This window comes from Aquarana catesbeiana, linkage group LG03, assembly GCF_042186555.1.
Source record: "Aquarana catesbeiana isolate 2022-GZ linkage group LG03, ASM4218655v1, whole genome shotgun sequence".
NCBI lineage: Eukaryota > Metazoa > Chordata > Amphibia > Anura > Ranidae > Aquarana > Aquarana catesbeiana.
Window position 1 is genome coordinate 698,057,932 of NC_133326.1, and position 72,089 is coordinate 698,130,020.

At 46.2% G+C, this 72,089-nt stretch overlaps 2 protein-coding genes across 2 annotated transcripts; both read right to left on the reverse strand.

The window, feature by feature from the left end:
• Positions 1-19,462: 19,462 nt before the first annotated feature.
• LOC141134300 (olfactory receptor 10A5-like) lies at positions 19,463-20,401 on the reverse strand. Its single transcript, XM_073623875.1, has one exon. It carries the CDS (start codon positions 20,399-20,401, stop codon positions 19,463-19,465), a length of 939 nt encoding a protein of 312 aa, XP_073479976.1.
• Positions 20,402-38,296: 17,895 nt separating this feature from the next.
• LOC141134301 (alpha-2,8-sialyltransferase 8F-like) lies at positions 38,297-50,475 on the reverse strand. The gene is made up of 4 exons (XM_073623876.1): positions 50,416-50,475; positions 49,410-49,519; positions 49,213-49,299; positions 38,297-38,765 (listed from the first exon to the last, which is right to left on the reverse strand). The coding sequence occupies exons 1-4, from the start codon at positions 50,473-50,475 to the stop codon at positions 38,306-38,308; spliced, it is 717 nt and encodes a 238-aa protein (XP_073479977.1). The 3' UTR covers positions 38,297-38,305.
• Positions 50,476-72,089: the final 21,614 nt, after the last annotated feature.

Sequence of the window (72,089 nt, forward strand, 5' to 3'; positions counted from 1 at the left end):
TTCCTTGCTTACATAAAAGCAGTTTATGTATTAGGAAACAGGGATGAGCCCGATGTTCGAGTCGATGGCTGCTGATTGGCCAAAGCATGCAATTGACCTGCATGCTTTGGCCAATCACAGCGCTCTCTGCTGTGAGAGCCATGATTGGCCTTTGGCCATTCATGGCTCAGGGGGCTAAGTCCACGCCCAACACTATGTAAGGTTGCTTACATAGCGGCCATACATAGGGTAATGAATGAGAGCAGCAAAATGACATTTCTGAAAGGAAAAATGTAATTTAAAACTGCTCACTGCTGTAATGTATTGTCGGATCTCAGCAATATACATAAAAATCATTGAAAAAAACTATGTGAATTCCCCTCCCCCCAGTATATTACCAGGCCCTTTGGGTCTGGTATGGATATTAAGGGAAACCCTGCGCCAAATAAAAAAAAATCGCGTGGGGGTTCCCCCTCAAAACCCACACCAGGCCCTTCAGGTTTGGTATGGTTTTAAAGGGAAACCCCGTGCCAAAAAAAAAAAAAAATGGCGTGGTGGTCCCCCCAAAATCCATACCTTACCTGAGCATGCAAACTGGCAGGCCGCAAGAAAAGGGGGAGCGCTCTCTCCTGAAACGTACCAGGCCACCTGCCCCCAACCCTTGCCTGGTGGTTGTGGAAGTGTCCCGTGGCGTCCGACATTCCTGAGAAAAAAACAAAATGAAAAACTCTGCCTCGATGGGAGATGTCCCCGTGACTGCCGTCTTTTTGCTTTGACAGCTGTTACATAGGCAAGAGCGGGCCACCCGGTGACGTAAACAGGTTACCCCTCCCCCTCTGACATCATGTGAAGTCACATGACATCAGAAGGGGGCAGGGTCACCCGGTTACATCACCGGGTGACCCCGTCCTTGCCTAAATAACAGCTGTCAAAGCAAAAAGACGGCAGTCACGGGGACATCTCCCATCGAGGCAGAGTTTTTCGTTTTGTTTTTTTCTCAGGAACGTCGGACGCTGTGATTGCAGATAAATGGACATCATGGGACACTTTTTTTTTTTTAATAAATGACTTATCCAAAACTGTCTCCTGTCATTTTTACTTCTTTGACAATTTTTTGGTGAATGAGTAGGGGTACAATGTACCCGATACCTATTCACATAGGGGGTGGGATCTGGGGCCTCCCTTGTTAAAGGGGGCTTCCAAATTCCAATAAGCCCCCCCGCCTGCAGACCCCCACAATCACCGGGAAAGGGTTGTGGGGAAGAGGCTCTTGTCCCCATCAACATCAACGTTTTGGGGGGACCCCAAAGCACCCTCCCCATGTTGAGGGCATGTGGCCTGGTACAGTGAAGGAAAGGTAATGTCCCTGCCCATGCCTGCTAGACCATGAGTCAGCGGTTATATGCACCTTACTGCTGACTGCCCTGTCCAACGAGGCCAAAGCATTGCCTTCCACATGCCGGTAGAGAGCCGGAATGGCCTTCTGTGAAAAGAATTGGCGTTTTGGAACCTGCCACTGAGGTACAGCACATTCCACAAATTCACAAAAGGGGGCAGAGTCTACCAGCTGAAAAAGCAGCAGTTGCAGTGCTAGCAATTTGGCCAAGCTAGCATTCAGAAGCTGAGCATGGGGATGGCTGGGACCGAATTTCTTTTAAGGTTTAGCAACTGGGGTAAGGAAATTTGCCTGCTAAAATCAGATGGAGGTGTACTGATAGCAGATTGGCTGCAAATACTTGGGACACCTGTTGCTATACCTTCATTCCTCTCAGTGCAGGTTTTTGAGAGGACTGGAGGTATAGTGGGGTTGGAGATCCCAGATGGGGAGCAAGGAGAAGTCCGACTTTTTCTTTGATGTGGGTCTTTCAAGTGCTGTTGCCAATGCACTGCATGGGAGGTCGTCATATGTCTGGTCAAGCATGTGGTGCCCAAGCGGCTGCTGTTCTGGCCACGCTTGTTCCTCTTCAGACATTGCAAACAGCAATGGTGCGATCGGCTGCACACATGTGTCAAAAAAGGCCCACCCCAAGGAACTTTTCCAAATCAGTGGGGAGTCATTAGCGCCCTGCACCTGCGGAGCTCTGTGGTGTGATGCAGTAGGGTGGCTGCCCTTAAGCTGCCCCCTAGAGGACATCCTGCCTCATTGGAGTTGTGCCCCCTTCCTCCTCCTCCTCTCTTCTATCAGGCACCCAATTAGAGTCAGTGACCTCGTTATCACCTCCCTCCTCATCACTGGAGCAAACTTGGCAGTATGCTGCGGCTGGGGGGAACATGACTGCCAGTTTCTTTTCCTTCTTGGGCACCCCCTCTCTCTAGGCTCACGTTACTCCCTTCCTCAACCTGGCAACAACATCAGAGCCTTCTAATCGCTGCGCATCCTCCAGCACCATGTACCCGACACTGTGGTCGAATATTTCGGGGGACTCCTCCATGCATGATGGTGGAGCTACGGAAGGAGTGACTGTGGATAAGGGGCCGGTGAAATAGGCCACTTTGGCAGCTGCATTGGAACGCAAACTACTCTGAGCCTGGGTGACAGAGGATGAGGAGGAAGAGGACAGCTCTGTTATCCACTCCATCAACTCTTCTGCATGTTCTGGCTCAATAACACGGCCAGCAGCAGAAAAAAAGGACAAGCGTGCCCCACGGCCACCTGCAGCAGATGCACTATGTCTATGACCAGCACTGTTGACTGTAGACACTGAGGTAGTAGATAGAAAAAAGTTGGGATTTTTAAGGTGCAAATAAAGAAAATTGTCAATTATATAAAAGATGCATTTTTTTGAAAAATAGAAATTCATCCAATAAAAGCACAGAATAGGAAATAAATATGGCAAGTACAGTTCAATACAGTAACAGTGATACAGCAATACAAGATGGACTTGCCAACATGTTTCGCCCCTATAACAGGCTTCTTCAGGGGATGCTGGTCACATGCACGGTACAGTGCCTTCTAACAGAAAATAGATAAACAATTGTAGACACAGAGCCTGCGTGCCCTCTTTTAGTGGCCTGTGAGCGTCTGCCTGTCCTTGGTGGCCTTCCGGACATGATGTATATTTTGTTTTGCAACAGCACACTGCACTGTATTGTGTACTGTGTACACCACCAGAAAAGTAGCAGCAACTGCACTACGGTTGCACTGTATTGTGTGCTGTGTACACCACCAGAAAAGTAGTAGCAACTGCACTACGGCTGCACTGTATTGTGTACTGTGTACACCACCAGAATTTTAGTAGCAACTGCACTACGGCTGCACTGTATTGTGTAATTTGCACACCACCAGAAAAGTAGTAGCAACTGCACTATTGTTGCACTGTATTGAGTGCTGTGTACACCACCAGAAAAGTAGTAGCAACTACACTACGGCTGCACTGTATTATGTAATGTGTACACCACCAGAAAAGTAGTAGCAACTACACTACGGTTGCACTGTATTGTGTGCTGCGTACACCACCAGAAAAGTTATAGCAATTACACTACGGTCGCACTGTATTGTGTACTGTTTACACCACCAGAAGTGTAGTTGCAACTGCACTATGGCTGCACTGTATTGTGTAATGTGCACACCACCAGAAAAGTAGTAGCAACTGCACTACGGTTGCACTGTATTGTGTACTGTGTACACCACCAGAAGTGTAGTAGCAACTGCACTACGGCTGCACTGTATTGTGTAATGTGTACACCACCAGAAAAGTAGTAGCAACTGCACTACGACTGCACTGTATTGTGTAATGTGTACACCACCAGAAAAGTAGTAGTAACTACACTACGGTTGCACTGTATTGTGTACTGTGTACACCACCAGAAAAGTTGTAGCAACTGCACTACGGCTGCACTGTATTGGGTAATGTGTACACCACCAGAAAAGTAGTAGCAACTGCACTACGGATGCACTGTATTGTGTACTGTGTACACCACCAGAAAAATAGTAGCAACTGCACTACGGTTGCACTGTATTGTGTACTGTGTACACCACCAGAAAAGTAGTGGAAACAGTACACCACAGAATGCACTGTAGATATAGGCTACACTGGATGCTGCAGAATATAAATATATATATACTAGACTGTCTGTATATATATATATATATATATCAAATACACTGCCTGAAGTAGATTAGAAATAGTACACCACGGAATGCACTGTAGAATGTAGATCTAGGCTACACTGACTGGATGCTGCAGAGTGTATATATAAATACTAGACTGTCTATATATATATATATATATATATATATATATATATATATATCAAATACACCGCCTGAAGTAGATTAGAAATAGTACACCACAGAATGCACTGTAGAATGTAGATCTCTAGGCTACACTGACTGGATGCTGCAGAGTACACATATATATATTAGACTGACTGACTATATATATCAAATACACTACCACTAACTGAATAACCTGCCTGCTTAATCTAAATCACACTATCTCTCCTTAGTCACCCTGAGCCATGATTGGCCAAAGGCACAAAATTTATAAATTTAACAAAGAATAGCAAAAAGAAACATCTGAAATAATATGTGAATAGCTATTTAAATAAAACAGGAAAAATACCTCTAGTGAGAAAATATGTAACGAGTGGGGGTAACTTATGTCAGCATAGGGCGGGTAGCCACCCCCATTATCTTAAATATGAATAACTGTGCAGCTTATAACGAATGTATTCAAATTTAAAGACGCTGTAAATGTTTCAGTTCTTGAGTCTGTGAAAAAAAAAAATAGTAAATCAAGAAGTGGACCTAGACATCTAGTGGAGTTAAACAATCCACCCGGGTTCCAAGCAGTATTAGATGATTTATATAATTTTTGTCTAAATCATGGTGTATATTATGTGTTGGCACCTTGAGGCAAGAGATTAAGGTGAAAGATTGTGATAAATTCTTTTATGCTTAATGTGTATATTACTCCACTGATGTCTAGGCCATATTAATAACCAACGTATATGAGTGAGATAACCAAAAACCTTACATTTTTATATCTGGTGGTAAACACTAGAAGAATTAAAAAAAGAAAGTTAAAAAGAAAGGAGAAAAACAAGCAAAACAAAAAAAAGAGAGAGATGTGTCCACTGTTGCGAATGGTACTACTGTATCTCCTGTGAGAAACATCTATAAGGAATAGCAGGGAGCAGTGGCGTCGCTAGGGGGTGGCTTTTGGGGCCATAGCCCCGAATCTGGGGCCCATAGCCCCGAGTCTCTGCAGGGGTCCCCAAGGGGAGGGCAGGCTCTCTGGGGACCCTGATGTAAGTGGGGGGGCTCTCTGGGGGACCCTGATGCAAGGGGGAGGCTCTCTGGGGACCCTGATTTTAAGGGGGAGGCTCTTATGGGACCCTGATTTTAAGGGGGAGGCTCTCTGGGGACCCTAATGTAAGGGGGAGGCTCTCTGGGGACTCTGATGTAAGGAGGAGGCTCTCTGGGGACCCTGATGTAAGGGGGGGCTCTCTGGGCACCCTGATGTAAGGGGGGGCTCTCTGGGGACCCTGATGTAAGGGGGGGGCTCTCTGGGGACCCTGATGCAAGGGGGAGGCTCTCTGGGGACCCTGATTTTAAGGGGGAGGCTCTTATGGGACCCTGATTTTAAGGGGGAGGCTCTCTGGGGACCCTAATGTAAGGGGGAGGCTCTCTGGGGACCCTAATGTAACGAGGAGGCTCTCTGGGGACCCTGATGTAAGGGGGGCTCTCTGGGGACCCTGATCTAAGGGGGGGCTCTCTGGGGACCCTGGTGTAAGGGGGGGCTCTCTAGGGACCCTGATGTAAGGGGGGGCTCTCTGGGGACCCTGATGTAAGGGGGGGCTCTCTGGAGACCCTGATGTAAGGGGGAGGCTCTCTGGGGACCCTGCTGTAAGGGGGGCTCTCTGGGGACCCTGATGTAAGGGGGGGCTCTCTGGGCACCCTGATGTAAGGGGGGGCTCTCTGGGGACCCTGATGTAAGGGGGGGCTCTCTGGGGACCCTGATGCAAGGGGGAGGCTCTCTGGGAACCCTGATTTTAAGGGGGAGGCTCTTATGGGACCCTGATTTTAAAGGGGAGGCTCTCTGGGGACCCTAATGTAAGGGGGAGGCTCTCTGGGGACCCTAATGTAACGAGGAGGCTCTCTGGGGACCCTGATGTAAGGGGGGCTCTCTGGGGACCCTGATCTAAGGGGGGGGCTCTCTGGGGACCCTGGTGTAAGGGGGGGCTCTCTGGGGACCCTGATGTAAGGGGGGGCTCTCTGGAGACCCTGATGTAAGGGGGAGGCTCTCTGGGGACCCTGCTGTAAGGGGGGCTCTCTGGGGACCCTGATGTAAGGGGGGGCTCTCTGGGCACCCTGATGTAAGGGGGGGGCTCTCTGGGCACCCCGATGTAAGGGGGGGCTCTCTGGGGACCCTAATGTAAGGGGGAGGCTCTCTAGGGACTCTGATGTAAGGAGGAGGCTCTCTAGGGACCCTGATGTAAGGGGGGGCTCTCTGGGGACCCTGATGAAAGTGGGGGGCTCGCTGGGGATATACACACACACGTATATTACTGTATATACATGTGTATGCCCGCCCAAGTGTATGACTTTCTTTACTACTCTGCTATGGGCTCCAGCCCCAGATCTTTTGTAGACCTAGCAACGCCCCTGGCAGGGAGTATCAATGACTTGAGTCTTTTCAATCCGCATTACCATTATAGGACAAAAGATGGCAGTGTTGGACTATAATTGATTATATGAAATACTGTTCTGAATCTAAAAGTATTGTGGACAAAATAAAAGAGTTGAAGCTTGTTGTACCATGTTATGACAGTAGATGGCAGTGTGTCTTCATTATTTGGTTGACTTTAGCCAGTAAATAGGCTAATTTAGCCAGTACATAGGGCCTAACCAGTTAGTAAATATTCTGGCGTTTTTGTGTACAGGTTTATAGCCCTGAGGCCTCTCCAGTGAGTTAGGGTAAGTGGGTATAAAACTGTTAAAGTAAATTCTTGAAAAAAAAATGAAGAAAAAGAGAAAAATAAATTAAAAGTTAAATGTAAAGTTAAATGTAAATAAATAAATAAATATATATATATATATATATATATATATATATATATATATATATATATTTATATAAAATCTGTCCAGTGTTGCTTGCGAGATGTCTGGATAGATCTGCAACTGAACTCCATCTAAAGTGATGTTTCTGATGCCACATGCAGCCACGCATTATTTCTTCTTTGACCAAAAATACATTATACAATGTCCCTGTGAGGTTTGTCTGGAGGAGGTTTGGCCCTTAGTGCACGATGAATACGATCGGATATAAAGGATTAGGGGTCTTGCTCTGGCAACAGAAACTGGAAAAATTTTGTGGAGTATGCGATTAAATCTGTGATAGATACTGGAGCTCCTCTTATTCTAAGATTACTCACTCTGTTCCTATTATCTAAGTCTTCCACATGCGCTTGCAACTGTGTAAAAGCAGATGAAAGCGTTTCATGCTCCCTTGAGAGATCATTAACCACTGCCTTGGAATGGCACAGCTGGGCGAAACGACGTTATGTAACGTCGCTTCGCCCTGTGGCCATTAGGGGGCACGTGCGCGCACCCCCGCGCGTGAATCCCCCTGCTTGCCCCCCGAGCCGATGTGAGTGCCCGGTGGTCTCGATCACCGCCGGGCTCCCGCGATCGCTCGGGGCACACGGAGAACTGGGATCTGTGTGTGTAAACACATAGTTTGCGGTTCTCTGAGGGGAGAAGTGACAGATCCATCCGATACACTGTGTAACACTGTTTATATTGATTACCACTTTTTTGGTATTTTTGTCATTTTTTATAGTGGTTGAGATTATAATTTTTTAATAGATGTCAATTGATGTTTTACTTATTTTGATTTTTCGTGTATTGCATTTCATTTGATATACACATTTTCTAGTATTTAGCACCTTATAGGATATTATTAAATTTTGGTGCATTTTCACGTACACACGCTCCCTATTTGATGCGCACTTGTACACATATATTTCTTGAACAGCGCCAATTCCCCCATCAGAGTATCTTGAGAAGTGACAGATCGTCTGTTCATACAGAGTCCCGCCACAGTTCCGCCACAGTCCCCTCCCCTTCAGTTAGAGCACAAACTAGGACACACATTAACCCCTTCACTGCCCCCAAGTGTTAACCCCTTCACTGCCAGTGACATTTTTACAGTAATCAATGCATTTTTAATCGCAGTGAACGCTGTATTAATGTCAATGGTCCCAAAAATGTGTCAAAATTTTCCGTTGTGTCCGCCATAATGTCACAGTCATGATAAAAATCGCTGTTCGCCCCATTTCTAGTAAAATAAAAAAAAAATATTAATAAAAATGCCATAAAACTATCCCCTACTTTGTAGACGCTATAGCTTTTGCGCAAACCAATCAATATACGCTTATTTTTTTTTTTACCAAAAATATGTAGAAGAATACTTATTGGCCTAAAGGGAAAAAAAATGTTTATATATATTTTTTGGGGATAATTATAGCAAAAAGTAAAAAACAATGCGTTTTTTTTTTTCAAAACTTTCGCTCTTTTTTTGTTTATAGTGCAAAAAATAAAAAATGCAGAGGTGATCAAATACCACCAAAATAAAGCTCTACTTGTGGGGAAAAAAGGACGTCGATTTTGTTTGGGAGCCGCGTCGCAACGACCGCGCAATTGTCAGTTAAAGCGACGCAGTGCCGAATCGCAAAAAGTGCTCTGGTCTTTGGCCAGCCACATGGTCCGGGGCTTAAGTGGTTAAATGCAATTGCCAATTCATCGTGCTTATTTTCCAGCAAGTCTGTACGTGTGCCTATTGCTGCAATTTCCTGGGATAGGGTACTTGTGGATTTTTGGATTTCTGTTTGAAATTTTGTGAACAGTTTAGTATATAAAAAGTGTCTAAACTGACGTCCAGATCTGCTTTGGAAAGGAGTATGTACTCTGGAAAGGAGTATGTACTTTGGAAAGGAGTATGTACAGCTTTTTGAAGAGTCTGTGTCCCGCTGCTGCAGGTCTTTTGCAGGAGAAGGGGAAGCAGATGAGGTGGGCAGGGAGACAGCTCCATTTTTTGCCATGCTGCCCCGTTCCTGTGACCTAAGAAGATAATGTGTCATAGACTTCTGGTGGCCCCCACATCTCTTCTTCCGAGAATTCGGCATGCACAGGTGCTTGTCTACGGGGATGCCTGGTTTCTGGGTTGATTTCAGCTGTTTATGACCCCGGATTAGTGGCTTAAAGTCCTGTAAGAACCAGAGCTCTCTTTAGAAACGGCCGCTCCGTCCCATGTCACGCATACGCCCCGCTATGGAGTGCAATTTTAAAGCATGACATGTTAGGTATCTATTTACTCAGCATAACATAATCTTTCACATTATACAAAAAATTGAGGTAACTACTGTGGGGTTTTTTTTCTCCACAAAAATTGCGCTTGAGAGACCGTTGCGCAAATACAGTGCGACATAAAAAAATTGCATCGATCGCCATTTTATTCTCTAGAGTCTCTGCTAAAAAAAAAAAAAAAATATATAGAATGTTTGGAGGATTGTAAGTAATTTTCTAGCAAAAAATACTCATTTAAACTTGTAAACAAAAAGTTCCAGAAAAGGTCTGATCAGCAAGTGGTTGCACTTCTGTTTGTCAAAAAGCAATATTTTTGTTTGTTTATGAAACTTGGTTTTATCTACAAAGATGTTACATATCACAACGGCTAAATCTGTGTCTGTAGTGTATGCATACCTCCCAACTTTTTGAGAGGGGAATGAGGGACACCTATCAGCAATAGTATGCAGGCAGAGGACACACCCCCTTGCCACGCCCCCTTAAAGGAGAATTGTACAAAAAATAAAAGATTGGCTCAACCCAAAATTGCTTTTTTTTACAACTCCTATTCCTTTAAATTGGCTTTTGGAATTTACAAATGCAGCAATATAGAAATCAGATGACAGGTTTAGTGCTGGAAAACACTTTTTGAAAGATAAAAAGTTCATTTTTTATACATCTATACAGATCAGACCAAAATGAGGGATAAATGAGGAGGAAAAAGGGACAGAGGGACATTGCTCGAAATCAGGGACAGTTGGGAGCTATGGTGTATGTTCACCCTTAATGCCAAAAATAATGACATGTTATAAGATGTTTACAATTATAGAGAAATGCCTAAATAATTACGCCGCGTACACACGGACTTTCCGACGGGAAATGTTGGATGTGAGCTTGTTGGCGGAAAGTCCAACCGTGTGTATGCTCCATCGAACATTTGTGCCAACAAATGTTGGCTAGCAGGTTCTCAAATTTTCCACCAACAAATTTTTGTTGTCGGACTTTCCGATCGTATGTACACAAGTCAGTCGCACAAAAGTCCACGCATGCTGAGGAGCAGCCGGTCTTGTAAACCATTCTTCGTAATGGAGAATTAACATTCGTGACGCGGCAAATTATGGAATCTCCACATGCAGCGCACAATTCTCTTCTTCTTTAATGGGATAATAATGAAGCTGCTTTGCTGGTGATACTGATGGAGTTATTGCAAACTAATTTTCAAAGGCTTTTTTTTTCAAGTGATATCAAGAATAATAATAATAGTGCTAAATGAAAAACGCAAAAAGAAAAGCGCGAATCAACACTCACCAAACTTCTACTAACACAAATTTAGCAGAAGGAGCCCAAAGGGTGGCGCTAAAGAGCTGAAAAACCACGTAGTACGTCTAGTACGTCACTACGTTCGTAATTTTTGGCCAACATTTGTGTGCCCGTGTGTATGCAAGACAAGTTTGAACCAACAACCTTCGAACAAAATTCCACGGTTTTGTTGTCGGAAAAGTCCAATTGTGTGTACGAGGCATTATGCGTGTACACACGACCGGACTTTTCGACCGAACTTGTCCGCCGGAACAAATCCGTCGGACAATCCGACCATGTGTGGGCTTCATCGGACTTCCGACTGACCTTTTCGGTCGAAAATCAGACGGACTTTAGATTTGGAACATGTTTCAAATCTCTCAGACGGATTCGAGTCCGGACGAAAAGTCTGCTCGTCTGTATGCTAGTCCGACGGACAAAAACCGAAGCAAGGGCAGCTATTGGCTACTGGCTATCGACTTCCTTATTTTAGTCCGGTCATACGTCATCACGTACGAATCCGACAGACTTTGGTGTGATCGTGTGTAGGTAAGTTCGTTCGTTCGAAAGTCCATCAGAAGTCCGTCCAAAGTCCGTTGAAAGTCCGTCGGAAAGGCTGTCGGACCTTTGATGCTGAAAAGTCCGGCCATGTGTACACAGCATTCGAGTTTAGTCGACTACAATGTACTGGAGATTTTAGTAGACTAAAATATGACTAAAAGTAAAACAATTCAGATGACTAAAATACAACTAAAACTAAAATGGCATTTTAGTCAAGTCTATGACTAAAACTAAATTGAAATTTGAGGTCAAAATGAACACTGCCTCTAAGTCAGCCTTTCCCAATCTTTTTACCCCAAAGAAATCTTTGAAAATATTTTCAGGTCTTGTGAAACCCATGCTAATCCCAGTTCATTGGGGGGGGTCACTGGACAAAATTCCCCTTTACATTGGTGGTCAGAATGCTACCCTTACATACAGCTAAACAGATCTTTGGTGTCGTGCAGGTGCCTCTGCCAAGTGGTGTTGGCCCCAGAACTATGCAAGCACCATCAGAACGCCACTGCTCAAGGAACCACTAAAAACTCCTGAAGGAATCAACCACCTGTCTGAAACTTACGCTTTGGAGCAAATAATGGCCTATAAACATGGTTTTCTTTTTCCAAATTCCATAAACAATGGTCTCCCTGGCTTAGCCTTACGGGAATACACACAAGTTCCCTGCAGCTCATTAAAAGTTGAGGTGCCCCACTACAAGCCGAGGCATCCTACTTGGTGATATCTTATTTTATGTCCTTTCCCTCGAGTGGAATGACTACAAAGCCGAAAAAGCTCTCTCTTGGTACTCTATCAATCAATGGCTAATACTTTATCCTTTTTATTCAACCTCTTTCCCATCCCCCCTCCCCTGGTACTATGAGATACAGTAGATTGATGTTCTGTTACTTTCTCAGTTTTGATGTTACAGTGGAACCTCGGATTACGAGCATAATCCATTCCAGGCGAATGCTTGTAATCCAAAGCACTCACATATCAAAGCGAGTTTCCCCATAGAAGTCAATGGGTCAATGGAAACAAAGATAATTTTTTCTGCATTGACTTCTATTGCATGCAATACCGCATGTGGCTGAAGGTGGGGGGGGGCGCCGGAGAGCCTTGAAAATACTCGGGGACAGCTCGGCTGAACTCGGAAAGGCTCGGAAATACTCGGGAACTGAGTATTTCTGAGTAATTCCCAGTATTTCCGAACTTCTCCGAACCATTCTGAGTGTCACCGGCGCCCCCGCATCTCTGGCCAAATGCGGTACTGCACACCCCATTAGCTTGAATTCTGCTTGTTTTGCGAGACAACACTCACAAACCGAGTCAGAATTTTAAAATAAAAGTTGCTTGTCTTTCAAAACGCTCGTTAACCACGTTACTCGTATATCACTACTAAGATGTTATATGTCTATGTGATATATGATGAGATAATCTTGTTAATATCTCTTCTATCTATCTGCTTGTTCTACTATTTTTCAAAACCAATAAAGAAATATTGGAAATAAAAACTTCTGGAGGAGTAGGACAAAAGCTATTGGCAGTGATCCAACCCATCCAGGTTACTTTGTGTTGGTCTCGTTGCCATCAGGGAAAAGATATAGGACACTCAAAATGCACACTAATCACTTAAAGTATTGTTTTTTTCCCTTTGGGCTGTATTGTCCATAACCCCATCAGGTACAGAGTTTTAGGAATAACATGTAGAATTTACATTTTTTAAATAAAACATTTTATATTTTGCTATATTTAACCACTTCCCGCCCGCCGTGTAGACAAATGATGGCGGCGGGGTGGCTCTTTTGTTCTGGGATAACATAGTTATATAGTTACATAGTCAGGTTGAAAAAAAGACACAAGTCCATCTAGTTCAACCATAAAGAAATAAAAAAAAATAAAATAAAAAATATCATACAATCCCATATACCCAATCCTATACCCACAATTGATCCAGAGGAAGGGGAACAACCCCCCAGAAAAGCATGCTCCAATTTGCTACAGCAGGGGAAAAAATTCCTTCCTGATCCCAGAGAGGCAATCAGATTTTCACTGGATCAACTTTATCTATAAATGTTAGTACCCAAATATAATATGTACATTTAGGAAAGTATCCAGGCCTTTCTTAAAGCAATCTACTGAGCTGGCCAGAACCACCTCTGGAGGGAGTCTATTCCACATTTTCACAGCTCTTACTGTGAAGAAACATTTCCGTATTTGGAGAGGAAATCTCTTTTCCTCTAGACATAAAGAGTGCCCCCTTATCCTCTGTGTTGACCGTAAAGTGAATAACTTAACACCAAGTGCACTATATGGATCACTTATATATTTATACATGTTGATCATATCCCCCTTATTCTCCTCTTCTCAAGAGTGAATAGATTCAGTTCCTCTAATCTTTCCTCATAGCTGAGCTCCTCCATGCCTCTTATCAGTTTGGTTGCCCTTCTCTGCACTTTCTCCAGTTCCCCGATATCCTTTTTTGAGAACTGGTGCCCAACACTGAACTGCATATTCCAGATGAGGTCTTACTAATGATTTGTACAGGGGGGCAAAATGATATCTCTCTCTCTGGAGTCCATACCTCTCCTAATACAAGAAAGGACTTTGCTCGCTTTGGAAACCGCAGCTTGGCATTGCATGTTATTATTGAGCTCATGAGCTTGTGGTCGTCCTACTCTCGCCAAGCTTGCGCGCCGGCAGGCAATGGCGGCATGCTGTGTCCCTGTGACGCGGCGCATCACAGATCTCAGTAAAAAGCCGATGACAAGGCTATTTACCCATGTGACCTGCTGTGTCCCAATCACAGCTGATCACATGTAAACAAGGAAATGGTAATCGGCTTTCCTCTCCCTACTTTGACAGTGTGTGAGGAGAGCCGATCAGAGGCATCTCCTTACAGGGGAGACCTTTAAAAGATAATCAGGTCACTGTTCATCAGTGCAGCCCCAACAGTGCCCATCAGTGATGCTACTCAGTGTCCAGTAGTGATGCCAATCAGTACTGCCTTTCGGTGCACATCAGTGCCTGCTCATCAGTGCCACTCATCAGTGCCGCTCATCAGTGCCCATCAGTGCCACCAATCAGTGCCCATCAGTGCCACCAAGAAGTGCCTATCAGTTCTGCATATCAGTGGCACCTATCAGTGTTGCATATTAGTGCTTCCTTATCAGTGCCACCTCATCAGTGCCGCCTCTTCAGTGTCCATCAGTGCAGCCTATTAGTGTCCATCAGTGCTGCCTATCAGTGCCCATCAGTGCCAGCAATCACTGCCTATAAGTGCTGCCTATTAGTGCCCATCAGTGCCACCTATTAGTGCCCATAAGTGCTGCCTATCAGTGCCTATCAGTGCCAGCAAACAGTGCCCATTAGTGCTACCTAGAAGTGCCCATCAGTGCTGCATATTAGTGGCTCCTTATCAGTGCTGCCTCTTCAGTGTTCATCAGTGCAGCCTATTAGTGCCCATCAGTGCTGCCTATCAGTGCCCATCAGTGCCCATAAGTGCTGTCAATCAGTGTCCATCAGTGCCACCAATCACTGCCTATAAGTGCTGCCTATTAGTGCCCATCAGTTCCACCTATTAGTGCCCATTAGTGCTGCCTATCAGTGTCCATCAGTGCCACCTATCAGTGCCTATCAGTGCTGCCAAGCAGTGCCCATCAGTGACACCTAGAAGTGCCCATCAATGCTGCATATCAGTGGCACCTATCAGTGCCCATCAGTGCTGCATATTAGTGCTTCCTTATCAGTGTCACCTCATCAGTCTCCCTCAGTGCAGCCTATTAGTGCCCATCAATGCCGTCTCATCAGCGCACATCAGTGAAGGAGAAAAAATACTTATTTACAATATTATATAACAGAGACTAAGAAAAACTTTTTTTTTGGGGGGGGGGGGGGGGGGTTTAGCAAATAATAAAAAAAAAACAGTGGTGAACAGCTCTATTTGTATGAAAACAAATGATAAAAATTTAATTTGGGTACAGTGTAGCATGACCGCACAATTGTCATTTAAAATGTGACAGCGCTGAAAGCTGAAAATTGGCCTGGGCAGGAAAGGGGGTGAAATTGCCCGGTACTGAAGTTGTTAAACAGATATGTGGGCATGTGCTACCGTAGGAGCATGTATGTGTGGTTGTGTTGATAAATGTTTTATTGCTGTTGTAAAGAATATCCTGATAAATGTTGTTGTTTGTATACAATGACAATAAAGTACTGTATATTATCTTATCGTATTATCTTAGGAGCTCTAGGGTTCCGTGTAACGCTGGTTGCTCTATGGGTATGGCTCAGTAAATATCAGAATATACAGTATTAGGTAATTGAGGGCATAATTTGTGTACTTACACACCAGTTTAAGAAGCAGACAGCAAGTCGTTTTAGAGATTTAAAAAAAAAATTATTTACATAATTTGTAGTTGAATATTGCTGAATAGATGTTCCTTTAGCTCTATTATGTTTCATTTTTTTTACATCGCAAAAATATTATGTGCAACATTGTTTTAGAGCAGAATTTAAGTTACAGTGGTTTTACACCTCAATCGTGAAATATGAACAAAGCATATCCCTCTATAGTGTGTACTTGTCTCAATTACGAACACTAATGCCGCGTACACACGAGCGTACTTTTCGACCGGACTGGTCTGTCGGACAATTCGACCGTGTGTGGGCTTCATCAGACCTGCAGCGGACTTTTTCGGTCGAAAATCTGACGGACTTTAGATTTGGAACATATTTCAAATCTTTACGTCGGAACTTCGCCGGACCCAGTTCCTATAAAAAAGTCAGCTCGTCTGTATGCTAGTCCGACGGACTAAAACCAATGCTAGGGCAGCTATTGGCTACTGGCTATCAACTTCCTTATTTTAGTCCGGTCGTACGTCATCGGACTTTGATGTGATCGTGTGTAGGCAAGTCCGTTCGTTGGTAACATCCATCGGAAGGCCGTCAAAAGTCCGTCGGATAGTCCGTCGGACCAGTCCGGTTGAAAAGTCCGCTCGTGTGTACACGGCATAAGGGTCACTTTTGCCTGTTGCCTCCTTCTTCTGCTATAAACATGAATTAAATCTGCCAAGTTGTCCTGACACCAAGAAGAAAAAGGTGACCGGGGAGGGACCTCCAGCTGATTGACAGTCTCAGCTCTGTTCCTGTGTGCTGTGTGAAAGGGGGGAATGTCCCTTCCCTCCAATCAGCTCTCAGAGCTCTCCTCACTGAGCTCTGTATGTAGGCAGGTTGCCTACTGTATGTATAGTTAGCACCCGGCTGCCCAGGTCATTGGGAAATAGTTCATGTTTTTGCTGCCCTTCCCTGGTAAGTTTGCAGCTTTTCGCTGGGGTCCAGCCTACCTCCTGTGTTTTATAAAACGGGAAGAGGTCTGGATCCTAAGGGGCTCCGGGAAACACTTAGGAAGCACATGGGAAATCTACAATGAAGACTTACTGGGATCTTTGGTCCACCTGGAATGCCGAATCACCGGAAGAACCCTGAAACATGGACTTCTCTGTTAGAGCACCGCCAAGTTTGGACTCTCCTCTAAGAGACCTCACCTGTGCAGGTAACCACAGTTAGGATGAGTTTTTGCCAAGTTTAAAGTAATTGTTGATTCAACTGCTCTGAGGCTGGTCTGAAGTTATTCAAAGGGGTGCATGTGAGGTCTACGCATACCACTAAAGAACTTGGGTCTGCAACCACAGTAAGTGGTATGTGTAACATTTCTATAGGAAAGGTTCCTGGGTAACTACAAGCAAACAGTCGTTGGTGTGGTACCTGGTAGGTGACAGGATCTCCAGTAGCGAGGGGGTCGCTGCTAGGACTCCCTCCCTAGCTTTCCATCTCTATCAGTCACTTGTAGTGGACTAGCATTACAGAGACCTATGCCTGGCCAATTGGTTACGGAAAGAGAAGAGATAAGTGATGTATGAGGTCCGTGCTATGTGATCGTTAAAGGGGTTGTAAAGGTAAAAATTTTTTCACCTTAATGCATTCTATGCATTAAGGTGAAAAAACTTTTGACAGTACCGCCGCCCCCAGCCCCCCCGTTTTACTTACCTGACGCCTCGAATCTTCGCTCCTCGTCCTCGTCAGCTTCATTGCAGCTCAGCCTGGTCGCTGATTGGCTGCAGTGGATGGATTGAAAGCAGCGCAGCCATTGGCTCGCGCTGCTGTCAATCACATCCGATGACGCGGCGCGCCGGGGGGCGGGGCCGAGTGATACAGCGAGCGGCTATAGCCGCCGGCTGTATCACGGGAGCGCGCCCGCAAGCACTCACCACCGTGCGAGGGAGCTCGCATGAAGGTGGTAAATGCTTGCGGGGAGGAGCTGAAACAGCCGCCGAGGGACCCCAGAAGACCAGGTTCGGGGCCACTCTGTGCAGAACGAGCTGCACAGTGAAGGTAAGTATAACATGTTTGTTATTTTAAAAAAAAAAAAAAACATCTTTACAACCCCTTTAAGTTCCATTCGTTTAGATATGACATTCGTTATTTCAGATAAATCGTAACTTTGGATAAATTCATACTCCTTACGTTCACAAACAGCCAATATTGAAAGGAAATTCCAATACCTATAATTTAATAGCTATAGCTTCGGGAATTTGAAAATTTGGAAATTCCGAAATTCGTATTTCGGAAATTCCGAAATTCGAAATTCCGAATTTCCGAATTTTCGAATTTCCAAGCTTACGAATTTACGAAATTCGAAAATTTGGAAATTCGGAAATTCCGAAATTCTAAATTCGGAAATTCAGAGATTCGGAAATTCGGAGATTCGAAAATTCGGAAAACTGATATTCGGAAATTTAAAATTTGGAAATTTGGAAATTGAAAAATTCGAAAATTCGGAAATTTCGGAATTAACGAATTTGTCAAAATTTGCTAAAAAATTAATTCGGAACTAAACGAATTGCACATGTCTATTTATTGGTCACCGACCATCTCAGCCAAACATGTAACATCAATGCTCATTGAGTCTTCCACCCTTGTTGTTGATATAATACGAATGTACTTTATAATAATATTATAATAATATTATAAAAGTGTATTGAGGGATATGTATGTACTCCACCATGATGATGTAGTGACATGAGCAGGGAGGTGGACTGTAGTTTTATGTCAGTGTAGCATTGTATTTTTTAATGCAATTTATAAATAGGATACATTTATTTATAATAAACCATATAGTTTATTATATAGGAAGGTGGAAAACGTTATGCCCCGTACACACGAGCGGAAATTCCGCCAACAAAAGTCCAATGAGAGCTTTTGATCGGAAATTACGACCATGTGTATGCTCCATCGGACTTTTGCTGGCGGAATTCCAGCCAGCAAAAGATTGAGAGCATGTTCTCTATTTTTCCTTCGGAAAAAGTTCCTATCCGAAAATTTGTCTGTATGCAGTTCGGACGCGCAAAAAGTCACGCATTCTCGGAAACAATTTGACGCATGCTCGGAAGCATTGAACTTCATTTTCTCGGCTCGTTGTAGTGTTGTACGTCACTGTGTTCTTGACGGGTGAAAGTTCAGAGAACTTTTGTATGACCTTGTGTACGCAAGCCAAGCCACTTATAGGTTGGAGTGGTTTCCATTTGTTTGTACTGTTGGTGAATTGGTGAAGGGCCAAGCTTGAGCGAAATTCCGTCGGAAAAACCATCCAAGAATTGGTGAATTGGTGAGGGGCCAAGCTTGAGTTGAATTCCGTCGGAAAAACCATCCTAGATTTTTCCCACGGAAATTCCGCTCGTGTGTACGGGGCATAAGAGAAAAAAGGAGGGGAAAAATAAGGTTAAAAAAAAAATAATGAAAAAAAATTATTATTATTTCTATTATTATTTATTTATTATTCTAATACATGTACTTATTTTTATAATATTAATTGTTATAATATAAAAAAAATGAAAATGAAAAAATAATAATAGCCTGGGATACGTTAGGTGAATAGATAGACTACCACAAAGAACCCTAAACAAACTATTAGAAGCCCTGACACCTCCCCCAATTAAAATCAATTAAAATCATATAGTTTATTATTTTATTGTTAGAAACAGTAAAAATATATAGGAAGGTTGAAAACCTAAGAGAAAAAAGGAAGGGTAAAAATATATATGTATAAGGGATACAGATACACAGTATATATACTCAACATCATGTCTGCAGCAGGACCCATGAGTGTATTTGTTAGAAGGCTGAGATATGTTGTATATTATAATGAGGTACACTTAGTACAAACAGAGAGGCAGCTATTGGTACAGTTGTTGTTTGTGCTCAACATACTTGAACAACACCAAAATGTACTGTATAACCCATCTTTATAATCGGTACAAACCAGTTTTCGTTATGAATGAACAAAGCAATCAAGATTTATACAACTTCTCCTGACCTAATTTTAGAAATGAATTTGACCAAGCTGACCATATTTTCTTGATTCCTCAAAGTGTAAATTAGTGGGTTACACATTGGGGTACCAACAGTGTACAGCAACGATAGAGTCTTATTTATGTTAGTTAAGTGCTTCCCAGATGGAACTAAGTAGAGCGTTAGCAATGTCCCATAATATGTGCAAACAACAATGAGATGGGAACTGCAGGTGGAGAAGGCCTTCTGTCTTCCGGTGGCTGAAGAGATCTTCAAAACGGTGACAGCAATATAGCTATACGTCACAAGAATTAGAAGACACGGCACCGGAAGGATAGGCATGGATGCCACAAGCATTTCAAGTTCCACCACAGACGTATCTGAGCAAGATAGTCTAAGTAGAGGGGGCAGGTCACAAAAGAAATGGTCTATGATGTTTTGCTTGCAAAACTCTAAACTGCTAACCGAGATGACCGTCATCAGTGGGATGGTGAACCCTAAAAACCAAGGCCACAGAATGAGATGGGTTTGAAGTCTAATATCCATAACTGATTGATAACGGAGAGGGTTACATACTGCTAAATACCTGTCATAGGACATCGACGAGAGGAGAAAACACTCAAAAATTGTTGGCAGACCAAAAAAGTATAGCTGACAGATGCATGAGCTGTAAGATATTAGGCTCCCATTGGCCAGAATGACATGAAGCATCTTTGGTCCAATATTTATAGTAAGAACCATGTCTGAGAGCGACAGCTGGACTAAAAACAAGTACATGGGGGTGTGAATGTGGTGGGTACTTGCTACTATGAATATAATGAGAAGGTTTCCCAATAAAGTCATGATGTGGACCAGGAGCAAAAGAATAAAAATTACATTCCGAAGATCCCCTAGTGTGCTAAACCCAAGAAGGAAAAATTCTGATACCTCTGTGCCATTCTTCATAGTCCTTTTCTTTCCTATATTTTTATTAATTTTCAAAAACTGTAGTACATCTTATACAATGTAATTCTACATATAAATAATCAAGTTGACAATATGGGAATGTTACAACATATAAATATTGACAATTGTATGTATTATCTGACATCGTTATACTGTTGTCAGTCAATGAAACCTGATCAAATTCCGTATTAAAGGCTAAACTGTCAACCAAATGATGTTTGTGGGTGAGATAACGTTAGCTCTTCTGAATGTAGATGATGATTTTGAGATTGTTCGGTCAAAGCTGACGTTTGATGCTCACTTTTAACTAGTACAACACTGTATAAGAAAACAGAGATAAGAGAAGAAGGAAAAGAGATAGAGAGGTGAGTGGGTATGGATGGCATCCAAAAAGACATGCATGATCCCCGAATTATAGCTGTAGAGAAGAAAGAACATGAATATTACACATCTCTCTTGTAACATATTTTCTTCAAAGTGAATCTGTACAAAGCAGTAGGTTAACTTTAAGTGGTATACTTATAAATCAGCGAATCTCATTTTCAACACCGTGACGTCAGTGGTTGCTAAGGACATAGCGGGTCATGGCCATATTTGGGCAATGATGTTTCCCCTTCTACTAGCCTTGCCCTTTCCCTAATATTGGCGAAAACAAGACAGGGAGCTGCCGTTTGGTGAATGGCCATTGTTGGGTTATTTTTGTTCTTTTGAAAGGTGTTATTCGTTGTGATTTATGAGAATCTACATCGCTGGACAATGTGATTGATGATGGATTTACATTGCAGGCAGGGGTTGTGGGGTAGAGGCCCTTGTCTTCATCAACATGGGGACAAGGTGCTTTGATAGTGGGGTCCCCCCTGGAATGGTACCCCCATGTTAAAGGCACGTGGCCTTGGTTGGTTCAAGATGGAGATGGGGAGCACACTTATAGGTGGGGCACTCGGTTGGTGAGCAAGAGACCACACACAGTTTGGATGTTGCAACTTATCTTGTATATTGCAATGAAAGTAGCGGTAATTAATAAAATCAGTTTCTATTGGCACTGATAATAGCCAATATAGCAGTTGGTATTTGTACAGTATCACCAGGCTTAGGCCCGTATTACCATGCAGCTTTGGCTGGAGGGATGGCAGTCTGTAGTGTACTATAAGGGCACTAGAATGCTGCTGAAGGGAGCCCCACTATGGTGATCCAGATACGGGGATGTTTCCACTGATCAGGCCATGTCTATCACGTACCTGGTAGTAGAGCCTGATTGGACGAGGAAGGCCTCTCTTACACCTCTGACTTGGGGCCTCTGATAGTGTGGATAGAAGGTGCAGGAGTACAGAGTCACATGAGTGCCAAGAAGTCTTGCAGGCAGCAGGGCGGATGTCCTTGCTGGGGTGGAGAAGTCGTCAGAAGGCTTCAGCAGGAAGACCGGCAGGTAGACAGCTATCGCAGGTGACATCAACAGAGTAGCAAGGTCAGGCAGGCTGGGTCATACACGTGCTTGGAAAATCGGATACAGGGCACAGGCAGGAACGTAGTCAGGAGGCAAGCCAGGTCTGGAACCAGATCAGTAGAACAGGAGCCAGAGGAGAAGATGGAAGATTGGTCAGAGGATAAGCCGAGGTCGAGGCAGGTGGAGTTCAAGGGATGGTCAAGACAAGCTGGGTAGATAACAGGAATCAGGATACAAGTTCACAGGTAACAGGATGCACAGAAGCTGAAGACAAAGAAGCACTGGAGCTAGGCACTGGCTGGGTTTAAATAGTCTTATTTGGCGCCAGCGTCAATCATGGGTGTGCAGGGATACGCGACGGCCTGTGTTTGCGCACCAGTTCGCACATGCGCACTTCTGTTCGCCAATGCCCGATTCCTACGAGCAAAGGGAACTAGTGTTACTTTGCGCCTGAGAGTTCTTCTAGAGGGACGAACTTGTCTGCTGGCATGTGTATCCTGACAATGTCCCTGCCCCGACTCTACTCACCAAGAACCTCTCCCCATGATATTTGCTCTCCCTAACAAGTGGGGTATCTGTCCCAGGGGCGGATCCGGGGGGGGCAATTGCCCCCTCCGAGAAATGCAGGTGAGTGTCACTGTGAGAGAGCCGCCGGGCGGCTCTGTGAGTAAAAGAGCCGCCGGGCGGCTCCGTGAGAGAGAGAGCCACTGGGCGGCTCCGTGAGTAAAAGAGCCGCCGGGCGGCTCCGTGAGAGAGAGAGCCGCTGAGCGGCTCCATGAGTAAAAGAGCCGCCGGGCGGCTCCGTGAGAAGGAGAGCCGCTGGGCGGCTCCGTGAGTAAAAGAGCCGCCGGGCGGCTCCGTGAGAGGGAGAGCCGCTGGGCGGCTCCGTGAGTAAAAGAGCCGCTGGGCGGCTCCGTGAGTAAAAGAGCCGCCGGGCGGCTCCGTGAGAGGGAGAGCCACTGGGCGGCTCTGTGAGTAAAAGAGCCGCTGGGCGGCTCTGTGAGTAAAAGCCGCCGGGCGGCTCCATAGGTGACAGAGCACCGCTGACATGTGTGGCCAATCAGGGAGCAGGCGGGCGGGGGAGCAGAGAGATGACATCATCTCTCACCGCCCGCCCTGCATCCCTGCAGTTCCCCCCCACCATGCAGGCAGCTGCGGCAGCAGAGAGATTACAACATCTCTCTGCTGCCTGTCTCTGGGACACAAGAGACCACCTTAGCAGGTGGCAAGTGACAATCTGCATCTGGTGACAGGTGACATGGCAAGTGACAATCTGCAACATGTGGCAGGCGACGTGGTAAGTGACATGCAAGTGACAATCCGCAACGTGGCAGGCGACGTGGCAAGTGACAATCTGCATCTGGTGACAGGCGACGTGGCAAGTGACAATCCGCAACATGTGGCAGGCGACGTGGCAAGTGACAATCTGCATCTGGTGACAGGCGACATGGCAAGTGACAATCCGCAACATGTGGCAGGCGACGTGGCAAGTGACAATCTGCATCTGGTGACAGGCGACGTGGCAAGTGACAATCCGCAATATGTGGCAGGCGACGTGGCAAGTGACAATCTGCATCTGGTGACAGGCGACGTGGCAAGTGACAATCCATAACATGTGGCAGGCGACGTGGCAAGTGACAATCTGCATCTGGTGACAGGCGACGTGGCAAGTGACAATCCGCAACATGTGGCAGGCGACGTGGCAAGAGACAATCTGCATCTGGTGACAGGCAACGTGGCAAGTGACAATCCGCAACATGTGGCAGGCGACGTGGCTAGTGACAATCTGCATCTGGTGACAGGTGACGTGGCAAGTGACAATCCGCAACATGTGTCAGGCGACGTGGCAAGTGACAATCTGCATCTGGTGACAGGTGACGTGGCAAGTGACAATCCGCAACACGTGGCAGGCGACGTGGCAAGTGACAATCTGCATCTGGTGACAGGTGACGTGGCAAGTGACACACTCGGGGCTCCCACTGATTCTGCATTATGGTGAGTTAAACTATTTAATTTTTTATAACAATGTAATAATAGTAATAATGCGCTTCAATCATCCTGACACCATAACAACCATGGTGCCGTGATGATTGAAGCGCCAACACCAGCCATTTCCCCGATAGATGTACCCCAAAAAAATATATTTTCTGGCAGTGCCCCTCCCGAGACTAGACTCTGGATCCGCCCCTGATCTGTCCCTGTACTATCACTCGCTCCAGGCATGCCTGAATGATGAGGGTACCATATTTTATAGTAAGAAAGAGTCCCACATCAAGATGGCTGTCAGAGGTCCCCAGAAGTTGTTACCCAAGACACCTAGGGAGTCCTTGAGGAAACATTTCCCTTAACTTTCAGCTCCTTGGGTGTACAGTAGGTAGTATGTCCAAAGAGTGAAGGGTTAAGCACAAGCTGATGACTGCAACATAAATTTACTGATACCACCTATCTCAAACCTGCAAGATTTGTGTTAAACTCATGGTAGCTGTGAACCCAAACTTCATCCCTAGTGTAGACTTACATTCTTTGAGAAAGCACTAGTCCAAAACATATCAGAAAGGTTCCTGTTAACTTTTGAATAAAAATCATGAGCTTCATTAAATCCTGGTTTGGGCTGTCCTTCTAGCTCAGCAGAGGGCATGTTGAATCTTTGCAGAAAGACCACTTCATCCATACAGAGAGCAAGGGTCCTTCTCTTTAGCATGCTGGCAGTAGATAGGCTTTTCTACTCAGTCTGTGGCTGCTTTCTAAAGAAAACAAACTATAATGCCCCGTACACACGGTCAGACTTTGTTCGGACATTCCGACAACAAAATCCTAGGATTTTTTCCGACGGATGTTGGCTCAAACTTGTCTTGCATACACACGGTCACACAAAGTTGTTGGAAAATCAGATCATTCTGAACGTGGTGACGTAAAACACGTACGTCGGGACTATAAACGGGGCAGTGGCCAATAGCTTTCATCTCTTTATTTATTCTGAGCATGCGTGGCACTTTGTCCGTTGGATTTGTGTACACACGATCAGAATTTCCAACAACGGATTTTGTTGTCGGAAAATTTTATATCCTGCTCTCAAACTTTGTGTGTCGGAAAATCCGATGGAAAATGTGTGATGGAGCCTACACACGGTCGGAATTTCCGACAACAAGGTCCTATCACATATTTTCCGTCGGAAAATCCGACCGTGTGTACGGGGCATAAGACTTTTGCACGTTTCTATTGAAGCACTTGGAACTATTGAGCCGATTTAAACTGAAAGTTTAGTTGGGCTTTAAACCTGGTGTCTTTTCACCAGCAATTCCCAGCAATGTATTTATTTATAGAACTGTACAGATAAATGTACTATTTACCTTCTAAAATTATTTCTGTTGCCATTATCTTTTGATCACACTTTAAAGGAGAAGTACAGCCAAAGCTCATTTTGGCTATACTTCTCCTGTGGATCACTTTGTTCTGCACTCCTGTGACCTGGTTTCAGCAGACAACGGGCTGAACCCCACTGTTGGTTGACGTCACAGAGCCGGTCCAGGCTCGGGCAAGATCCCGACAATGTAGTCGTGGTACGCCCACGTGCCTGGACCAACACTCATCTCAGCCTTTCAGCAAGCTGCTGAGAGCCTGAGCTGGCAGCTTCGCCCCCTCCACAGCCCAGTGCTTCAGTGACCGCGGGGGGGGGGGGGGGGGGCAGAGCAGAGAACTGTCAAAAAAAAGTCAGCAGCTCTCTGCTCGCGGGGCTATGAGAACCGAGGAATTGGCAGTGTTTGATCGCTCGATTCTCAGAGCATTGGACCTATGCTGCATCCACCTAGGTAAATATGATTCTAGAAAAAAAAAACATACTTCCTATGTCCTTATGTCACTTGAAATGCAATCCTCCTGTTTGCAGAGCACAGCTATTACAATGAATAGTTTTCTATCACATTTTTATGGTTATAGTCGTTAATCAAATATAAATAAAAAATAAATCTAGATGTAGCATAGGATGTGAGACAAGTTTAGTTTTGGCTTCTTTTGCTGTCAACGGAGCCCTGATTGTTTGTTCTGCTCTGTTCAGGGTTTCACAGGCTGAAAATGTGACTACTTCCCCCTGCATCTGGAAGAAGTTTCCAGTCAAATGACCTGCCTGAATATTTATCATATGCAAGCCAATCCATGGAGAGGAGTGTCCAGAAGGTGGCTGGGGAGGTGATAAATAGCTTTAAATAGCTTTGAGTAAAAAAAAACAACAAACATAAATTCCCAGCTCACTTACCAGCCAGCCTGCAACAAACTGTTTTTCCATGTGTCCCTTGCTGCAAAGGCCGCTTATAGGTTGGAGTGGTTTCCATTTGTTTGTACTGTTGGTGAATTGGTGAGGGGACGCACTGCCATTGCCCTATTGCTGGATGTCCAATTCATCTCTATACCTTGAAGTGGTTGTAAATGCTCAAGGTTTTTTTACCTTCATGCATTTTAATACTTACCTGAGCCCCAGTGATGTGCACAACAGCCTCTGTCTGTTGTGCACATCTCTCGGGCCTGGAGTGCCAGTGGGGCACCCAAGAAGAGGAGGATCCAGGCTGTTCTGTGCAAAACCACTGCACAGATCAGGTGAGTATGACATGTTTATTGTTAAAAAAAAACAAAACAAGTCTTTAATATCACTTTAAGGGAGGGGTGGGTTCCCTCTGGGTATACAGTGCCTTGCAAAAGTATTCACCCCCTTGGCTTTTTACCTATTTTGTTACATTACAGCCTTTAATTCAATGTTTTTTTTAATCTGAATTATATGTGATGGATCAGAACACAATAGTCTAAGTTGGTGAAGTAAAATTAGAAAAATATATACATAAAACTATTTCTCAGAAATAAAAAACTGAAAATTGGCATGTGCGTATGTATTCACCCCCTTTGTTAGGAAACCCATAAAAAGCTCTGGTGCAACCAATTACCTTCAGAAGTCACATAATTAGTGAAATGATGTCCACCTGTGTACAATCTAAGTGTCACATGATCTGTCATTACATAGACACACCTTTTTGAAAGGCCCCAGAGGCTGCAACACCTAAGCAAGAGGCACCACTAAACAAACACTGCCATGAAGACCAAGGAACTCTCCAAACAAGTAAGGGACAATGTTGTTGAGAAGTACAAGTCAGGGTTAGGTTATAAAAAAATATCCAAATCTTTGATGATCCCTAGGAGCACCATCAAATCTATCATAACCAAATGGAAAGAACATGGCACAACAGCAAACCTGCCAAGAGACGACCACACACCAAAACTCACGGACCGGGCAAGGAGGGCATTAATCAGAGAGGCAGCACAGAGACCTAAGGTAACCCTGGAGGAGCTGCAGAGTTCCACAGCAGAGACTGGAGTATCTGTACATAGGACGACAATAAGCCGTACGCTCCACAGAGTTGGGCTTTATGGCAGAGTGGCCAGAAGAAAGCCATTACTTTCAGCAAAAAAATAAAACGTTTTGAGTTTCGAAAAGGCATGTGGGAGACTCCCAAAATGTATGGAGGAAGGTGCTCTGGTCTGATGAGACTAAAATTGAACTTTTTGGCCATCAAAGAAAACGCTATGTCTGGCGCAAACCCAACATATCACATCACCCAAAGAACACCATCCCCACAGTGAAACATGGTGGTGGTAGCATCATGCTGTGGGGATGTTTTTCAACAGTCAGACTGGGAAACTGGTCGGAGTTGAGGGAAAGATGGATGGTGCTAAATACAGGGATATTCTTGAGCAAAACCTGTACCACTCTGTGTGTGATTTTAGGCTAGGACGGAGGTTCACCTTCCAGCAAGACAATGACCCCAAACACACTGCTAAAACAACACTTGATTAATGGAAAACATTTAAATGTGTTGGAATGGCCTAGTCAAAGCCCAGACCATAATCCAAAAGAAAATCTGTTGTCAGACTTAAAGATTGCTGTTCACAAGCGCAAACCATCCAACTTGAAGGAGCTGGAGCAGTTTTGCAAGGAGGAATTTTCAAAAATCCTAGTGCTAAGATGTGGCAAGCTCATAGAGACTTATCCAAAGAGACTTGGAGCTGTGAAAGCCGCAAAAGGTGGCTCTACAAAGTATTGACTTTAGGGGGTGAATAGTTATGCACATGACTTTTTCTGTTATTTTGTCCTATTTGTTGTTTGCTTCACCATAAAAAAAAAAAAAAAAAAAACATCGTCAAAGTTGTGGGCATGTTCTGTAAATTAAATGATGCAAATCCTCAAACAATCCATGTTAATTCCAGGTTGTGAGGCAACAAAACACAAAAAATGCCAAGGGGGGTGAATACTTTTGCAAGGCACTGCCCTTAATCTATCGATTATTATAGATGTGCTCCAACTCAGGAGACTCTCCAAATTAGGACTGCAGTTCACTGGGGTGCCGTGAAGTGGCTGCTGCAGCTTACACATATATTTGCAAATGTGTGCAAACTAAACCCCTTGTGTGCAAACTAACGTGCACTGTTAGCGGGTCCATTTGGTTTGTTTCAGGCTGAATGGTAAGTGAGCTGGGAATTGTTGTTTGTTGGTTTTTGACATGCGTCACCCTTCCATGTGCTCCTTGCTGCAAAGGCCAGGTATAGGATGGGGTGGTTTCCATTTGTTTTATAAATAGTTTGGAGCCCTGGAGAGAGTGTTCTTTCCTCATCAGGGAGGGTTCTAAAGCCCCTGGGGCTGCTGCCCCTTTGAGGCAGCCTGTGGAGAACCTGAATCAGCTGATTGAGGAGCTGGTATTGGGACTTCACCTTATGGGATCTGGTCTGGAGAAGGATTGTCTCCCTCACTGGTAAGTGTCTGGAGGCAGCTGAAAGGTGTAAAGCTGTCCTGTGGACTTGTGAGTACTGACCCTGAATTGTGATACCTGGTAATTGTATGCTTTTGGGATGTAAAGTGGGGAGAACAAGTATTTGATACACTGCCGATTTTGCAGGCTTTCCTACCTACAAAGCATGTAAAGGTCTGTCATTTTTATCATAGGTACTCTTCAACTGGGAGAGATGGAATCTAAAAGAAAAATCCAGAAAATCACTTTGTATGATTTTTAAATAATTAATTTGCATTCTATTGCATGACATTAGTATTTGATACATCAGAAAAGCAGAACTTAAAATTTGGTACAAAAACCTTTATTTGCAATTACAGAGATCATACGTTTCCTGTAGTTCTTGACCAGTTTGCACACTGCAGCAGGGATTTTGACCCACTCCTCCATACAGACCTTCTCCAGATCCTTCAGATTTCAGGGGCTGTCACTTGGCAATACAGACTTTCAGCTCCCTCCAAAGATTTTCTATTGGGTTCAGGTCTGGAGACTGGCTAGGCCACTCCAGGACCTTGAGATGCTTCTTACGGAGCCACTTCTTAGTTGCTCTGGCTGTTTGTTTCGGGTCATTGTCATGCTGGAAGACCCAGCCATGACCCATCTTCAATGCTCTTACTGAGGGAAGGAGGTTGTGGTTTTCTTTGAGACTAAGGTCCCAGCTCTCTTCAGGTCATTGACCAGGTCCTGCGGTGTAGTTCTGGGCTAATCCCTCACCTTCCTCATGATCATTGATACCCCACGAGGTGAGATCTTGCATGGAGCCCCAGACCGAGGGAGATTGACCATCATCTTGAACTTCTTCCATTTTCTAATAATTGCGCCAACACTTGTTGACTTCTCACCAAGCTGCTTGCCTATTGTCCCGTAGCCCATCCCAGCCTTGTGCAGGTCTACAATTTTATCTCTGATGTCCTTACACAGCTCTCTGGTCTTGGCCATTGTGGAGAGGTTGGAGTCTGATTGAGTGTGTGGACAGGTGTCTTTTATAGGCCCCTTTCACACGAGGCGGCTCTGCGGGAGATCAGTCCGTTGATCTCCGCTGAGCCAGCGGATGACAGGTCCCTCTCTGCTCACTGAGCGAGGAGGGGCTTGTCAGGCGCCGCTGCCGCCTATGGAGGGATCGGACGAAAACGGACAGCGTGTCTGTTTTCGTCAGATCTCCCCCGATCCGATCCGCCAGCGACGGACCTGGACGTAGAGCCATCCATCTGCTTTTCAGAGGATCGGACCGGGTCGGATGTCAGCGGACATGTCTCCGCTGACATCCGACGCTCCATAGACTAACATGGAGCGCCCGTTCAGGTCCGCCGTCAAAACTGACAGGCGGACCTGAACGGACCTATCGTGTGAAAGGGGCCATACAGGTAACGAGTTCAAACAGGTGCAGTTAATACAGGTATAGAGTGGACAACAGGAGGGCTTCTTAAATAAAAAATAACAGGTCTGTGAGAGCCGGAATTCTTACTGGTTGGAAGGTTATCAACTACTTGTCATGTCATGCAATAAAATGCAAATTCATTATTTAAAAATCATACAATGTGATTTTCTGGATTTTTGTTTTAGATTCCGTCTCTCGCAGTTGAAGAGTACCTATGATAAAAATTACAGACCTCTACATGCTTTGTAAGTAGGAAAACCTGCAAAATCGGCAGTGTATCAAATACTTGTTCTCCCCACTGTAAATGCCAGAGGTAGCTATGGACTGAGACCGCTCTTATAGAGTCTCAGAGTACTGGCCATGTGTCCTCAGCACAATCCTTGTATGGGAGCCTAGAGAAGAGTGTCCTCCTGTTACTGTGCAGCATTTTGGAGTATCCTATGCCAAAACCCCTCTCCCGTCTTCAAGCAATAAATATCAAAAAGGCACCCCCTTAGACTGAGTTAGTGAAGCTGGTGTGAATGGATTGGTGCTTGTGGGGATGGACAGATTCTGTAATATTTGGGAAGAACCAACTATTGTTAGCTGCCCACTACGGGGGTAGTGCTACATAAAATATTACATTTGATAACATGAATGTTAGGCATGGATACCCTTTCAAAAGAAGAATTTTTGCCTGGGGGTGCAGCAAGAATGTACCTTCTGTATAACAACAATTTCTGTCCCTTGAAACATAGAAACAAAGAAACATAGAAGTGGTGGCTGAAAAAAGACCAAGTGGTTTATCTAGTCTGCCCCATTTTTTATTTTTATTTATTTATATATGATTTTTTTTTTTTTTTTTGTCTGAGTATAGATCTATGTTTGCCTCAAGCATGTTTGAATCCACTTACTGTTGACTGACTCACTACCGCTGCTCAAAGTCTATTGCAAGCATCAACTACTTTCAGGTAAAAAAAAAATAAAAAATGTTTTTTAAGATTAACCACTTACAGACCGGAAGATTTTACCCCTTAATGACCAGGTCTTTTTTTGTGATACGGCACTGCGTCGCTTTAACTGACAATTGCGTGGACGTGTGACGTTGTACCCAAACAAAATTGACGTCCTTTTTTTCCCACAAATCGAGCTTTTTTTGGGGGGTATTTGATCACCTCTGCGTTTTTTTTACTTTTTGCTATAATAAATATCCCAAAAAAAGTAAGAAAAGAAATTTCTTCATCAGTTTAGGCTGATATATATTCTTCTACATATTTTTGGTAAAAAAAAAAAAAAAAAATCGCAATAAGCGTATATTGATTGGTTTGCAAAAAATTTATAGCGTCTAAAAAATAGGGGTCAAATTTATGGCATTTTTTTTTTTTTTTTTTACTAGTAATGGCGGCAATCTGAGATTTTTTGCAGGACTGCGACATTTCGGCTGACAGATTGGACACTTTTGACACTTTTTTGGGACCATTGAAATTTGTACAGCAATCAGTGCTAAAAAATGCATTGATTACTGTGTAAATGTCACTAGTAGGGAAGGGATTAACACTAGGGGGGCAATCAAGGGGTTAAATGTGTTCCCTCATGTGTGTTTCTAACTGTAGGGGGATGGGACTGACTGGAGGAGGAGACATATCGCTGTTCCTAATCACTAGGAACAGCAGTTCTGTCTCTCCTCCCCTGTCAGAATGCGGATGTGTTTGTTTACACACAAACAACCCCGTTCTGGCTCTCACGCCCACAATCGGCATCACGGCCGCCGGCCACGCGCATCGGGTCCCTCGCTGTGCAGCGGGTGCGCGCACCTGCTGTCACCCTTAAAGGTGCCGATGTACACCTATGGCGATATGCAGGATCATGCCGACTTGCCGCAGTATAATGATGGCGGCTGGTCGGCAAGTGGTTAATTTTGAATTTTCCCTCTGCTAGTTTGAGGTCATGTCCCCTTGTTCTTGATCTTGGCTTCATATTGAAAAAAAACTGTCCTCCTGAACTTTATTCACCCCCTTGATGTATTTAAAGGTTTCAGTTCTGTCACTCCTTCTGCTTCTTTCCTCCGGACTGTACATATTACGTTTCTGAAGGGTCTCCTGATTTGTTTGACCCCTCAGACCTTTCAACATTTTTGCTACCCGTCTCTGTCCTTGTTCTATCTTATCAATGTCTTTTTGTAAGTGAGGTCCCCAGAACAAGGAAACACGGTATTCTATATGAGGTCTTAAGCTGGCCATACATGGATCGAAATTTAACTGAAGTTCAGCTGTGAACCATGTATGGGCATTCTGGTTGAACAGAAGTCGATCCACCAATCAACATCTGTACAACCTACCTGTCGATTTTTAGCTGCTTGATCAGAACTATAGACTGCAGTGCTGATATATGTTATCTGGCGGTGGGGAAGTCTCTCCGCTGTCAGAATACAATAGCTCAGCCAGGAGGATTCTCCCATCCATCTCGAATGTGTGTACAGGGGGTCCCCGGGTTACAAACAAGATAGGAACTTTAGGTTTGTTCTTAAGTTGAATCTGTTTGTAAGTCGGAACAGGTAAATTTTTTAAGTGTAGCTCCAGCCAAAAAATCAATTTTTAAGTTTTGTAGATAGCATAGGGAAGGGTTATCACCCCTGTAACATTTGTTTTGCCGTCTGTGCCCTTGTTCAGAAGATTTCACCTCACTTTCTGTCCCAATGACAATTGGATTTTGAAAATTTGGGGTTATTAGGGAAATAAGGATAGGTGATAAAGCATCAGTGGAGACACCTTTTTCCCATATTAACTCTTACAGGAGTGAATTTCCCTTCCTAGGGGTAGATTTCATCTCACTTCCTGTTGTCTCCCTCCGTTTGTAAGTAGGAGTCGTTTGTAAGTCGGATGTTTGTAAGTAGGGGACCCCCTGTATGGGGAATCAAGTAATTTTATGTTTTTTTCTTAACCTACTTGTTTCCCAGTGTCATAAATTTTGGGTCCACTCACCAGTTCTGCAAGGAAGATGCTCATTGATTACAGAAAAAACTGTGATGAAACCATGTACAATAGATGAAGAAGAGTTGGGGAAAAGTCACAGTGCTCTCTACTTACAGCACACAGATCCTTTTTTCTGGACCATCCATAGAACACTGATGCCAATGTAAGAGGTCTTTTATAGAAAGATGCTTGTTCTTCTAAAATAATTTGTCTCCTTGGAGGAAAACAAGGGAATGAGGATTTCCTACAGGAGTATGTGATGTTTAACAATTTGCATCCTGGGAAAACAACCTGTTAGAATTTAAGATATGCTCTTATAAACTAAATAAATAATGTTCTGTATAACAGAAATCCCAAAGCACCCACTGTTACATTCAGTTATCTCCGCCTGGATCCCCGAAATTCCCCAGAATGGTACTTCTTGGTATGAAGAATAGGGACAAGTCATTACTTGGTGTTAGAGCGGCCAATCATCAGCCCTGGGTGCTGTCACATGGGGAGGGAGTAGGGGGTTTCTTTTCCCTGTGTAAGTTTTACATTTCAAAAATAGGACTTTTGGTGAGAGCTATTGCAGTAGGTAGCATGGTTGAAGAAAGTTTAGGCAATTTTTAGAGGCTTAAGTTTTTTTTTCCATACAAGTTCATTTCTCAGAGAATGTAACCCTGTTTTAATGTTTGTGTAACACTCACCTGTTCTATGCTCCGAAGACAAAAAGCACAGGAAGATGTTTTCTACAAGATTCAAGAGATCTCAGATGATGCAGAAACATATAATAAGCCAGCAGCAGGACAATTTTAATAAGCAAGGCTAGGCCCAAATTTACAAGAGAGAAAGAGCACAGGGTCCTTCCCTCTGCATGCGGTGGCTGCCGGTTTCTTGGTCCTGATGGTGCCTTAGCCTATCACACAGTGGGTGCTATATTAAAGAGCTAGCATGTCTGTTGCTTGGCATTCAAGCAACGTGTCCACACAGTAGCAGCTGGACCCCTTGTGCTACTGAGCATCTCCTCTATGACCCCCGGTACCTGCCCCAGTGTGTTCCAAGTGATCCCCAGTGTCATTTGCCTCAAGTGCTCTGTTATGCTCTTGTGTGCCTCTAGTGATCCCCAGTATTCCCAGAGTCCCTTCAACCTGTGTACTGTTCCAGTGTGACCCCATGTACTCCAACCTGTATTCTGCTCTAGTGACCCAATGCACACCCCAGCCTGTATCCTGTTCCAGGAGCTCCGGACTTGGGTCCCCTAGCTATTGCTGGAACCTAGATGGCCTTCTTCTAAGCTGCAGCTTTCAGCCCAGAGGGCCTCAGCCCTCAGGCTGGGTGTTCTCCCATAGGAACAAGGACCCTGCTGTTCCAAGCCCCATCCTATTTATACCCACCTTCGCCCCCTACCGGCCATCCTCCCTGCCAGGGATTGAATGAGGCGTTATGAATATGCAAATGGGGTCTCTGCCACTCACTAAATTCTGGAACCTCCCGTAAATCAGGGGAAAGTAGTTGAGCCTGCCACCTGGCAGAATCCAGAACAGCCAAAATCAATTTAACACTGTTCCTCTGCTACAGGGAAGCCAAAAACGAAATCTGTCTCAACTGTTAGCAACCCAAGAGGGTCATCAGGGCTAGCGTATTGCCAGTCTGGCTGCTGGAATCCAAACCTTTTATAGAGAGGTTGCTGACTTATCTTAATTCTACCTTGTTGGCTCCTTTAAGCTACCTTATCAAAGTTCAAAGACCAAAATGTTCACTATCAGTTGTTGGTTGCTATGTCGGTGGAATTGTGCATTAGTTTAGGTCCAAAATCTTTGATTAGGCAAGGTTCACCTTGAACCCATGTGTCACAGTCATGGGTCAAGCTCGGGAACCAGTAGCTATAGCAGTAGAGAGGCTCCCACCCACCAGCTGGATAAGTAAACGAGCAGGTCACCCTGGCGGATGATGCGGCTCACCCAAGGCATGGGGTCTAAGCACTAAACATACCAAATAACTAAAGGAAAAAAAAAGGAGCATTACCTGTACCAACATTTTAGAACACAACATAATAGAAAAGTATCAGGGATGAAGTTCTGGGGATTAGAAAAATACAAAAGACATTGGAGGGGTAGCCATTTAATTAGGACCCTCAGTCAAAGGGAATCCTGGTGGATGTATGAATTGGGATCATTAGCGCCTAGAGGTTTAAATAAGGAATTTGATCTTAATTGTTTTTTGGCCAATTTTTTTAATTCACATATTTTAATATTTTTATTAACAAAAATGTTAATGCATTTTAAATAATATTTTTCACACGTTTTTTAATATTTTCATTTTTTACATTGAATCTTAACATTTTTATTTAATACAATTTTATTTAAATATTATTAATATATATTACTGATTTAAAATAAATAGGGGTCTGGATTTACTTAAAATTTATATAGTAATACACAGTTTTAATAACATATCTGTTACTCCATTTATTTATACTATTATACTATCTTGGAAGGTTCACAGACTGATACCAGTCACTGATAAAGTTTTTCTGGATTCATGGCAAAATAGGCACACCACTAGGGTGGCAATCTAGGAATCATAAGCTGGATGCATCACTTTAGTATACATATAGATTTGAAATTTGTACCAGGATATAGATCAGGGGTCTCAAACTGGTGGCCCTCCAGCTGTTGCAAAACTACAAGTCCCATCATGCCTCTGCCTGTGGGAGTCATGCTTGTAACTGTCAGCCTTGCAATGCCTCATGGGACTTGTAGTTTCGCAACAGCTGGAGGGTCGCCAGTTTGAGACCCCTGATATAGATAGTCACTGCACCAAGGATAATATGAGCACATATAAACTGCAAGAAAATGGCCGCTATTCATGTGTTATTGTGGGCTAAAGGAAAATGGTGGCAATTAATGAATGACATATTAGTCATTGTTCAAGTCTGTCTGGACCTTTAGGCTTACACATTAGGAGTGCAATCTAGGAACCATAAGCTGTATACATTATTAAGTTCAACACAAATGAGTGTGGAAATCGCGCTAGGATAAAGACAGTCACTGCACTAGGATTAATATGAGCACAAATGAACTACAAGAAAATGGCCGCTATCCATGAGGACTAAAAGAAAATGGTGGCAATCGCCACTATAAATAACATAGGAAATACGTCAGCCAATCACAATTCCCCCGAGAAAGGGACGAAACCGGTAGGAGGACATACAGGGAACATACAAGGAACAAGGAAGTGTTCTGGATTAGGGCTACGGAGGGAGGGAACACCGCTGACTGGGGCTGCAGATCCGGTTACCGGTGATACCATCGCCCTAGCACATATGAGTGCACCAAGGCTTGTTTTATTTTATGAAATGTGAGTGCATTTATGTGGTGTGAAGTTTGGAATAAATACGTTTTAAAAACGATATTAGACTATTGCAAGCTTCTGTTGCTTTTACATGTGGCTTATGTGAGTGGAGGTCACTGGTCTCCATCAGGAAGGAGCACTTTATATGGTGACTGGGCATCTGTGCTAAAGGCTTTCTACAGGAAGGAGGAACCACAGGAGGAATATCTAAGTGGAGATTATATATATATATATATATATATATATATATATATATATATATATATATATATATATATATATATATAATCTATATCACAGGCACTTTTCATAAGCCCCTTAAAGTGGAGTTCCACCCAAAAGTGGAACTTCCGCTCATCGGATTCCTCCCCCCCTCCGGTGTCACAGTTGCCACCTTTCAGGGGGGAGGGGGGTGCAGATACCTGTATATTACAGGTATTTGCACCCACATCTGGCATAGATATCCGCAGAATCTGCGGGTATTTATGCCACTTCCTGTCCCCCCCCCCCCGCTGTCTGCTGGGAAACACACGGAGGGACCATCCATATTGCGCTGCGCGACTTGCGCATGCACAGTAGGGAACCGGGAAGTGAAGCCGCAAGCCTTCACTTCCTGATTTCCTTACCGAAGATGGAGGCGGCAGCACCCGAGGACTGAGAGACGGTTCGGCCTCGGGTGCTGACATCGCGGGCGCCCTGGACAGGTAAGTGTCCATGTTTTAAAAGTCAGCAGCTGCAGTATTTGTAGCTGCTGACTTTTAAAAACAAAAATTTGGGCGGAGCTCCGCTTTAAGGTGAGGGTACATCTGATGGAGGGTAGCACTAGGATTTTTGTGCACACACACTGCATGAAGACACCAGCATTATATTCATTCATTCACATATGATGGACTGTCACGTTACTTATTGGATCAACTGAGGACAGTGTGTGGAACACGCAGCACTTTATTTTTTGGACATTATATGTTTTGGACGCTATTTGCACTATTTGTTTCAGATCATTTTGCACAGGGGTGGTTACTTTTCTAATTAAAGTATTTGTGTATAAGGATATCACACTATGTACACATAATTAAGGGTTATCTACTTATCATTTGATTTATTTTGTTTTTCACATGGTTGCTTTAAGCGCCACACTAATTGTTTTCTATCTAAGCACTAAACAGTCTTCACCAGAGCTCCTGGTGGAGGTTTTGCTGCAAGCTACTACCAGGTTGCAGTTCTCAGCATCGCCCCACCAGGAAGGTCTAGTCACAGATGTAGCAGGTAGGGATCAAGTGGAGACATAGTCAGTACCATAGTCAGGTCGGTAACATGTGGATGCAGGTTGGGATCAAGCAAAAGCATTGTCGGGAAACAAGCCAAAGCTCAGTAGCAAAGATACAGACAGCTGCAAGTATGCAAGAATGAAGATTTTGGCTGGAGAGAGCACAGCAATTTGTCAAGCAGGAAGTGCAGAGACATGGCTTAAATCAAGAAGTTCATGGAAGGAGCAAAGAATTCAAGGTTCAAGAGAAACAAGATACAAGGCAAGATTATCTAAGGGATCAGATAGGACACTGCCCAGCATCTCAGGTGACCCAATGAGAAGATCTACAGCCGGATACTGCCAGATCCAGATCCTGACACAATGTTTGACCAAAACCCTAATCTCGTCCCTAATTAAAAAATGATTCAGCTGCATTACAAAAAATTAGCATTCATTGACGTCAGCTCCAGGTCAAACGACTAAGCTCCCAGAGCACTCACAAGGTTCCATACACAGTCAGTATTGTTATACCGGGGTACCACCCCCATAAGTCTTGAATATGGTGCTGACTAAGGAAACTTGATTCGCTGACCTTGTTTTTTGTAACCCTGCTTGCATTTTTTCTTCGTGTTTGACTTTGACATTGTACTAATACTGGATGTGTTATTTGTTGTACACACTTAGTATGGAAAATAAAGAATTTAAAAAATATATATATATTAGCATTGTCCCAGGTTTAGACTCAGAGACCCTTGCACATGTGTTTTTAAGTACCAATAAAATTCATCGGACATTGAGTGAAATCCGGGTTTCGGAAGGACATTGTCATAGTAGTGATGTGGGATCCAAACTCCACTAAGGTCCTCAGAAAAGGGCCAGAATCCATAAAGCGTCACCCTCTCACAAATTTCAGTCGCCACGCTCACCATCATAAGGCCTGAAGAAAGTCGTCGAAATTTGAGTCCCATACTTTTCCAGTGAGCAGCCAGCTTCCGAAGGTAGTCCGGGTTGAAGAAGACAACTTTGCTCCTCATGTCAAAGTCGTTGATGGTGTAGAGCACCCGAAAGGAGACATCTGTGTTCATCAAAAATGAGAAAGCTGGCAGGACTATCAAAGAGGAGCCATACTCCTTCACCATGGTGATAAATTGTTTCCTCTCATCCCTGAGACTGCTGAACCTAATGAAGGAGAAATAAACAATTGTAATTAAAAGGAATATTAATCTTCACTCACTCCATTGATAAGTGTATATATTTTATTTAGATACTCTTCATGTAGAAAGAAAATGTGTACAGTGAATTGTGCTTTAGGCCCCTTTCACACTTGTGCAACCTGAAAGTTGTGCGACTTTGATGCAATTTGGCGCGACTTGGGGCAATGCCTGTGTAATCTTGAGATCTATGGACCTCAAGTCGCATCAAAGTCGGACCAGAGTAGTGCAGGGACTTGAAGTCTCAACGGTACCCATGGAAAATCATGGGGTACGGCTTGTCATGCGACTTTGCTTTTCCAAGTCGCAGGACAAGGCGCACAAGTGTGCCTCAAAGCCGTATTAAACCCAAAATAAAATTTTTATTCACTTTTATGGGCAGCGGGAGAGGTCCCCCCCCTCCTGCTGCTTCCCGGTTGTTTCCCCCGCTACCGGAGCAGTTGGTAAAAGGGAAACGATACAATCCCCAGGAACGATGGGCAGGAAGTCGAGTGAGGCAAAGATGGCCCCCATTCGACTCTATGGCCTTGGATTACTGGAGCGACATCTGACGTCACTTCTGCCTAACGGCCTTAAAGGCCCATTTTTTCAATTATTTATTATTTAATAAAGATAAAAAAATTGCTTTTAATTGTAAATGTGAGATCTGAGGTCTCGCAATAGAGAGGACCTGTCATGCTTTTTTCTATTACAAGGGACCCTTTTGCCACCGGGTCCATGCGTAGTACGGACCTAACGGCAGGGGGGTATTGTACACAATCTCGGTGGCTGCAGCCACCGGGATTGTGTGTGAAACTGACAAGCAGCCTCCTGCCTGTCAGGTGAGAGTGTGCTCTCAAACACCCCCAGTACCGACCGCCCCCCCCCCCCCTCCCCCCCCCCCCCCCAGCGTGCATGCTTACCGGGCTCCGCTTGCCTATTGGCGGGCCCGGGACAGTCATGGCGGGTGCCATCAGGCGGAGGGGAAGGAAAAGAGTGGATACATGTCCACTCTCCTCCCCTTCTTGCAGTGACTTGGTAAGAGACGTCTCCGACATCACTTCCGGGTCACGTTCTCGGTGTCCCCGCTGCGCTTTGCCAGTGTAGGATGTTTTGCAATGCGATTTGCATTGCAAAACATTCAGTGAAATACAGGAGAGATATTGGGGGTCTTTTAGACCCTGCATATCTCAATAAAAGTAACCTGTTACCAAAAAATCATCACATGGGGCAGGGGCGGATCCAGGGGGGGGCAACAGGGCAATTGCCCCCCCCCAAAATATCACACTGACTGACACGATTTGATTGTCAGTCACTTGCAGGCTGCAGCGCTGCTCTGCCTGAGTCTCTCTCTCGGTCTCACATCAGCCTATCAGTGGTGCAGAGAGAGAGAGAGACTCTAGTATGTAATTACGTGGCGCCTGGACCAGGAGGAGCCTCGAGGTGGGTGGAGCAATCCTGCACTCGTTGCTAGCGCCTGGGCCGCCTGGCGTCTAGCAACGAGTGACGTCATTGAGTCAGTCACGTATGACTCGGAGACTCAGATTCGACGTGACGGTGACAGGAGCTGCCTGGAGCGGAGCCCAGGGGGAACAGTTGTTGCTGCAGTCTCAGACTGCAGTAGTGGCACTGTGTGGCAGAGGCAGAGCGCCAGTGTGTTGGCCCCTCCCACCGGCAGCACCTCCTCCCTCCATCTTGTCTACACTCCACACAGTCACTCACACTGACTGCAGGCCTCCGCCCCTGAGTGAGTGTTGGCTCCACCCACCTCCTCCCTCCATCTTGCCCACACTCCACACAGTCACTCACACTGCCTGCAGGCCTCCGCCCCTGAGTGAATGTTGGCTCCACCCACCTCCTCCCTCCTTCTCCACCTTGCAGTCTGCAGAGCGGCGTGAATACAGGAAGAAGGCTGCGGACAGTGAAATTACTGGATCCAACCAACTGGACTCCATTGCTCCTGCATGGGAGCCCCTCCCCCCAGAGCACCAAATTATTTAACTAAAAGTGAGTAAAAAAAAAAAAAGAATTAATTAATTCATGCATCAAGTCAAATCGCAAAATACATGTGTGCCATTATGTATGAGAAAAAAATGCCCTTTTAGTCTTGACTTGTTCAATCTCAACCCCTTCAGCTCCGGAACCTCCCCCCCCCCACCCCCACCCCCCATGACCAGGCCTTTTTTTTGCGATACTGCGCTGTTTTGCTTTAACTGACTCACAATTGCGCGGTCATGCGACGCTGTACCCAAGTAAAATTAACACCCTTTTTTTCCCACAAATAGAGCTTTCTTTTGGTGGTATTTGATCACCTCTGCGGTTTTTATTTTTTGCGATATAAACAGAAAAAGAGCAACAATTTTGAAAAAAAAAAAGCAATATTTTTTGCTTTTTGCTATAAAAAATGTCTTCATCAGTTTAGGCCGATATGTATTCTGCTACATATTTTTGGTAAAAGAAAAATCCCAATAAGTGTATGTTGATTGGTTTGCGCAAATTTATAGCGTCTACTATGGGATAGATTTATGGCATTTTTATTTATTTATTTTTTACTAGTAATGGCGGTGATCAGTGATTTTTAGCAGGACTGCAACATTGCAGCGGACAGATCGGACACCTAACTGACATTTTTGACACTTTTTGGGGACCAGGGACACTAATAAAGTGATCAGTGCTAAAAATATGTACTGTCACTGTACTAATGACAGTGGCTGGGAAGGGGTTAACATCAGGGGTGATAAAAGGGTTAACTGTGTCCCTCGAGGGTGCTTGCTAACTGTGTAGGGGGATGGATTCACTAGATAAACAGAGTGATCCATGTTCCTGGTTAGCAGGAAAACAAGATCACTCTGTTCATCTCTGACAGAATGTTTAAGTAAACAGGTGACCCCGCCCCCCTCTGACAACACGGGGAAAGCCAAAGGGAAGTACCCGTACGTCAGAGGGGGGCGGGTTCACCGGGTTGCCCCGCCCTCCATTATATAAGAACTGTCACCTCAACAGAAGCGTCACACAGCGGAAGACTCCCACTGAGGCGGATCGTGCAGGGGACAAAGCGGAGAAGAAGCCGGAGGAAGATGCCGGACGAGAAGACCAGAGGAAGAAGCGGGGAAAGAAGATGGAGGAAGAAGAAAAACACAGAAGGAAGACCAGAAGAAAGAAGATGGAAGAAGAAGTCGGGAAAGAAGAATTTAATAAAGGAATTGTCAAAAACCGTCTCTTGTCTTTTTTAACCTTTTTGACACTTTTTTTGTGAAATGGTAGGGGTACATTTGTACCCCATTACCAATTCACACGGGGGGGCCGGGATCTGGGGGCCCCCTTGTTAAAGGGGGCTTCCAGATTCCGATAAGCCCCCGCCCGCAGACCCCCACAACCACCGGGAAAGGGTTGTGGGGATGAGGCCCTTCTCCCCATCAACATGGGGACAAGGTGCTTTGGGGGGGCCGCTACCCCAAAGCACGCTCCCAATGTTGAGGGCATGTGGCCTGGTATGCTTCAGGAGGGGGGGGCGCTCTCTCGTCCCCCCTCTTTTCCTGCGGCCTGCCAGGTTGCATGCTCGGATAAGGGTCTGGTATGGATTTTTGGGGAACCCCACGCCATTTTTTTTAAATTTTGGTGCCGGGTTCCCCTTAAAATCCATACCAGACCTGAAGGGGCTGGTATGGAATTTAGGGGAATCCCCACACATTTTTTTTTTAAATTTTGGTTCGGGGTTCCCCTGTGGGGAAATTCCATGCCATTTTTATCAATGAACTTTTATGTGTATTGCCGGACCGACAATTCATTATAGCCGGCGCTAGCGCTAGTACTTTTAAATGACTTTTTTTCCTTTAGAAATGTCATTTTGCACTCAAACTGTTCTAAACACGGGGAAAAAGCGCCACTTTACAGGCATACTATAGACACCCCCCGGGTACGAAATTTAAAGGAATATTACACTTTTATTGTTTCACTTTAAGCATTATTAAAATCACTGCTCCCGAAAAAACGGTCCTTTTTAAAACTTTTTTGCACTGATACATGTCCCCTGGGGCAGGACCCGGGTCCCCAAACACTTTTTATGACAATAACTTGCATATAAGCCTTTAAAATGAACACTTTTGATTTCTCCCATAGACTTTTAAAGGGTGCTCTGCAGCTTTCGAATTTGCCGCAAACACCCCAAAATTGTTCGCTATTCGGCGAATGGGCGAACAGCCAATGTTCGAGTTGAACTCATGTTCGACCCGAACATAAAGCCCATCCCTAGTAAGGAAGGTGGGTGCAAGAAGGAGGAAGGAGGGGGATTGGAGTGAAGAGGATGGGGGTGGTTTGAGGTGCAGAGGTTAGCATGGGTTTAAGGATGCAAATGTGTACTGACAGAGTGGATAAAGATGTAGGTCACGTGTAAGGCAGCCCATTCATTTCAATGGGCTGCTCTATGCGCTACAAATGCGGAAGAAATTCCCAAACCCTTTTTCAAAAACAATTAATGGCACTGCTGTGTATCTGCTAAAGGGCAGCACGTTTCTGTGGTGTCAGAAAAGCGATTTTGCATGCATTCCCAACACACACAAATGTGAACGCAGGCTAAATGTCCCAGTTACATTGGTGGTCCGTGTAAATCCCTCCTTACATTGGTGGTTACTGTTTCTAATACATTAGTGGTCAGTTTAAACTATATTGGTAGTCGGTAAAAAAAAAAAAAATCAGCATTGCCATTGATCACACCCTCCCCCAAGCACTGCCTCTGATCCCAGGAGTCCTAGGATCCCCAGGAGTTTTCTGTCTATTAATGAGTCCCCTCACCTCCCCAGTCCATGGTGTACAGGCAGTGAGGAGATGATGTGCTGTAACCTCTAGCAACCAATCAGTAAGCAGAAATCATGTGCTCTAACCTCTAGCAACTAATCAGTGAGCCGTAATGTGTGCTGTAACCTCTAGCAACCAGTCAGTGAGCAGTAATGATAGACTATAACCTCTGGCAACCAGTTGCTGCCTGATCTGATTCCGTAAACGGATTTTTAGTCTGCTAATTATTGTATGTCTCAGAGCAGCTGGAGAGCGAAACTGCATGGAGGGGGGGGGGGGGGGCAAGAAAATTTTTGCCCAGGGTCCAATCAATATTAAAGACGGCCCTGGTTAAAGGGACAGTGTAATGCCCCGTACACACATCCAATGGATGTTGGCTCAAACTTGTCTTGCATACACACGGTCACACAAAGTTGTCGGAAAATCCAATCGTTCTAAACGCGGTGACGTAAAACACGTACGTCGGGACTATAAACGGGGCAGTGGCCAATAGCTTTCATCTCTTTATTTATTCTGAGCATGCGTGGCACTTTGTCCGTCGGATTTGTGTACACGCGATCGGAATTTCCGACAACGGATTTTGTTGTCGGAAAATTTTATATCCTGCTCTCAAACTTTGTGTGCCGGAAAATCCGATGGAAAATGTCCGATGGAGCCCACACATGGTCGGAATTTCCGACAACACGCTCCGATCGGACATTTTCCATCGGAAAATCCGACCGTGTGTACGGGGCATAAAAGTAAAATAAGAAAAAACATTTATAGCACCCTGCCCCTCTGAGCTCACACGCAGAAGCAAACACATACGTAAGTCGCACCCACATATATATATACGGTGTTCAAACCACACATGTGAGCATTAGACCTCCTCTGTAACTCTAAACTGGTAACCTGCAAACATTTTTAAAGCGTCACCTATGGAGATTTTTAAGTACTGTAGTTTGCCGCCATTCCACGAGCAAGCGCATTTTTGAAGCACGACATGTTAGGTATCTATTTCCTCGCCGTAACATCTTCTTTCACATTATAAAAAAAAATTGGGCTTTACTGTTTTTTTTTTTTAATTCGTGAAAGTGTAATACCGCTGCTCAAATACATTGTGACATAAAATATTGCACCGACCGCCATTTTATTCTCTAGGGTCTCTGCTAAAAAATATATATATATATTGTAGCAAAAAAATACTAATTTAAACTTGTAAACAACAAATGTCAGCAAAAACCAAATTACGAATAAAAACAACTACCGGTTTCTCTGTGTCCTTTAGTTATATTTAGCCTGTTTCAGTCACTGTCAGATAAGCAGGGGGATGACCATACAAAAGTCCTGGAGGGAATCTGCCATCAGCGGGGCACTGCAGTGTGCTCCTCATCAGGGAAAAGAAGCAGAAACCTCTGCAATACATAGGGGGCCCTGTCAGTGTCCAACCCCCAGCACCCACATACATACGTGGTGGTTAGTGCTAAATATTTTGGGAGGAAGAGATGGTCGGGGAACCGCCCCCCCCCGCCTTAGATGGATGAAACGGCGGTGGGAGATCGACCTTAACTTGCGAGGCAAGGGAAAAGAAGAGCCAGGGCCTTTGCCTCTCCTTCTAGCTGAACAGGAAGTGTGTCCTGAGACCCGATTGGTCAGGGAGTCCTAAGACTCCCTGACTGATCAGGTCTCAGGACCCGCTTCCTGATTGGCCAGAAGAAGAATCAGGAAGACAATAACGAATAATAATTCTCTGTCGTCACACAACTGGGTGGTAGTGTCACACAACTGGGTGGGCCGGTGGGCCCACCCTTTTTTGAAGCCAATTAGAGCCCCTGGCTGTAATCATGTGCTTAAAAAAAAAAAAAAACATTGAAATCCATGCGTCCGGCGCCCTGCATGTAGATTAGAGGCCGGACACATGGATTAGGGGGGCGGCGCCCCTGCCTTATTGCATAGCTCCTAACTGTCCCTGATTTCGAGGGACTGTCCCTGATTTGGAGCAATGTCCCTCTGTTCCTCTTTCCTCCTCATATGTCCCTCATTTTGGTCTGATCTATATAGATGTATATAAAATGCACTTTTCATCTTTCAAAATGTGTTTCCCAGTGCTAAACCTTTCATCTGATTTCTAAATTGCTGCATTTGTAAATTTTAAAAGCCAATATAAAGGAATAGTAGTGGTAAAAAAAAAAGCCCTTTGTGGATTAAATTAACCTTTTTTTGGGGTTAATTCTCCTTTAAGGGGGTGTGGCAGGGGTGGACGTAGCAGGGACTACAAAATCATCGCAATCTTTGGAATGTTAGGACATGCAGCCCGGCCCACCGGGCAGCTGCCTGGTGTTTCCCATGGCCAGTCCGGGCATGAATAAGAGCTTGTGTGTTGCAAGTCTTATAAGGACGTGTGTTGTTGTAAGCAATAGCTTAGCAAGTCATTTTCAAACTTGCAGCTCAAATGTTTCCTCTCTGGGCATCTGACTATGGATTCTCTATGTTAAAAACCTGCCAGTAGAATAATAGGATTACACCCACCCACATTACTGTATGTGAATTAACCACTTCAGCTCTGGAAGATTTACCCCCCCCAACCCCTTATGACCAAAGCATTGTTTTGCTATTCGGTACTGTGCTAATTTAATTAGTAATTGCATGGTCATGCAACACTGTATACATATGGAATTTATATCCTTTTTTTCCCCACAAATAGAACTTTCATCACCACTGAGTTTTTATTTTATACACAAAAAAAGACCGAACAATTTAAAAAAAACAATATTTTTAAATTTTTTGTTATAAAACATATCCAATAAAAATGTAAAAAATAAAATTTCTTTATAAATTTAAGCTAAAATTTATTCTGCTACATGTCTTTGGTAAAAAAAAAAAAAAAAAAAAAAAAAATCCCAATAACTGTATATTGATTGGTTTGTGTGAAAGTTATAGCTTCAACAAACTATGGTATATACAGTATATATATATATATATATATATATATATATATATATATATATATATATATATATATATATATATATATATATATATATATATATATATATATATATATATATATATATATATATATATATACACACACACACACACACACACACACAAACACACACAGTATACAGTGGTGGCCTGTCCATATGGGCCCCCCAAAGTTTCAAAGCTGATATTTTCATTAAAAAAAACAAAAAAAAGAAAAAAATATTCGTTTGTTTAAGTGTGCTTGGGGCACCAGACTAATAGGTGTGTATTGGATGCATAAAGATTGTACAACCATGTGACTGAGGCTGAGAGCTTTATTGGCTGCTTGCAGATTGTCCTCGGATGTCCAATGTCCCCCTATGCCCCCCTATGCTCCCAGAACACTTCCACTGTTCATTTTAGCATTGTTTTTTTTTTTATTTGGCTGCATGCGATTGAACAAGCGTAGGGCGGTGCTTTCAGGGTCATTGTGGAATTGCGTTACTTTCGGCTTCTAGTCCCATGGAGCCAGAACAGTTTTTAAGGCAGGGCAAAAGGGGCAACTGCCCTGGACCCATCATTGTAGTGGGGCCCCAAGCAGCTGCCTCATGCTTGCCAGCTATCCCAGTTTAAATTCCCTTGAAGATTTAGTCCCATGCTGTGTCCCGATATCTCAGTGTAAACTTCTGCTGCTGCTGTACACTAACCTCTTGCAACCAATTAGTGAGCAGTAATAATGTGCAGTAACCTCTAATAACCAATTAGTGAGTGGTATAGATGTTCAGTAACCTCTAGCATTCAATCAGTGAGCAGTATTGATGTACAGTAATCTTTGGCAACCAATCAACAAGCAGAAGTCATGTGCTGTAACCTCTAGAAAATAACAGTGAGCCATATTGTGTGCTGTAACCTCTAGCAGTCAGTCAGTGAGCAGTAATCATACACTGTAACCTCTGGCAACCAATCGCAATCGCTGACTGAGCTGATTCAGTAAACTGATTTTGAGCCTAGCTGCTATTTATTGTATGTCTCAAAGCATGCGGAGAGCGAAATTGCAAGGAAGAGGGGGGCCCAAGAAAACGTTTGCCCCAGGTCCAGTCAATATTAAAGACGGCCATGCATGGAGCCACTGTGAAAAGCAAGGCCAATGCGTCTCTCAGCCAGACAGTGGTGCGGCACGGTGTCGCGAGTCACGGTCACTGGATGGACTCACGCTGTCACTGACACCGAGTGAGGACTGCGGAGGAATGTGACTTCGATGAGGAAAGTTGTTCCAAGGAAGTCAGATGCGGACACCATCCTGATCCGAGGGTAAATGAATGATATCCAATGGTGCCTGCCCAGTGCCCAGGCTTGTAAGCCCTGGCTATTGGAAGGAATGCATTTATTGCAGATGAAGAAATATTACTCCAGTAAAATTGAGACTTTTCTATTGCCAAAAACTGCATTGAAATTAAATCTGAAATAGTTGTGTTTGCCCATGATGACATTGATATTATTCCATATTAAAGACAGATAAATATTGCCTGAATCCAGATTTATTATGCTTATATCAGTATTAGAAGACATCTACTGCCAATCAGCCATGTTAGATATGGATTATGCATAATATCCATATTCAACATGGTTGATTGGCAGTAGATGTGGTCATCACATCCTCCATGTTCCCCTCCTCGTTGGGCGCCAAGCAAGGGTCACATGAGAGGCCTACCCCGGGGTGGGTACTTCTGGGCTACGCTAAGCACTTTGTACAGGGTCAGTACCATGCATTTGGGGTAACTTTCAGTGGCGGGCACTCACGCGGGGTGCAGAGGTGCTGCCCCCCTAATCCATGCGCCTGGCCCCTAATCTACATGCAGGGCGTCGGACGCATGGATTCCAATGTTTTTTGTTTTTTTTTCGAAGCACATGATTAGAGCCGGAGGCTCAGGGAGCAGAGCCCATCCAGTTGTGTGACATTAGCAAATGAATATTCGCTAATGTCTTCCTGTTTCTCCTCCCGGCCAATCAGGATGCGGGTCTTGAGACCCAATTGGTCAGGAGTCCTAAGACCCAATTGGCTGTAATTCCTAGCTCCTGATTGGCCGGGAGGAGAAGCGACCGCCGGGACTCGGGAGGAGACGCGGGGGGAAGCTTCCAAAACCGCGACCTGGATGGAGTAAGTGCAGGGCTGGTTGGCGGGCAATGGGTGATCGCTCAGTAAACAGAATCAGACGTAGAGCACACGGCAAGACGCACACAGAAAGCCGAATACACAATATTTATCAGCAAGGCTTGGCTTGCAGTGCACAGGTTAATATATTGTTTCCTGTTAGAAACTGGGGTGGAGCCATGCTTGAGGGAAGATTACTTAAGCACACAGATCCTTTAACCTGACAACATTCCTAGACTCCCTTACTTCCCTTTTATTATCCTTGACAACAAATAATGTCCTAGGACTTATTCTCCCACCTCCCCATGTACAACCTATAATAATTTATCAATTGCTTTGGCAATGTTGAAATTAATTTGGGCCAATGATAGCTAAAAGCTGTGATTTACAAATATTGTACACATATGTTTAAATTTAAGATATGCTAAACTGAGAAAAGTATTATGGAATTTGTAAAATCAACAATATAAAAACATGTTTTATGCTTAAAGGTTAATTGCCTCTATTTCATTTTATTCCACATCGTGAAGACACCGCCACTTACTTATTTATTAGGATGCTTGGGTTTGCGGTGACAAGGTCGGTCTTTGTCCCCACATCATTTGTCCAATTCAGAGGAGGTAAGTTTAACCTAAAAAGAAAAAAATGGGAAGAGATGAGGACTGATTTGTGATAGAAGGTAAATTACTCAACTAGTAACCGTATCTCAAAAGTTGTTTCTTCAACATCTTTTTTTCTTACCTGAACACAAAGTCAGCCCGGTCAATCTCATTCCCGCAAAAGCTATTATTTAAAATTCCCCCATTACCCACCACCGCACAGCTTAGTTTTGCCTTCTGGAAAGGAGACTTCTACAATGAGAGAGAGAAATAAGACTTTAAAGTGATACTAAATGTACCCTCCCAGAATAGGTTGCTAGAGTGTTTGATTAGTTTGGCTGCTCTAGGTCTCAAAGGCTGTAGTCTCAGCTACTTCCCTCCCTTGTATTCTAGTAAGTTCTAGGATGTAGTGGGCTGGAAGTGGGTCTGAAAAATTGCTCTCAGCAAATCCCTGGGGGGGGGGGGGGAGTGCCCAGCAGGTGGCTGAGAGGAGATAGTTTGAGGCAGAAAGCAGCAGAGATATTTTCCCTGGAGGAGGAGATTCCAGCCTGAAAGCACTGCTGGCATTCTAGGCCAGTCAGCTGAAGCTTGCAGAGAGGTCATCGAGGTCCAAGATATGCTAGAGCTGGGGGGGCCTATCTTCCTGGAAGCAGTTTAGAGCCAAGTAAAGGGGGTGCATTGAGGATCCCGCCTGGAGATTCACACTATAGTGTCTTGACCAGCCTTTCTCAACCTTTTCAACAAAGAGAAACCCTTGAAATAACTTTCTGGTCTCAGGGAACCCCCTCTAAAAATTACTTTATCTACAACTTATGATACATTAGTGTGAAGGTCAATGGGAAGAATTCTCCTTACACTTGTGGTCATTGGGAAGAATTACCCCCTTATAGATAGCTAAAAAGATCAATGGTGTCAATGGGAACTTATCTGAGAGGAGGGAATTGCTCATTGCTCAAGGAAACCCTAGCAACCTTGGGGGAAGGAACCCATGGAACCCTGGTTGAGAAACCCTGGTCTAGACAATATTGGACAGGATCAATCCAAGTATCTGCAGACACAGAGAGTAAAGTCCTGTAAAGGGAGTAGAGGCTCTGATGAAGAAGGAATACCTTCGAAACGCGTCAGCCAGCAGCGGTTCGTATGCCTACTCTCCAGGACTCAGAGTCTCCAATCAGTAGACGGACTGCCAGAAAGACCTTTTTAAGCATGATTGTCTCTTACTTTTGTGAGTAGTTTTCAATATATTTTCTGAATAAATGTACCAAAAGATAATGCACTAGGCTGGTGCGCCCTCTTTTCTTTATGTTTTTGTCTAGTATAGGCCTGAAAATGGGATCCTAGTGACTGTTTGCTGTTAACCCCTTGTGTGACTGTGTCGGCTCTGCATAAGTGGGATCAGCCCTCCTGGGAGTCCCCAAAGTAAGTGCTTTTGTATCTTGTCGCTGCAAGGAGAGGGGCTGCCTCTCTGAAGAGAATAGACAAGACAGGAGCAGTCCTCCAAATGTTTGTGCACTAAATTCTGGAGTATCCCAAAGCTTTCTCTGCACCCCATCCAAGTTAAACCAGCAATAAAGCCTGAAAACAAAAAGGCATCCAAGAGGCGCTGGGGCTTTGATATAAGTTTATACAAAGTAGTGAGAGGGCAAAAACATTTGAAGAGCCCACTGACTCACGACAGATAAGGCTACCCTCCAGTGGGTACCCCAGAAGCTTACCAGAAAAAAAATGTGCATACATTGAAGGAGCGCCAAACCAAAAGATAAGAGTCCAATTTCATTTATTGGTATTGTGCTTAAAGACAGCCAATGCATTTCGGGGTCCCCCCTTCATCAAGGCTTCCGTTAAAAATGAGAACCTTGAATGGGCTCATAGTAAAGCTGGTTCAATAGAAACTGCCGACATTTGGCCCATGTGTATGGCAGCAGGTCCGACAGAAGCTGACAAAGGGGCATGAGTGAAAAAAGAGTGCATGCTGGGTCGGTGACGTCACAAAAGGGCGGTGCCACCAGGTGACATCGCCAGGTGGCTCCGCCCTTACTTACAGTATCTCACAAAAGTGAGTGCACCCCTCACATTTTTGTAAATATTTCATTATATCTTTTCATGTGACAACACTGAAGAAATTACTATTTGCTACAATGTAAAGTAGTGAGTGTACAGCTTGTATAACAGTATAAAGTTGCTGTCCCCTCAAAATAACTTAACACACAGCCATTAATGTCTAAACTGCTGGCAGCAAAAGTGAGTACACCCCTAAGTGAAAAATGTCCAAATTGGGCCCAATTAGCCGTTTCCCCTCCCCGGTGTCATGTGACTCGTTAGTGTTACAGGGTCTCAGGTGTGAATGGGGATCAGGTGAGTTAATTTTGGTGTTATCGCTCTCACTCTCTCATACTGGTCACTGGAAGTTCAACATGGCACCTCGTGGCAAAGAACTCTCTGAGGAGCTGAAAAAAGAATTGTTGCTCTAGAAAAAGATGGCCTAGGCCATTGTTTCTCAACTCCAGTCCTCAAGGTGCCCCAACAGGTCATGTTTTCAGAATTTCCCTCAGATAAAACAGCTGTGGTAATTACTAAGGCAGTGAAACTGATCAAATCACCTGTGCAAAATAATGGACAGCCTGAAAACATGACCTGTTGGGGCGCCTTGAGGACTGGAGTTGAGAAACACTGGCCTGGGCTATAAGAAGATTGCCAAGACCCTGAAACTGAGCTGCAGCACGGTGGCCAAGACCATACAGCGGTTTAACAGGACAGGTTCCACTCAGAACAGGCCTCGCCAGGGTCAACCGCGAAGAAGTTGAGGTTACATGCTCAGCGTCATATCCAGAGGTTGTCTTTGGAAAATAGATGTATGAGTGCTGCCAGCATTGCTGCAGAGGTTGAAGGGGTGGGGGGTCAGCCTGTCAGTGCTCAGACCATACGCTACACACTGCATCAAATTGGTCTGCATGGCTGTCGTCCCAGAAGCCTCTTCTAAACATGATGCACAAGGAAGCCCGCAAACAGTTTGCTGAAGACAAGCAGACTAAGGACATGGATTACTGGAACCATGTCCTGTGGTCTGATGAGACCAAGATAAACTTATTTAGTTCAGATGGTGTCAAGCGTGTGTGGCAGCAACCAGGTTAGGAGTACAAAGACAAGTGTGTGTTGCTTACAGTCAAGCATGGTGGTGTGAGTGTCATGGTCTGGGGCTGCATGAGTGCTGTCGACACTGGGCAGCTACACTTCTTCCCCCAGCCTCTGCCGCTATCATTATCACAGCAGAGCAGAGAGCTGGAGGCAGAACAGCTCTGGACAGTAGACAGGAACGGGAGCTTCCAGAGTTAACTTTTTAAGTTAACTAGCCAGTGATTGGTTGCTAGGATGTAGGGCAGTCCCAGCAACCAACCATCAGCTTGTTAATATGAAAATTTAATTCTGGCAGGAGCCCCCGATCCCTCCTTCTGTCCAGAGCTGTTCTGCCTCCAGCTCTCTGGTCTGCTGTACACCTATGTAAAGGTAGGATAGTGAGGGGGCAGAACTGTGGGGGACTGTGGAGTGAAAGGGGGGAGGGGGCAGAATTCTACATAAAGTAAGCCACAGGGACACATGGGACAATAGACTATGAAATTGGTGGAACAGTTGTGTAAGATGTGATGTGAGAAGTAGTGCCTTTGTTGGAAATGGACATTTGTCTGTAGGTGACAAACTTACAGGTCTGACATTTTCCTTTCCTACATAAAGATTAAAGTACCAAACATATTACCACTAGTACAGAGGAGTCGTTTTGGATTTTTAGTTTTACTGGGTGCAATTTTCTGTTTTATATTTGGTGCCTTACGATACACTATTCCAGGCCTTTTTGGCAATAGTTGGCCCAGTTGGGCCTCACCCAACAAAATAGTCCAATATCGATTAAGGATTCTTTCCATATGTTTGTATGTGCTGTGGAATTGGGTGATGAACTTTCCTTACTTAGGGGCTTCATTTAAATATGTTTGAATCGTTTTCTGGATTCTTGTCTCGCAGTATGCTCCTGTGTGTGTAAAATTTAAGTTTTCCTTCAGAAAATTTCCCTCCCACACTCACCTTTGGAAAGAAATTATAAAGTCTCTCAGTGATATTTTTGGTTCGTTTTTCTGCCTCGTAGTGAATAGTATGTCCCATCGGAGTGTTCTCCTGTGTCACAATCATTGAGTAGGAGGCATTGCAACATTTCTGGAAATTTGACCTGAACAAGATGTTGAAGTAAGCATTAAATCCTGGGAGGTACAATCATCAAACCTGCTGGTTCATCTGTCTTTATTGTAAGTGTATATTTTAAAGGGGAACTTGTCAGTGCAACAATTTAAGAGCTGCCATTGCCAAACTGTTTATGAGTGCAAGATTCTTTTTCAAACTATAGAGAGAGTCGCAATCATACAAGTATACTTTCACTTTCTCTCTCTATCTCATCCTCTTTCTCTCTTGCTCTTCCTTTTTTTATTTTATTTGTCTCTGTTTTTAACCTCTCTCCCTCTCTCTCTTCAAAAGCAAATGAGGAATAACTATGAGTTGGAGGGAGGAGGTGGATTGGAAGTAGGTTCATGGACATTTTTTTTCGATAAGGGATCATATAAAGGGGGTAGGAGGCAGGGGCGTAACTAGAAATATCAGGGCCCCATAGCAAAATGTTGTATGGGGCCCCCCTGCAAACAGCCCGCCCCCCCCCCCCCCCACAGCTGCCCTATTGTCAATGCAGCGTGACCTGTGCCACATACAGCGTGACCTGTGCCCAATGCAGCGTGACCTGTGCCCCATACATCGTGACCTGTGCCCCATACAGCCTGGTCTGCCTGTGCCCCATACAGCCCCACCTATGCAGAGGAAGAGGCAAGCCACCCGGATCAGCAGAGAGTGGGATTGCCTGCTGTAATAGCTTTCATTTGAATTTCCTGTCTTCCCGGGGCTCATCGTCACATAGCCCCACCTCTTGGCCCGACACCTTTGATGACATCACATGTCCCGCATTGGTTTGGCGTTCTGCCTATCAAAGGCACCGGGCCAAAAGGTGGAGCTATGTGACGTGAGCCCCGGGAACACTGGAAGTTCTAATGAAAGCTCTTACATTGGGCAATTCAGCTCTCTGCTGATACGGACAGCTCGCCTCTTCCTTTCGTCTCTCTTCCCCTGGCTGGGAGACTGTGCCGGTGGTGCTCTTATCCTCACTGGGCCCCACTCGGCTGCGGGCCCCATAGCTATGGTGGTAGTTACGCCCCTGGTAGGAGGTGATTCCAGGTAGAGGATATAAAGATCCATGATTTCATACACCCCTCTCAGTCTATAAGATACTGTAACATACGGTGAACTATTTTCATCATCAGCTTCTTTTTTGTCCTTGCAGTTACCTCTCACCTTCTATAAAACTGAAGTGTGGGATAAGAGTCAGACTGGGACACTGGGTCCCACCTGAGGAAATGAGAGTGGGGGCCCAACTTTACAGTGGTGCACACAGAAATCCACTGCAAATAGTGGGTGTGGATTACTGCTCTTTTTATGGTCATTGTTTGGTGGTTACAGTCCTACGCGTTATACAATGCCACCATAGTACATTATACCCTGATTCATAACACATTATATCTAAGGAAGAGCCAAATATACCCCGGTTCGGTCCATGGGAGGATCTGTGCTGGAGTTTGAACATTTATTTGAACCCTGTTAAAATCAAGACTCTAAAATCAGTTTTGGATATTTGCAAGGCTTATAGGCAAGCGGTTGTTGAACAAAAGGCATAGGGAGCTGGGTACTGCCCTGGTGGACATGTGCCAAAGCAGGAGCCAATGACTCCCGCTGCTGTTTGAGCCAATGAGGAAGAAACCCAAAGAGCCGATGTTCTTGTGCACATTGCTGGATCGGGCTCGAGTAAGTATAAGGGCGGTCTGAGGGGGAGGCTGCACCCATAAGGATTTTGACCTTAATGTATAGAACGCATTATAGTAAAAAAAAAAAAAAACCTTTAGCCTTTAGAACCACTTTAACGGGGACTCCACAAAAAAATAAAACACAGTGTGGGGTCTGGTATGAATTTTAAGGGGACACTTCATGCAAAAAAAAAAATAAGAAAAAAGTATGAAATCTTCCCAAATGATTGTTAAGGATACTGACAGGAGCAGCACAGCCAAATCCCTAACAACCAGTGACATCACCAGCCCCATTCACTGACACAGCCAGAAGTCCCTGGCTATGTAAGCAATTGAGTTAGCTAAGCAATAGAAAAAAATCATTTTAAACAAGGTGTGGGGGCCCCCCTCCCCCAATTCATAGCAGGCCCTGTTGGCCTGCTATAAATTTAAAGGGGGAGCCTACACAGTAAAATAAAAAAACAGCGTGAGGTCCCATCCAAATTCTATATCAGAAGTAAGATATACCTGTGCTTAAATCCCAATAGCTTGTTTACAGTATATAATCTATCAGGTGCTATAGCCGCTGCCCTCCCTATCCATGCATAAATTTCTATGGCGGTTGTGGGTGGGGGGGGGGGGGTTTAAAGCACCTGATTATAGCCAGAGGCTCTAATAGGCTTCAAAATAGGGTGGGCTTGGGGCGCAGATCCCACCCATTTGTGTGAGCACTGCAAATTAATTTTTGCTATTGTCACACTACAGTTCCTCCCCACCAATCATAAGGCAAGTGGTGAGTTCTGTTTCCCGAATGGCCAAAGCGCCAGGCGATCCTATTGGATGCCTAGTGCTTTGGAAGAGGAGGCACGCTGGAGCCGGACCTGCTGCTGCCACTGCCCAGAGGACACAGGAGGAGAGGAGGACACAGCAGGAGAGCAGCCCGCTGCATAGTGACCAGAACTGGATGAAATACTCCAGATGTGGTCTAACTGGAGTTTTATAAAGTGGTAGGATTATCTTTCTATCACTGGAGCAAATCCCCTTTTTTATGCATGCTAATATTATGCTGGCTTTGGTAGCTGCAGCTTGACTCTGCATGCTATTGCTCAGTCTATCTTCTACTAGGACCCCCAGATCATTCTCCATCCTGGATTTCCCCCAGAGGTTCTCCCCCTAGCGAGTAACTTGTATTTATATTTTTAGCCCCTAAGTGTATTACTTTACATTTTTCAATAATAAACCACATTCAGTGCCGATCCTGACCTCCCTGGGGCCCTAAGCAAAATTCTGCTAAGGGGCCCTCTACCTGACCCGTGATGCCTTGAGCTATGTAAACCATTTGCCATTGCCACACAGTCACACCTGACACTTCAGTGCTCCCAATACAATCCTCCCTCCCTAGAGAGCCTCCCCTTACATCAGGGTCCCCAGAAAGCCTCCGCTTACATCAGGGTCCCCAGAGAGCCCCTCCTTACATCAGGGTCCCCAGAGAGCCCCTCCTTACATCAGGGTCCTCAGATAGTCTCCCCCTACATCAGGGTCCCCAGAGAGCCTCCCCCTGCATTAGGGTCCCCAGAGAGCCTCCCCTTACATCAGGGTCCCCAGAAAGTCCCTCCTTACATCAGGGTCCCCAGAGAGCCCTCCTTACATCAGTGTCCTCAGAGAGCCCCTCCTTACATCAGGGTCCCCAGAGAGCCTCCCTACTTACATAAGGGTCCCCAGAGAGTCTCCCCCTACATCAGGGTCCCCAGAGAGTCTCCCCCTACATCAGGGTCCCCAGAGAGCCTCCCCTTACACCAGGATCCCCAGAGAGCCCCCCTTACATCAGGGTCCCCAGAGAGCCCCCTTACATCAGGGTCCCCAGAGAGCCACCCCTTACATCAGGGTCCCCAGAGAGCCTCCCCTTACACCAGGGTCCCCAGAGAGCCTCCCCTTACACCAGGGTCCCCAGAGAGCCTCCCCCTTACATCAGGGTCCCCAGAGAGCCCCCCCTTACCCCAGGGTCCCCAGAAAGCCCCCCCTTACCCCAGGGTCCCCAGAAAGCCCCCCCTTACACCAGGGTCCCCAGAGAGCCTCCCCCCCTTACACCAGGGTCCCCAGAGAGCCTCCCCCCCTTACACCAGGGTCCCCAGAGAGCCTCCCCCCCTTACACCAGGGTCCCCAGAGAGCCTCCCCCCCTTACACCAGGGTCCCCAGAGAGCCTCCCCCCCTTACACCAGGGTCCCCAGAGAGCCTCCCCTTACACCAGGGTCCCCAGAGAGCCTCCCCTTACACCAGGGTCCCCAGAGAGCCTCCCCTTACACCAGGGTCCCCAGAGAGCCTCCCCTTACACCAGGGTCCCCAGAGAGCCTCCCCTTACACCAGGGTCCCCAGAGAGCCTCCCCTTACTCCAGGGTCCCCAGAGAGCCTCCCCTTACTCCAGGGTCCCCAGAGAGCCTCCCCTTACACCAGTGTCCCCAGAGAGCCCCCCTTACACCAGTGTCCCCAGAGAGCCCCCCTTACATCAGGGTCCCCAGAGAGCCACCCCTTACACCAGGGTCCCCAGAGAGCCCCCCTTACATCAGGGTCCCCAGAGAGCCACTCCTTACATCAGGGTCCCCAGAGAGCCCCCCTTACATCAGGGTTCCCAGGCAGCCCCCCCTTACATCAGGGTTCCCAGGCAGCCCCCCCTTACATCAGGGTTCCCAGGCAGCCCCCCCTTACATCAGGGTTCCCAGGCAGCCCCCCTTACATCAGGGTCCCAAGAGAGCCCCCCTTACACCAGGGTCCCCAGAGAGCCCCCCCTTACACCAGAGTCCCCAGAGAGCCCCCCCTTACACCAGAGTCCCCAGAGAGCCCCCCCTTACACCAGGGTCCCTAGAAAGCCCCCCTTACACCAGGGTCCCCAGAGAGCCCCTCCTTACACCAGGGTCCCCAGAGATCCACCCCCCTTTACACCAGGGTCCCCAGTGAGCCTCCCCTTACACCATGGTCCCCAGAGAGCCTCCCCTTACACCATGGTCCCCAGAGAGCCTCCCCTTACACTAGGGTCCCCAGAGAGCCTCTCCTTACATCAGGGTCCCCAGAGAGCCCCCCCTTACACCAGGGTCCCCAGAGAGCCCCCCCTTACACCAGGGTCCCCAGAGAGCCTTTCTTCTTACATTAGTGTCCCCAGAAAGTCCCTCCTTACACAGGGTCCTCAGAGAGCCCCCCTCTTACATTAGTGTCCCCATAGGGCCCCCTCTTACATTAGTGTCCTCAGAGGGCCCCTTCCTTACATTAGTGTCCCCAAAGGGCCCCCCTCTTACATTAGTGTCCCCAGGGTCCCCCCTCTTACATTAGTGTCCCCAGGGGGCCCCCTCTTACATTAGTGTCCTCAGAGGGCCCCTTCCTTACATTAGTGTCCCCAGAAAGCCCCCCCCCCTCTTACATCAGGGTCCCCAAACAGCTGACTCCCCCCCCTTGCAGAGGTTCCCCTGTACCTGGCTGGTGGAGGTGGGAGGCGGCGATCGGCAGCTCTATGGTGTCCACAGGCAGGGGGATCTCCCTGGGGCTAGTAGTTCTATCTCCGAATGTATACAGCGGAGGGGGGAGGGGCCTCTGACCCGGGCATCAGCAACAGTGTTCAAGCAAAGTGAAAGTGAAACTGATACCTGCCGGGTCAGAGGCCCCTCCCTTCTCCTCTCCACTGTATACACTGAGAGTACTACAAGCCCCAGGGAGATCCCGCCACCCACACAGGCACCATAGAGCTGCCGATCGCCACCTTCCACCTCCTCTCACCTCTTCCTACTGCACTCTAAACGGCCAGCCAGAGGTGCAGGGGGGGATGCTGGGTCTTGGGGCCCCACGCAGATTGCGTAGTGAGCGTTCAGGGCGGATCGGCTCTGACCGCATTTGCCATGTAGTTCCCCACCCCAGTCATTTTTTGAAGTCTTCTTATAAAGTTTCTATATCCTGATGTGAAGTTTTTGCTCTGCTTATTTTTGTGTCATCCACAAAAACTGAGATTAAGCTATTTATCCCATCCTCTACAATCATTTATAAATAAATCAACCCCTTGACGCTGACCGTATGCAAATACGCGGCCTCGCTGGACTGGGCTTCTATCAGTGGGGCCGCATATTTGCGTATCCCCCTTTGCACGAGGAGCGCGCCACACAGAAACTGGGGTCTCACCGAGAGCCCCGGGCTCCGTTCTAATGATCAGGACTCAGAACGCCCGATTCCGGGTCACCTGTTAGCTGTGATAGCCTCTGATTGGCTATCACAATGATCAGTCACCCATATGTGGTACCACTGCGATCTTCAGGAGAAGGAGAATTTATTTTGGGTTGTTCTTTGGTGGTAGGTTATGGTAGTAGCAAGGCATATACAGTTAGAGCCCTTTCACACTGGGGCGGGGGGCGGCGGGGGGCGGCGTCGGCGGTAAAACGCCGCTATTATTAGCGGCGTTTTACCGTCGGTGTGCGGCCACTAGCAGGGCGGTTTTACCCCCCACTAGTGGCCAAGAAAGGGTTAAATACCACCGCCGGCGGTATAGCCGCGCCGTCCCATTGATTTCAATGGGCAGGAGCGGTAAAAGAGCGGTATACACACCGCTCCTTCACCGCTCCGAAGATGCTGCTGGCAGGACTTTTTTTACCGTCCTGCCAGCGCATCGCTCCAGTGTGAAAGCCCTCGGGGCTTTCACACTGAAATGCAAGCAGCGGCACTTTCGGGTCGGTTTGCAGGTGCTATTATTAGCGCAATAGCGCCTGCAAGCCGCCCCAGTGCGAAAGGGCTCTAAGTAAAAAAACAAAAAAACTTTTTTTTTTTTTTTTTTTTTTTTACTATTTTGAGCTATTTTTCCTTAGATAATAATAATAATAATAATAAAAAAATCTGGAGTTATCCATTACCATTTATCACCAATTTGTCCTGAAAAACAAGCGGTATAATCCACCTGGATGCACAAAGTAGTTGTGATGATATATACGGTTTTAGTAACTAATGTCAAAGTTGCAAAATTGGGCTTAGGCATTAAGATTTGTTTAACCTCTTAGGCATGGGGGGGGTTAAATAGAATTGGTCTTATGACAGAGCCTTGGGATATCCCACTTACCACTCCAGACCATTCTGAGTGCTCTCTATTTACCACCACCCTTTGGACATGCCCCTGTAACCAGTTTTCTATCCACAAACCAGCCCTATGGTTTATGCCTACAGATCTCAGTTTATAAATTAACCATCTATGGGGGACTGTATCGAATGCTTTTACAAAATCCAGATATACCACATGCACCAGCCTTCCCTTATCTAGATGGGCCAGGAATTATCTAGATGGGCCAGGAATTGGTCCTAGGACAGAGCCTTGTGGTATCCCACTTACCACTCCAGACAATGCAGAGTACTCACTATTTACCACCACCCTTTGGACACGCCCTTGTAACCAGTTTTCTATCCAAGAACAAACCTTATGGTCTATGCCCACAGATCTTAGTTTGTAACTAAACCGTGTATGGGGAACTGTATCAAATGCATTTGCAAAATCCAGATATACCACATCCACCGGCCTTCCCTTATCTAGGTGGCAGCTCACTTCCTCATAGAAGGTTAACAGATTGGTCTGGCAAGAATGGCCTTACATAAACCCATGCTGATTACTACTAATGATACTTTTTCAATGAGAAAATTCTTGGATATGGTCCCTTATCACTTCCTCCAATAGTTTACATACTATTGATGTTAGACTGACAGGCCTGTAGTTTCCAGGAATATGTCTTTGTCCTTTTGTGAATATTGGTACCACGTGGGCTTTTCGCCAATCAGCTTGTACCATTCCTGTCAGTATGCTGTCCATAAAGATTAGGAATAATGGTCTGGCTATAACCTGACTGAGTTCTTTGAGGATTCTTGGGTGTTTCTGGTGATTTATTTGTGTTAAAAGGTAAGTTCACCTTTGTACACTTTTTTTTCTAAATTCCAGCCCCCCTAGGCACTGATAGGTGGCACTGTGGGCACTGATGGGTGGCGCTGGTGGGCACTGGTAGGCGGCACTGCTGCCTATTGCTAGGTGGCACTGGCAGAGGGCACTGAGGATCTGGTGGCAGCTCGCCGTGATCGGGACTGATGTCCCTCTCACGGCCGCCGGTGATCGTCTTTTTTTTCCTCCTGACGCTGTCAGCGCGAGGAGAAAAAATAGCCGATTACCGGCTCTGTTGATATCACATGATCAGCTGTCATTGTCTGATAGCTGATCACATGTTAAGGGGTCGGGATCGACCCCTTACTCCGATCTGTGAACAGACGAGTCTCATAGATTCGCTGATCACAGAGCTTGCCACGCGCACCCTGCAGGGGGCGCGCAGGCCGCTCGTGCACAGGACGACGTCAATGGACATAGTCCCAGCAAAGCAGGTCCGCTCTGTAGCCGTCATTCGGCTATAGCGCGGATCTCTAGTGGTTAAATGAAATGCAATCAGTGATTACCCTCCTCACTAAATACACAATATATAATCAGATTGTATAGTGTATGGCCATGTTTGTACACCTAAAATTACTAGTTGGGCTTTCAGTGCCATTACTTGTTAACGGCACACCAAACACAGAAGCAAACGCACATTTTGCCATGTGAAAAAACGAGGGGCAAATGCTGCAAAATGCACAGTAAAAAACACACAACACCAAAATATCCCATTAACCACATGTAGTGCAGCCAACTGAAATCAGCAGGCTGCCCTATGTGTGTCGCAGGAAAAACGAGACACAAAATGTGCTCTCCCACTATGCTAAGATGTGAATGGGGCATAAAAGTGAAATTGGTGTGATAACGCAAGAACAATGTGGCTCCATTCACATCTGTGCGTGTCCTTGCATTTCAGAAATGCGCGGCACCAAAAATCGCAGTAAAAAATGCACCAAGCTTCTCTCTAAAAAAAAAAAAAAAAAAAAAAAAAAAAAACATATGTGAGAATGCGAGTTCCCGCTATGCAAAATTGTGAACGGGGCTTGACAGCTGAGTGTTTCTGTCCACTCCCTCCTATGTACTTGTATAAAGATGACCATACACTATGCAATCTGATTATATGTTGTGTATTTAGTGAGAAGGGTGATCACTGATTGCTTGCATTTCATTTAAAAATCGTGCAGCTGGGAAAGAAAGGGCCCGGAAAAAAAGGGAACCTGGGTGTAGGGCCCATATAACTGGGTAGGTTGCACAGGTTAGTTCCTGCAAAATATGCAGGTCAAGGGGTGGGGGTGATTTTTGCACTGGGCAATGGCAGGGCTAGTAGGTGCGGCCTGGGTACTGATCATTCCCTGGGGGGCGGGGGTTTGTTTCATTAAGGGGTCAGCAGGAGAAGAGGCAACACCACAGAGATTTTTATTTCTCTGTTGCACTCAGAATGGAGAATCTAGATAGACTCCTGGGGCAGCTGCGCTCAGCTGCCATAGCTAATGGTCCCCAGTGGCTAAACTCTCAGCTGGCTACATTGCTTCAGGGGTCGGGGCAGGGATCGGCTTCTCCTTCCCCTGCTTCACCACCCGCGTCGCGGACTGGATGGGCGACCACCCGCCGTGTCCCCGCCCATAGTGCCTCCCATGGTGCAGGTCGACTCCACAGCCACCTGTCGAGGTGACTAGGTCGGCTTCTTCTTCTTGCGGGGTCATCCCAGGTAAGTATGGTCGCGGATGCCACTCTGGGGATGTCGTCATCGGACGGAATACGGCTGGCGGATGCAGCGCGGTGCAAAGTCTATGTTTGCTACGAGGGCCTCCTGGGTTCTGTCCTGAAGGCGGAGGTTAGGGAGAAGATTTGGAAGGGGGACTATGTGGAGATCTTTTCGCTACTACCGCTGGAGAAGTTTAACCTGGACAAGGTTAAGCCTAATGAGACGTTCGCCAACTGGCTTCAGGTGTTTAACATATTAGCAAATGCCATAGGTAAGAAAGCACCGGAGAACTGTTCGGCTTTGTTTTGTTATTTAGATTCCATCAGTGAAGCCCAACCGGTTTATGGGGGCGTGGCTTGGCTGGGCTATGATGAGCAGTTCTGTGAGACCATCGTTACGATGGGACCACAAAGATATTGGCTTGTGGATGAAGCTCATGACACAAGCCAGGGCCATTTATTTAATGGCAGAAAAATGCCTGGTCATGTAAAAGGGACAGGGTTAGCTGTGGCCATATTTGGTGAATGATGTCACCTGGGGGACCCCATCCCTTTGGTTACTTTTAGCAGTGGGGCCCTTCAGTGCCAGTCAGCTATGGGATTGGACATGCCCATCAGTTGGAAGGATATTTTCCTTTCAATGAGAATTGGGCATTTTTCATCATGATTCACATGGATCTGCTTCATTGGACAACATTATTGACAACAGATCAAGGGCAAACCTACAGGGGTCACAGGGGTCACAATTGAGACCTGGCCCCATGTACCTGGATAGGAGGGGCAGCAGCATATAGAGGAACCAATCTCCCCCTCCTACATCCGCTTCTCCTCCTCCCCCTCCCCCAGGCATTCAGCAGCTGCAGGAGGGAGAGGATCGGTTCCTTCATATGACGCAATCCCTGCCACCCCTCCTTTCCAGCATCTTAATGCCCCTGTTCTGCCGGCCCCCCTGTGCTCTCCCCTGGCCCCCCTCTCCCAAGGTAGGGGTGGGGAAAAGACCTGGAAGTGGAAGAGAAATGGCAGCAGAGAAAAATCAGATCAGTCAAAGCTGTGCAGAGCTGTAAAAATATCAGGACTGGATGGACAGAAATACAAATCCTTTGGCAGGTAAAAGTGCTCTCCTATACAGTATGTATTTGATCTACAGTGGATATAAAAAGTCTTCACACCCCTGTTAAAATGTCAGGTTTCTGTGATGTAAAAAAAATTAGACAAAGATAAATACTTTTAGAACTTTCTCCACATTTAATGTGACCTATAAACTGTACAACTCAATTGAAAAACAAACTGAAATCTTTTTTTGGGGGGGAGGGGTGTTAAATAGGAGTAAGTACACACCTGCTGTAATTTAAAGTGCCTCTGATTAACCCCAAATAAAAGTTCAGCTGTTCTCGTAGGTCTTTCCTGACATTTTCTTAGTCACATCCTACAGCAAAAGTCATGGTCCGCAGAGAGCTTCCAAAACATCAGAGGGATCTCATTGTTAAAAGGTATCAGTCAGGAGAAGGGTACAAGAGAATTTCCAAGGCATTGGATATACCATGGAACACAGAGAAGACAGTCATCATCAAGTGGAGAAAATATGGCACAACAGAGATGTTACCAACAACCAGAGGCGTATCTAGTGAAAATGGCGCCTATGGCAAGACCTGAAACTGCGCCCCTGTCCAGCACCCAAAAATTCGGTAACATCAGCACCCATAAATACAGTAACATCAGCACCCATAAATACAGTAACATCAGCACCCATAAATGCGGCCTTACCAGCACCCAAAAATGCTGTGTCATCGCCTCTGACACTGTACAGAGGTAGAAAGGGAGTAGAATCACCAGCGACCAGGTGCTCTAGGCTGCCTAGTTTGCCTAGTGGTAGTGCCAGCCCAGTCTGCTTGGCACACACGCAGAATCGCCCATGATGACTTTAAGACCCCTTTCACACTGGAGGCATTTTTCAGGTGCTACAGCGCTAAAAATAGCGCCAGCATAGCGCCTGAAAAAAGCCTCAGCTACAAACCCAGTGTGAAAGCCTGAGTGCTTTCACACTGAGGGCGCTGCGCTGGCAGGATGTCACAAAAAGTCCTGCCAGCAGCTTCTTTGCAGCGGTGGAGGAGCGGTGAATACAAGTCATCATCATGTGCGTGTGTGTATGCCAGGCCCAAGCAGAAGCAAGTAGCCAATCAAATATAGTGCTCAATATGGATTAAATAAATATGCTTAGCCATTGATATCATAAATAAAGTGTAATAAAGTGATTTGTGCAAAAGCAGGTACTACTAACACAAATCACTTTTTTACACTTTATGATATCTATGGCTAAGCATATTTATTTAATCCAAATTGTTTGAGCACTATATTTGATTGCTTGCTTTGAAGTTGGTGCTGGTTACTGGTACACATGCACAAGATGATCAATATCATGGTGACAGGTGCTGTACAGTACCTGCTGCTGCTGCCTGGGGGGGGTTCAATTGGTTTTCTACTCTGATGTCTCTTTCTTCTCCTGGTCACCAGCCTCCATGTTCCCCTATAGACAGGCCCAGATTAAGAGCATCATGGGCCTGGTGCTAAGGATGTTGGTGGGCCTTTTTATGAAAATAAATAAAATGAAAACGCAAACAATTTTTTGTTAAATTTAAATTAAAGAGAGAGAGAGAGAGAGAGAGAGAGAGAGAGAGAGAGAGAGAGAGAGAGAGAGAGAGAGAGAGAGAGAGAGAGAGAGAGAGAGAGAGAGAGAGAGAGAGAGAGAGAGAGAGAGAGAGAGAGAGAGAGAGAGAGAGAGAAAAAGGGGAACAGAGAGAGGGTGAAAGAGAGAGAGAGGGTGGTAGGGGGTGAAGGGGGTGAGTGAGAGAACAGGGTGAAAGAGAGGGGGTGAAAGAGAGGGGAAGAGAGGGGATGAGAGAGAGAGGGGGGTGGGAGTGAGGGGGTGAGTCTGTGGGGGGCACAGCATAGTACATTACACGGCGGGGGGGGGGGGGTATAGCACAGTACATCACATGGTTGGCACAACACATTACATGGTGGATACATGGATACAGCACATTTAATGGTGGGCACAGCACATTACGCGGTTGGCACTGCCCAATACAGCACATTACAAGGTAGGCACAGTACATTATATGGTGGGCACAGCACATGACATGGTTGGTACTGCACAACACAACACATTGCATGGTGGGCACAGCACATGCACACAGTGGGCACAGGACCTTATATGGTGGGCACAGCACATGACATGGCAGGCACAGCTGAGCACATTACATGGTGGGCACTGGACATTACAAGTGGGCACTGCACAGAACATTATATGGTGGGCACAACACATTATATAGTGGGTACTGCACATAGCATGGTGGGCACTGCACAGCACATGACAAGGTGGGCACTGCATGACACAGCACAGCACATTACATTGTGAGCACAGCACATTAAATGGTGGACACTGCATATGACATGATGAGCCCTGCACACCACATTCCATTGTGGGTACTGCACGGCACATGCCATGGTAGACAATGTACAGCACATTACATGGTGAGTACAGCATATTACATGGTAGGCACTGCATGGTGCAGCACATGACATGGTGGGCACAACACAGCACATGACATGGTGAGCACTGCACAGCAATTTACATGATGGGCACTGCACATGACATGGTGGGCACTGCATGACACAGCACATTACATGGTGGGTACAGCGCATTACATGGTGGGCACTGCATGGCACAGCACATGACGTGGTGGGCACAGCACATTACATGGTGGGCACTGAATGGCACATAAGATTACATGGTGGGCACAACACATTACATGGTGGGCACTGCATGGCATAGCACGTTTCATGGTGGGAAATGCAACTGCACATTACATGTTAGGAACTGCACATGACATGGTGGGCACTGTTGAACAGCACAGCACATTACACAGTGGGCACATCACACTACATGCTGGGCACAACACATGGCAGGGTGGGCACAGCATAGCACATGACATGGTGGGAAGTGCACATGACATGGTGGGCGCTGCACATTACACGGTGGGCACTGCACATTACACGGTGGGCACTGCACATTACACAGTGGGATCACTGTATGGCACAGCACATGACATGGTGGACACTGCAAATTACATAGCGGGCATTGCAAGGCACAGCCATGACATGGTGGGCATTGCACATGACATGGTTGGCACTGGATGGCACATCACATGACATGGTGGGCACTGCACATTACATGGTGGGCAATGCAAGGCACAGCACATGACATGGTGGGCACTGCAAGGCACAGCATGACATAGTGGGCACTGAACATCACATGAAGGGCAATGCAATGCACAGCACATGACATGGTCAGCACAGCGCATTACATGGTGGGCACTGCAACGTACAGCAAATGACATACTGGACACAGCACATTACATGGGGGGCACTGCAAGGCACATGACATGACATGACATGACATGGTGGGCACAGCACATTACATGGGGGGCACTGCAAGGCACATGACATGACATGGTGGGCACAGCACATTACATGGGGGGCACTGCAAGGCACATGACATGACATGGTGGGCACAGCACATTACATGGGGGGCACTGCAAGGCACATGACATGACATGGTGGGCACAGCACATTACATGGGGGCACTGCAAGGCACATGACATGACATGGTGGGCACAGCACATTACATGGGGGCACTGCAAGGCACATGACATGGTGGGCACAGCACTTTACATAGTGGGCACTGCAATGCACATGACAGGACATGGTGGGCACAGCACATTACATGGGGGCACTGCAAGGCACATGACATGGTGGGCACAGCACATTACATGGGGGCACTGCAAGGCACATGACATGGTGGGCACAGCACATTACATGGGGGCACTGCAAGGCACATGACATGGTGGGCACAGCACATTACATGGGGGCACTGCAAGGCACATAACATGACATGGTGGGCACAGCACATTACATGGGGGCACTGCAATGCACATGACATGACATGGTGGGCACAGCACATTACATGGGGGCACTGCAATGCACATGACATGACATGGTGGGCACAGCACTTTACATGGGGGGCACTGCAAGGCACATGACATGGTGGGCACAGCACATTACATGGGGGCACTGCAAGGCACATGACATGGTGGGCACAGCACATTACATGGGGGCACTGCAATGCACATGACATGACATGGTGGGCACAGCACTTTACATAGGGGCACTGCAAGGCACATGACATGGTGGGCACAGCACATTACATGGGGGCACTGCAATGCACATGACATGACATGGTGGGCACAGCACATTACATGGGGGGCACTGCAATGCACATGACATGACATGGTGGGCACAGCACATTACATGGGGGCACTGCAAGGCACATGACATGACATGGTGGGCACAGCACATTACATGGGGGCACTGCAAGGCACATGACATGGTGGGCACAGCACATTACATGGGGGCACTGCAATGCACATGACATGACATGGTGGGCACAGCACTTTACATGGGGGGCACTGCAAGGCACATGACATGGTGGGCACAGCACATTACATGGGGGCACTGCAAGGCACATGACATGGTGGGCACAGCACATTACATGGGGGCACTGCAATGCACATGACATGACATGGTGGGCACAGCACATTACATGGGGGGCACTGCAAGGCACATGACATGACATGGTGGGCACAGCACATTACATGGGGGGCACTGCAATGCACATGACATGACATGGTGGGCACAGCACATTACATGGGGGCACTGCAAGGCACATGACATGACATGGTGGGCACAGCACATTACATGGGGGCACTGCAAGGCACATGACATGGTGGGCACAGCACTTTACATAGTGGGCACTGCAATGCACATGACAGGACATGGTGGGCACAGCACATTACATGGGGGCACTGCAAGGCACATGACATGGTGGGCACAGCACATTACATGGGGGCACTGCAAGGCACATGACATGGTGGGCACAGCACATTACATGGGGGCACTGCAAGGCACATGACATGGTGGGCACAGCACATTACATGGGGGCACTGCAAGGCACATGACATGGTGGGCACAGCACATTACATGGGGGCACTGCAAGGCACATGACATGGTGGGCACAGCACATTACATGGGGGCACTGCAAGGCACATGACATGACATGGTGGGCACAGCACTTTACATGGGGGGCACTGCAAGGCACATTACATGGTGGGCACAGCACATTACATGGGGGCACTGCAAGGCACATAACATGACATGGTGGGCACAGCACATTACATGGGGGCACTGCAATGCACATGACATGACATGGTGGGCACAGCACTTTACATAGGGGCACTGCAATGCACATGACATGACATGGTGGGCACAGCACATTACATGGGGGGCACTGCAATGCACATGACATGACATGGTGGGCACAGCACATTACATGGGGGCACTGCAATGCACATGACATGGTGGGCACAGCACATTACATGGGGGGGGCACATGACATGACATGGTGGGCACAGCACATTACATGGGGGCACTGCAATGCACATGACATGACATGGTGGGCACAGCACTTTACATGGGGGGCACTGCAAGGCACATGACATGGTGGGCACAGCACATTACATGGGGGCACTGCAAGGCACATGACATGGTGGGCACAGCACATTACATGGGGGCACTGCAATGCACATGACATGACATGGTGGGCACAGCACTTTACATAGGGGCACTGCAAGGCACATGACATGGTGGGCACAGCACATTACATGGGGGCACTGCAATGCACATGACATGACATGGTGGGCACAGCACATTACATGGGGGGCACTGCAATGCACATGACATGACATGGTGGGCACAGCACATTACATGGGGGCACTGCAAGGCACATGACATGACATGGTGGGCACAGCACTTTACATGGGGGGCACTGCAAGGCACATGACATGGTGGGCACAGCACATTACATGGGGGCACTGCAAGGCACATGACATGGTGGGCACAGCACATTACATGGGGGCACTGCAATGCACATGACATGACATGGTGGGCACAGCACTTTACATAGGGGCACTGCAAGGCACATGACATGGTGGGCACAGCACATTACATGGGGGCACTGCAATGCACATGACATGACATGGTGGGCACAGCACATTACATGGGGGGCACTGCAAGGCACATGACATGACATGGTGGGCACAGCACATTACATGGGGGGCACTGCAATGCACATGACATGACATGGTGGGCACAGCACATTACATGGGGGCACTGCAAGGCACATGACATGACATGGTGGGCACAGCACATTACATGGGGGCACTGCAAGGCACATGACATGGTGGGCACAGCACATTACATGGGGGCACTGCAATGCACATGACATGACATGGTGGGCACAGCACTTTACATGGGGGGCACTGCAAGGCACATGACATGGTGGGCACAGCACATTACATGGGGGCACTGCAAGGCACATGACATGGTGGGCACAGCACATTACATGGGGGCACTGCAATGCACATGACATGACATGGTGGGCACAGCACATTACATGGGGGGCACTGCAAGGCACATGACATGACATGGTGGGCACAGCACATTACATGGGGGGCACTGCAATGCACATGACATGGTGGGCACAGCACATTACATGGGGGCACTGCAAGGCACATGACATGGTGGGCACAGCACATTACATGGGGGGCACTGCAAGGCACATGACATGACATGGTGGGCACAGCACATTACATGGGGGGCACTGCAATGCACATGACATGACATGGTGGGCACAGCACATTACATGGGGGCACTGCAAGGCACATGACATGACATGGTGGGCACAGCACATTACATGGGGGGCACTGCAATGCACATGACATGACATGGTGGGCACAGCACATTACATGGGGGCACTGCAAGGCACATGACATGACATGGTGGGCACAGCACATTACATGGGGGCACTGCAAGGCACATGACATGGTGGGCACAGCACATTACATGGGGGCACTGCAATGCACATGACATGACATGGTGGGCACAGCACTTTACATGGGGGGCACTGCAAGGCACATGACATGGTGGGCACAGCACATTACATGGGGGCACTGCAAGGCACATGACATGGTGGGCACAGCACATTACATGGGGGCACTGCAATGCACATGACATGACATGGTGGGCACAGCACATTACATGGGGGGCACTGCAAGGCACATGACATGACATGGTGGGCACAGCACATTACATGGGGGGCACTGCAATGCACATGACATGACATGGTGGGCACAGCACATTACATGGGGGCACTGCAAGGCACATGACATGGTGGGCACAGCACATTACATGGGGGGCACTGCAAGGCACATGACATGACATGGTGGGCACAGCACATTACATGGGGGGCACTGCAATGCACATGACATGACATGGTGGGCACAGCACATTACATGGGGGCACTGCAAGGCACATGACATGACATGGTGGGCACAGCACATTACATGGGGGCACTGCAATGCACATGACATGACATGGTGGGCACAGCACATTACATGGGGGCACTGCAATGCACATGACATGACATGGTGGGCACAGCACATTACATGGGGGCACTGCAAGGGACATGACATGGTGGGCACAGCACATTACATGGGGGGCACTGCAAGGCACATGACATGGTGGGCACTGGGCACAAGAGAGCACATTACATGGGGGAAACAGCAGTCTGTCCCCTAGCACAATAATTACACAACATCCCCCTAACAAATGTACTGATCTTATCATAACAGTATGGGAGATGTCCTTCCTCCCGGGCTCCTGCTGGTTAGGACATCAGCGCCCCTCCCCCAGACACTGAGGATCTGTGTGAGTGAACAGATCCTGTGATAGGGGTCAGGCATCGGCAGAGACAGGACTCGGCTGCACTGACTTGTCTCCTCCATGTGTGTACAGAGGGCTCCTCTTCCTTCAGGAAGGCACACAGGAATTGACAAGCCACTGCCATGTGCCTATATTGAGGGAGGGGCCTGGAGCTGCAGCTCCACCAGCCCCTATGTTAATCCGGCCCTGGGCGGAGCATTAGGCTCCGCCTCCACCAGTTACTCTATCTCTGCGTAGATGACCCAGGGGCGGTCACTCTGGCCAGACCAACTCATCGGCCGTCAGGGGGGGCGCCTGTCACTGGCTTCCCTCCTGGCCTCCTCACTTGCTAATTTGCTGTGCCGGCGCTGCGCTCCAGCAGGCCGGTCGTGGCGCCGGGGACAAGAGTATAGCGGGAGGCGGCCGCGAGAGGACGGGTAGTGGGACTTTATTT

Bases quoted from the DNA above. Each gene is read 5' to 3' on its own strand.
- LOC141134300 (XM_073623875.1), bottom strand. From the start codon at position 20,401: ATGAAGAATGGCACAGAGGTATCAGAATTTTTCCTTCTTGGGTTTAGC.
- LOC141134301 (XM_073623876.1), bottom strand. From the start codon at position 50,475: ATGCTTAAAAAGGTCTTTCTGGCAGTCCGTCTACTGATTGGAGACTCT. The intron at 49,300-49,409 runs GTAAGAAAAAAA...TTTTCTTTTTAG, and splicing joins CGGGCTGACTTTGTGTTCAG to GTTAAACTTACCTCCTCTGA. The intron at 38,766-49,212 runs GTAAGTGGCGGT...CTCCTTCATTAG, and splicing joins CCAAGCATCCTAATAAATAA to GTTCAGCAGTCTCAGGGATG.